General features: G+C 44.2%; 4 protein-coding genes across 7 annotated transcripts in view; 2 read left to right on the top strand and 2 right to left on the bottom strand.

Moving 5' to 3' along the window:
* Positions 1 to 2,253: 2,253 nt before the first annotated feature.
* On the bottom strand, positions 2,254 to 8,183 carry BATF3 (basic leucine zipper ATF-like transcription factor 3). Its single transcript, XM_077811956.1, has 3 exons — positions 7,879 to 8,183; positions 5,375 to 5,479; positions 2,254 to 2,872 (listed from the first exon to the last, which is right to left on the bottom strand). Exons 1-3 carry the CDS (start codon positions 7,948 to 7,950, stop codon positions 2,687 to 2,689), a joined length of 363 nt encoding a protein of 120 aa, XP_077668082.1. The 5' UTR covers positions 7,951 to 8,183; the 3' UTR covers positions 2,254 to 2,686.
* A 19,771-nt stretch (positions 8,184 to 27,954) lies between these two features.
* On the bottom strand, positions 27,955 to 44,618 carry NSL1 (NSL1 component of MIS12 kinetochore complex). The gene is made up of 6 exons (XM_077813770.1): positions 44,354 to 44,618; positions 41,884 to 41,968; positions 35,913 to 36,043; positions 34,300 to 34,354; positions 30,340 to 30,407; positions 27,955 to 29,638 (listed from the first exon to the last, which is right to left on the bottom strand). Exons 1-6 carry the CDS (start codon positions 44,582 to 44,584, stop codon positions 29,363 to 29,365), a joined length of 846 nt encoding a protein of 281 aa, XP_077669896.1. The 5' UTR covers positions 44,585 to 44,618; the 3' UTR covers positions 27,955 to 29,362.
* Positions 44,619 to 44,634: 16 nt separating this feature from the next.
* Positions 44,635 to 58,464, top strand: LOC144263108 (deoxyribonuclease TATDN3-like). Its single transcript, XM_077813771.1, is given in 11 exon segments — positions 44,635 to 44,764; positions 46,774 to 46,806; positions 50,590 to 50,663; positions 51,550 to 51,634; positions 52,290 to 52,352; positions 54,460 to 54,526; positions 54,529 to 54,565; positions 54,964 to 55,019; positions 56,114 to 56,226; positions 57,725 to 57,805; positions 58,194 to 58,464. Coding segments are annotated over 11 exon segments (813 nt in total). The 5' UTR covers positions 44,635 to 44,704; the 3' UTR covers positions 58,338 to 58,464.
* Positions 58,465 to 65,263: 6,799 nt separating this feature from the next.
* Positions 65,264 to 71,328, top strand: part of LOC144263106 (putative deoxyribonuclease tatdn3-A) — a 24,394-nt gene continuing 18,329 nt past the window's right edge. For all 4 annotated transcript variants that reach the window (XM_077813767.1, XM_077813766.1, XM_077813768.1 and 1 more), the window contains exons 1-2: positions 65,264 to 65,554; positions 70,811 to 70,843. In XM_077813767.1, coding sequence (XP_077669893.1) covers positions 65,495 to 65,554; positions 70,811 to 70,843 — 93 coding nt within the window. In that variant the 5' untranslated portion in view covers positions 65,264 to 65,494. The remainder of the gene's footprint in view (positions 65,555 to 70,810; positions 70,844 to 71,328) is intronic.

The raw sequence follows: 71,328 nt of genomic DNA, 5'->3' as shown, positions 1-71,328 counted from the left end.
GCCTGACTCTTTAATTTGGCTTTTAAAATCAGATTTCCTGCTAATTTGATTCTGGATGATTGCTGAACACAAGCTAGTGTTGCTGGGGAGCAAGAGTGGGGATGGGGGCTTTACCTGGGCATAGGGTTACCATATTTCAAGTTCCCAACTAGAGGACACTGTTGGGGGGTAGGGAGGGAAAGGAGGAGCTGGAGGGGGATTTGGGGTTCTGGATGGAGTGTGTGTGTACTGGGAGGGGGTATTTGGAGGTGCTGGAGGGGTATGTTTACTGGGAGGGGGATTTGGGGATGCTGGAGAGGGTATTTGGGAGTGCTGGAGGGGTGCGTGTACTGGGAAGGGGATTTGGGAATGTTGGAGGGGTTTATGTGTACTGGGAGGGGGTATTTGGGGGTGCTGAAGGGGGTATTTTGGAGTGTTGGAGGGGTGTGTATACTAGAAGGGGGTATTTGGGGGTGCTGGAGACATGTATGTGTACTGGGAGGGGGTGTGGGAGGGTGCTGGAGAGGTGTGTGTACAGGGAGGGGGTATTTGGGGTTGCTGGAGGGGTGTGTGTACTGGTAGGGGGTATTTGTGGCTGCTGGAGGGGTGTGTGTTCTAGGAGGAGGTATTTGTGGGGTGATGGAAGGGGTATATGGGGAGTGCATGTGTACTGGGAGTGGGTATTTGGGGGTGCTGGAGGGGGGTGTGTGTACTGGGAGGAGTACCTGGGAAGTGTTAGAGGGGGTACCTGAGGCCTCACTGTCGAGGTGAGGAGCAGTGTCATGCTCCCTATCACAGTGGCAGGGAGGCTGCCCAGGCCTGAGAGCAGCACCAGCCTGTCAGTCAGCGCCTTCCCCCTCTGTAGGGCAGGGAACCAAAGCCTGGCCCTGTCACCCCTCCCAGACAGGCTCTGAAGCCCCGCGGTGGGGCAGGTGGCCTGGCCGAGAGCCGCTTGGCGGCTCCACTTACCTGGCAGGCTGGGCTAGGGAAGGCAGGATCTGGCATCTGTGGATGCAGGGGAGGGACCAATCGGGGCGCGGAGATGGCTCTCTCTGAGCAGCGATGTCTGCTCCGCAATGAAAAATCCTGGACATTGCCTCTTATTTGAAAAATGTGCCCGGATGGAGGGTGGGCTACCAAAAAAAAGGTCACGTCTGGGAAAACCTGGGCATCAGGCAGCTTCAGCTCTAGGCCTCTTACTCCTCAGCAGCCAACTCCCTTCCAAGCAGTGCCCTGTCCTAGATACCTGTAATTCTGGTCAGACAGTACAAGGGATCCCCTGCTGGAAGGAGGCTCACATTGCAGCCAGCTGGTTGTTCAGCGGCTGAAAAGTCAGGCAGGTCTCCATCCTGCAGCCATGCTTTTATCTACCAACCATACCACCAACTTCCCTGTGGAGACAGGAGGCAGTACAGCAGTGATTTGAACCTAGGTCTCCAACATCCTGGGTGAGTGCTCCAACCACTGGGCTATTGGGCAAAAGGGGGACACCACCACCATCTCCTCTGGCATCTTTTGTGCAGGTTTAGGCATGCTATCAGTACACCTATGGGATCAGGCCCCAAAGGCAACATAGACAGAGGAATGCCTAGTTGATCCATCATGCTGGGGCTTAGGTGAAAGTTAAACACTGGATGGGGCAGGATTGAGGCAGCTGTGCACACCTGTTGCCAAAATGTAGGCACCTTGGGGATATGGTGAATGCTAGTGGCACCTAAATGTTGGGCTTAGGCATCTAACGTGGCAGTTAGGCACCTAAAAGTCACCTTGGTGAATCTAGCCCTAGATGTGTAATGGATAATGTGGAAAAGGGCAACTAGTAAATTACAAAACATACAAACAAACCACAAAACAAAAAAAAACCAAAGGGAATTCCCCCTGGTAGAATTCCACTGGCTACAGTGGCTTTGCTCTTGGGATGAAACTGGACCCCAAACTGCCTGTTCTACATTTACTCCCTGGAAAGTGGGCACACACGTCATGCAAGAATGGGAATAAAACTCTTTGAGGATTGATGGTTTGAGGATTGGTGATTAGGGAAGTGAAGATGATCTACACTCAGTTGTTACACAACCTTCAGAAGGGAAGCCAATAAAACTTTTCAAACATCCTGAAGCTGGTGATAAGCAAATAATAAGGCACACTGAAAGCAGGGAGATTAGCATTAGACTTTGGATTTGACAAATGAGCAAATGTAAAGGTGTTCAAAAGGCATTGGATATCGAAGAAGGTGGGAGACACCATAAAGAGAAAAAGAGCACATTGATTTTATTAGCCAAACCCGAGTGTGAACAAAAAATGAGCAGCCAGGATATTATATATATAAGAACTATGGACGACAACCTAACAACTCAGAAATAATAGCTGGCATAGTGTGGGGTAAATCATATCCTAGCCTAGACTGCTATTTTTCTCCAGAGTTTCCATCCTGTAAAAGCAGATTGTATCATATTTTGCCATTTACGAACATGAAACAGTGTATTACAGGTTCTAGAAAATAAATTGTAGCTCAGTCTTGTTCTTCCCACACTGACCTTTTTGATATTCAGAGGATTTAGAGATGTAAAGGCCTATTAGATCAAGTCCATCCCTCTGCAAACGGGAGGATATACCTGCATTGTGGTGAAAAAAAAAGAAGCTGGATCTTTAAATCTCTCCCATTTAGGTGGAACAATAACCAGCATTTAAAGGCAATAAGGAGGAGCTCTCATCTTGGCAGGCAACTGGTGAGGGCATCAGGCCTGGGTATGGTCACAAAATTCATGGAGCAGTGCAATAAAGGGCAGATCTTTTCATGGTCCTTCAACACCTCGCTCAGGTGTTTCATCTCATCTGTTAGCTTCCCAATCTCTCTTTTCAGGGAGGTATTTTCTTGTTCAAGGCACTCATATTCCTGGAATGAAAAAAGGAAGCCCACTGCTAATAAAAACATTCCTTTCGGTGCCTTCACCTTTTTTAATCAAACGATAGCAGAATAAATTGTTATTTCTGCTTATTTAATGTTTTGAAATCTAATGTAAGAATCAAAATACTGAACTAGCCTAATAAATACAGATGTTCGTAACAATACAACTGTTACTATCCATGTTCTTACTGAGCTACTGTTGTGGGCCCAGATCCTGAGCTGTGGCCACGAAGCATGTAGTCCCACTCAGGAGGGGACTGCAAAGCTAGCATTTAGCCACTTTTGCATTCTCCTGATCCTGGGCTAATCTATTTTGTTCTAGTTCTCCCATCACAAACTGTTGTACCCTAAGGGTGCTCTAGGTTGTGCTTGCTGGCAATGGCCCAAAGGGACCATTCTGGGAACTAGGGATTTCAGGAGTGTGGGCTGTGACCAGGATACCCAGCTTCTTTCCCCAACCGTGTCCTCTGCACTGGTTGAAGGGATAGGGTGGTTTAGGAGTTCCACACCATCCTCTGCAGGCTGCAAAAGGCAGTTTTGTATTGCCTAAAAAAATGAAAAGTACCTAAGTTAGACTGGGCAGAGTCTTGGTCTGCTTTGGGAAACATGAGTAGTTGGGCAACTGCCAAAGTGCTAAATCTGTGCCTGGCGTTTCTTCCCTTTCAGGTGTACAATGACTTGTGTGGCTGCGAAGCCCAGATTGGCCATGTAATGCCATGTAATGCCATGAAAGCTACTGACCCCAAAGTCTGGCCCTGAGAGCAGCTAACTCAGCTCTACATTCTGCATTTATGTTTCAGAACGAAACTAAGCACTACTTTCTTTCTACATTATCTACTATATAAAATAATGATTACAAAATTGGAAAACATCTGTGAGCCCCTCATTTTCTGCTGTCACCTGCCGCTCTTCTGGGACTTGACTAACTTGCTAGACACCTTGTAATATAAACTGAACTGGTATATATGCTGGGGGAGAGGGGTATTATTATTAATTTATTATTATTATTATTTGTATTAGTGTAGCACCTAGGAGTTCCACTCGTGGACCAGTACCCCCTCTATGCTAGGTGCTGTACAGACACAGAACAATAACACAGTCCCTACCCCAAAGAGCTTACAATCTAAATATAAGACAAGAGACAACAGACGGATGAGGGAATACAGTGAGATGATATTGATCAGCATGAAAAGGCTGTGGAATCACTGTTTCAGTGCAACTGCAGTTATTCTCTGGTTTTCACTTTCAACTGAATGTGTGTTATCAGGGTTAACTTCCACAGAAGTTCATATCTAGATCAACACAGGCTGTCCAACCACCATGACCAGTGTGCTTATATTGCAAGAAAATAATCATTCATCATATTTTCCTATCTGAAAATGCAAATATCCCACAATCCAGCAAGTGTAACAAACTGTTTCCCTCTGAAGTTATCTTTATTGTTCCCCCTTTAAAATGTGTTTGAATTTAATGCTCACAAGAGCACTATGAAGAATCAAATATGCAGGTAGGTTCGATGTTGGTTTCTAAACACAGCTCTGCCATTGCACCCACATCAATCCTGACCCACACTCTTGTTATTCCAGTCCTGCTTCTTACCTGAGCAGAGACTGCCTCTGGGAATGAAATAACTGAACTGAATTATTGAAGAGTTTGGAGGCATTCTGTAGTAGACACCAGGGGAAGAATAGCTCAGAAATTTGGCATTTCATCTCTAGAAGTTGGTATCGTGGAACCCAGGTATGGTGACCCTAGTACAAGTATTTCCTGCACTTCACAGTGTTTTGCAAGAACAAAAGACATGAAAAATTGTCTTCTGTGGATAAATTTTATTTTCACAATGTAGAAGATAGAGATAATTCTGTGCTGAACTGGGCCCTGAAGCTGCATCACTTACATAAAGGCATTAGTAGCATAGTAGTAAATATTTATAGTATGGTGGTGCCCAAAGCCCCAGTCGAGCCGGAAGCCCCATTGTACTGGCTGCTGTACAAACACTGAAAAGAGACAATGCCTGCCCTGTTAGAGTTACAACTGAACAGACAATAGGACTACCATATTATATTATTGATGCTGAGGGCTTGTTAATAGGATTTCAAAAAGGATCAGACATTTATATGCACAATGGAAACATCCACAGTTTAAGATAGGATAAAATATATATAAAGTGTCTAAACCCTCATACTTCAGTGACTTATTGGAGTTAGGAGAAGCTTCCCCTATGGGAAGCTTATTCCTTAATTGTTCAGTATAAAGATCTAACACTGTTGGCAAGTTCCAGATGTTTCAATGTAGGCAAAATATTGGACTAGACAGCTCACCAGCATGGTCCAGTATGGTAATTCATATGTTTTTACACCAAACCCATACTTCCTCATGCTGGATTAGTACAAAAATCATTTCATATCCCTGTTTAAGAAATGCATAGTATGGTTAAATTCCGCACACAACGCTCAAAAGACAACAGCAACATATGAAGTACCCATTCACCTCATGGAGTTTGTCTGCTTTCTGCGTTTGTTTCTTCCGGCTTCTCTGGGCAGCGACTCTGTTTTTTTCTCTTCGTCTTATCTTCCTATCATCCTCTTCAGGACTCTGAAAAACCAAACCAAACACATCTTGTTGCTGTTTTTTTAAAAAGTGCACTGAGATTCAAAAAGCAAGGAAATAACTTTTAGTGAAAATAACAAACAATCTGGTGTGCTTCATAATAATAATAATAATATTTCATTCTTACATAATCCTCTCCATCCACACATCTTAAAGCACTTTGCAAAGGTCAGTAAGTAGCATTATCTCCATTACACAGACAGGGAAAATGAGGCATGGAGATTTTCAAAAGTGCTGAGTATTTGTAGCTCTTATTGACATCAGTGGGAGCTGGGGTTGTTGAGCAAGTCAATGGCACAACCAGGACTAAAAAATAGAGAGGCCTGATTCTGCGGTACCCTGCATCCAAGGGGCTAGAACTAGGGGTGCTGAAGGTGTAGCAGCACCCCCTGGCTTGAAGTAGTAATAACAACCAAATTCATTCTTTCCACTTTCAGCACCCCCACTATAAAAATTATTCTAGTACCCCTGCCTGTATCTTGCCCTAACTCTACCAATCAGAATAATAGCGTTTATGTCCATTTAATCCAGTAGACCATGTGGTCTTCCAGAAACAACCTTGTTGATTACATAAATAGCATATAATACACATGCCACAGTATCTTTGAAATTTACACCATCACAGATGTTTTAGCTTTTTAGAAAGGAAAATCTCCTATACAAAATATCTTACTAAGAGATCCTGTTTTGGATTAATGTTTTCGTGTATTGTTCACACACAAAATCCACTCACAACCTAGAAAATAACTTTCTGTTTTCATTATGGAGTCTTGATCATGGTTTGTGGAGGCTTCAGGAGGCTTTTCATTATAAATCCAATGATTAACCCTCCCTTGCATACCTGAAAAATTCTCCATGTGGTCTGAAATTTCATTTGCTTCCTCTCAGGCTAGAGCAGAATTTTATATACATTAAAGGAATCGAGTAAATAAGCTTTCCTGGTAGCTAACAATGCCCAGCAACAGTTGTCTGCAGATCTAAGTCACATTCGACTTAGAAGACAATAAGATTTTTATTGTCCAGAGAAAGAACATTCATCACCAAGCTGCAGCAAATTCTGCAGAAGAGTGAGCAGGGATTGGAGAGCAGGGGGAGGAGTTCCCCATGCATGCTGCAAGTATTTCCCTACAGCTCTGTAACAGGACATGATCAATTGCCTTTCATGTTGGTTTAGAAAGAAGACACAGAGTTCATCCCAGCATGTCAATGACAGTGTTAAGGCTGCTGGCAGCGGTGGCTGCTGTTGCTCCTAGCAATGTTTACTCCAAAGTACGTCAAGTTAACCACTGTTTCCTCTCTTACAAGGAAGATTTATGATAAAGTCCGTGAACTGAACTAATCTCTGAGGTAACACTGTGGAGTCGCACCAGTGATGAATTCCACCCCATGTGTCAGACATGCTCAGGAGAGACATATGTCTGTGTGTGGTTTCATGAAAGAAAGGGCTACAGTGGGCAAGAGGAGCGCCCATGGTAATTACAGATCCATGGAAAGAGGGCATCTTGCTCTGTTCTGCATCTTCCCTAGGGGCTTAGAGATTACAGCACAGGCATCTCCAGGCAGGAGTTAGTGTCCCAAGACAAGCTCAGGACAACCAATACCAACATCAATGAGATGCTGCTCTTCATCTTGGGAAGCAGCCATTTCTCTTAGGGTTGCCAACTCGCCAGGATTGTCCTGGAATCTCCAGGAATTAAAGGTTATGTCATGTGATGAAACCTCCAGGAATATGTCCAGCTAAAACTGGCAGCCCTACAGTTCTGATCATCCTGTCTCCTACCTGTACATCCTGATCCTGGCTGCCATCCTGTGAATCTGCCCTGCCAAGAGGAGGAGAAAAGCCTTCTTTGCCTGCACCTCCCACCTGACTGTTATGTTATAGGGGACTCAGCGTTATGTATTTGGGACTCAGTTCCAGCTGTGCCATAGATCAGGACATGGTCCTGTCAAAAGTGATCCCCATGCTGGACACCGGATCTACAGCTCAGGAACGTGGGGGTGAAGGATGCCACCTATGGTAGTGAGGGAAAACATTTCCTCCTGTGATGTGATTTGCAGGGAGTCCATAAAGAATAAGCAACAATTGCTCAAATTAAGAGAGAGAGAGGGAGAGAGAGAGAGAGGACCAGAGGCAAGTCGGTGCCAAATTGAAGAAAAGCACTCGGCGCACACAAGGGGCTTCAGCCACCTTTGTACAGGGGCAATGGGATGAGAGCAGGGAAAGGCTGCTCTGACATCCCGGCCCACGCCCTCCAGTGCTTCTCCACAGCCTGCTCCTGCCCGGCTGGTGTCCCGCCCCAAGCCCCGGCTGCTGAGCCACTCGGACCCTGACTACCGCTGCCGCTGCCCTGCACCCTTCATCCCCCCCTTCCCCTGCCCGGTACCTGCGGCTGATTCCCATCGGAAGAGGCGCTTCTCTGCAGAACGCTGCCCGAAGCCGGGACACCGTGCGACATCCCGGGAGCTGCTGAGCGGCCGGGGCCGCGGCGGGAGCCCAAAGAGCAGCCACGCTCCCCGCACCCCGGCCCCTGCCAGCGCACTCCTGTCCCCAGCCTCGCTAGGGGGAAACTCCGGCCCGGGGCATCCCGGCAGCCAGCACCTGGCTGCAGCGGCTCGCACGCTCTCTGTGCTTCCCCAGCCCCCGGGGAGGAGCCGCCCCCTCTGCCCGGATCCGGCCGCCGCCGCAGCCTCCGGGAGGCAGAGCCTGGGAGTCCCGCACTCACGGCGGCGGCAGCTCTCGCTTGTCAATTTCATGGAAGTCACGTGGCGCCCTTTGAAACTTAGGAGGGAACTAGCTGCGAAACTGCAAGGGTGGCTGCGTGGGGAAGCGAGAGGGGCTACGGAGCACAGCCAGGCGGGGGGAGGCCAGAGCTCCCTTCCTCCGCACGCCTCGGCGGGCGTGTGAGAGCGATACTCCGAGCGATAGATACCCCAGCACCGGGGGGGAGGGCAATTTGGGAAAGAACTGAAGGCTACACCCGCACCGGAAAGCGATTCCTTGGCGATGGGAGCCAAACTTCCCCACCCACTAACTACCTAGTAAAGAGAGAACATGTCAGAGGGGGCTGGACGGGAGGGTTTAGTTCAGCTCCTTAGAGAGAAAACTCAGCTCCCGCTCTGAAGAGGGACAGGGATTTAGGGGGTGCTCAGATCCGGAGTTTGGACTGAGGCCCATTTCTACAATTACATTTTTTAAGGTCTAGGAGGGGGAGTGAAAAGAGGAAGAGGAAACAGGATCACAATCCTTAACACACTCCTTCCTGCACCGCCATACGTTGGATTAGATGGATTCTTTAGTGGGACAGCGAAAACAACCATTTCCTGTATATAAAAAGGGTCTATCCTGCCACCAGGACAGTGATGAGACCAGTATAAATGCTTAGCAAGAAGGATGAGTTTTAAATTCATAACTTTGCTAACTACTACAAATCATGGCCTGAATAGACACACTGGATTTATGGCTTATTATAAGAATGTATAAGGCACTAACAACCCTCCCAGCTGCCTGCCTTCTCCCCACTTTTCCTTCCCTCCCACGGGAGGGGTGTTAACAGGCCAATTCACTTTGAATGGGCCCTTGCAATGTGTTAACTACGTATGCTAAACAATCTGTCCAACTCTGGTATTTAGCTGTGACACTTTGAGTTAGGCCTTATCTGCACTACAAAGTTTTGTCGACAAAAGGCAGCTTTTGTTGACAAAACAGTGAGTGCGTACGTACTGCAAGGCGACATTTGGTGGCAAAAATGCTGTTTTGGCAATAAAATATAACCATCCCAAGGAGAGGTTAAGGTATGTCTACACTGCCCGCGTTACAGTGCGGCCATGGCAGCGCTGTGACATGGGCAGAATAGACATGCTTTATTGCTGGGGGAAGAGCTCTCCCGGCACTAAAAAGTAACCACCCCAAATGAAGGGTAGTAGCTTTATCGCCGTGAGCACGACTCCCGGTGAGAAAGCGCTGTCTATATTGGCGCTTTTCAGCACTAACACTTTTGTCGCTCGGGGGGTGCTTTTTCACACCCCTGAAGGACTAAAGTTTTAGTGCTGAAAGTGGCAGTGTAGACACCATGCTTGATTTTACCGCTTTAACTGGCCTCCAGGAGGTGTCCCACAATGTCCATGGTGACCGCTCTGGTCAGCAGTTTGGACTCCACTGCCCTGCAGCCAGGAAAACAACCATCCACCCCACCCCCCTTAGAAGCCCTGGGAATTTTTGAAATTCCGTTTCCTGTTTGCTCAGCCTGGAGAGGTCTCATTGCATCTTCCCATGTGCCCATGGCAGGTTATCGCAGCAAACGCTCTCTTGCTTGGACCACTGCAGAGCTGTTGGATCTGCTCAGTATATGGGGAGAGGAGGCTGTGCAGTCCCAGTTGTGCTTGAGCCGTATGAATTTTGATACCTACGGGCAGATATCTCGAGGCTTGTGTGAAAAGGGCTATGATCGGGACACACAGCAGTGCAGAGCAAAGATAAAGGAGCCGAGGCAGGCGGACCATAAGGTGAGGGAGCCAAACCATCACTCCAGTGCTGCACCTAAGACCTGCCCATTCTATAAGGAGCTGGATGGTATCCTTGGTGGTGACCCCACCTCCATCACCAAGAGCCCCATGGATACTTCGGTGGGCCTAGACACTGGAAAGACAACCTACCCTGGAGAACGAAGTCATTGATGAAGAAGTGGAGTTCAGGGGCAGCAGGTTTGTATAATTTTTGGTGGTGCCCAGAACGGGTCCAAGTCCCGTCCCCCCTCCCCCCTGCCTAAGGCTCTGGGAGGGAGTTTGGGTGCAGGGTGCGGGCTCTGGGCTGGGGCAAGGGGTTGGGGTGCAGGGGGCAGGCTCTGGGAGTGAGTTTGAGTGCAGGGTCTGGGCTGGGGCAGGCGGTTGGGGTGCGGGATGGGTATGTGACCAGATACCAAGGGTGAAAAATTGGGACAGGAGGTGGGGGGTAATTGGCACCTATATAAGACAATGCCCCAAATATCAGGACAGTCCCTATAAAATTGGGACCTCTGGTCACCCTAAGGATGGGGTGCAGGGGATGGGCTCTGGGAGGGAGTTTGGGTGCGGGGTCTGGACTGGGGCAGGGGGTTGCGGTGCAGGAGGTGGTGTGGGGTGCGGGCTCTGGGAGGGAGTTTAGGGGCAGGATCTGGGCTGGGGCAGGGGTGCAGGAGAGGGTGAGGGGTGCAGTGCTTACTTTGGGCAGCTCCCAAAAGTGACCTGCACCCCCTCTGGCAGCAGCTCCTAGGCTGGGGGCTGGACGAGTCTCCATGCACTGCTAACCACAGGCACCATCCCCGCAGCTCCCATTGGCCGCAGCTCAGGGTGGAGGCATGCTCGGAGACAAGCCCCCACCCCCAGGAGCTGCAGGGATGTGCCGGCTGCTTCTGGAAGCAGAGCAGGCGGGCGAGCAGGTGAGCGAGTGGGTGAGCAGGAAGCTGCCTTAACCCTGTTCCACTGCCAGTGGTGGCAGTGGGGGCCCCGGGCCCTTTTAAATTTCCCGGGGGTGGCAGGCGGGGCCAGGGGAGATGCTCCAGGGGAGGCGCACGGGGGCAGCAGGCAGGGCCGGGGGAGAGACCCAGCTGTGAACTTTGGTGGAGCCAGGGCCCCGTGCTCTCATATTGATGGAGCACAGGTGCCACAGGCCCATACAACTCGCCGCTCCTGGTGGAGTTAGATGATGATGTGGAACTCCCAGGGGGGGTCTGCCGGTGAGGCAGGCAGCCAGGAACTGTTCACCACTCCAGAGGCATCTAGCCAGTCTCAGCAGTTGCTCTCCGGCAAGCAAGAAGCAGGAGAAGAGATGCCTGGTAAATGGCTTGGTTTGTGTAGTGCGAAGGTAGGTTCAGGGTATAGAAATGTGGGAGGTTAGCTGTGTTTCTGTGAGCTGGACATTTCCCTGTGTAGCTAATCACTGCGGCGGAACAGGATGTTGATGAATGCTGAGATCTCACGGGAATCCTCCAGAGAGCTCTCCAGGAAAGTTTCCTGAAAGTACTCAATAATCCTCTGCTGACGGTTCCGTGGCAGAGCTGCTTTGTTCCTTCCCCCATTGTAGGAAACTTTCCCACACCATTCGGCAATCACTTGTATAGGGACCAAAGCGGCACACAGACAAGCAGCACAGGGACCAGGGCGGAAGGCACAAGCGTTTCCCTGCTTACCCATAGCAGTGAGATATCTGCTAGAATGACCCCTGCCTGTGGAAAAGCGTGGGAGAATTTTATATTTTTTCCCCTAGTCAGCTGCATCACAACCCTTGCAGAATGAGTGGTCTTTTCCGCATGTGCAGCACCCCCGCCCTCACTCACCATGTTTTGGGTGTTCGCAGAGATGTGTGCTTGCCAAGGATCAGTGAGAAAGTGAGCGTATGTTGCAAAAGGTGTATTTTACTGTAATGTTTCAATGCTGTGCGTGAATTTAACAATCATGCTTCTGTGCATTGTTCCTTGTGCTTTGGCAGATATGGCCTTCAGGAACACCGCTCCACACACACACACACCGGCCGAGCGTCTCTGCCACATAAGAAAGTCCCCAAGACAGAGCGAAGACGACATGTTCTGGGAGGTCCTGCACTTCTCCTTGCGTTCCCTTTTCTCTGCTTTGGAGTGGTGGGAAGCCAAAAGGACAGAAAAGAAAATCAGGAGTTTGTTAAGGACGCTAGTGAGCAGATGATTAAAGTCCCGGAGGAGCAAACGCAGATGCTGAAGTCCTTAATAATGCTGCAGATTGAGCAGATCCGGGCCCACTCTCCCCTGCCGCACATTCAGAATGCTTTTCCATGCCCCCCACCCCCAACTCCACCCACACAGTCCTTTCCACTCGCTGGGACTTCTTGGTTTCGCCTTTGCTCCACCCCCTCAGACAATTTTCAGAGCTCTGTGTAGGTCCAACTTTAATGATGAAAGTCTGCCCTTCCCTGGGACCTCCTTTCCCACAAAGCATCTGTGTGCGTGTTGTTGCTTGTGCAATAAAAGCAAAGTTTTTGAAAGGTAACTCATCTTTATTTGTTTTCTACACACTGAGATAGCAGGCACTACCAATACATACATGGGCAGTTAATTCATGTGCTTGCTTGACTGTAAGGCCCCAAATGTCACCATTGCTTCCAAGGAAAACAACATGCAATGTAACATTGCAGCACCAATCAGAAATATACATTACTGGTTCTCATTTTCAAAGTGTTACCTCAAAGCCTCCCTGCTTCAAATTCCTCCCCCCCCCACCCCCACCCCCTTTGGGGTTCTCTGACAGCCCTGGTATCTGGCTGCTCAAAATCAGCAGCCAAGCAGTCTGTCTCAACACTCCACCCCTGAGCAAACCTTTCACCTTTACCTTCACAAATATTATGCAATGTACAGCACGTGGCTATGACTATGGGAACGTTATCCTCATTAAGGCCTAACCTGCCATAAAGGCACCACCAGTGCAGCTTTAATCTGGAAAAAGCACATTCCCCTGTCATCTGGCACCTACTCAGCCTGTTGTTGAACGACTCCTTACTGCTATCCAGGTTTCCTGTGTAAGCTTTCACAAGTCACAGCTGGGTCTCCCAGGATCTCTATGACTTTTCAACATCTCCCAATGTAATCTTCTGGTTTGGAAAGAAACTGCTTTCTATAGCTTTCTATACAGGCCGGTGTTCTGAAGATGCATGCACCATGCACCTTTCCAGACCACCCCGTGTCCTGCAACACCATGGAGAAGCACCTCTTCCTGTTAATGTACTCCGTCACAAGGTGGTCTGATGCCAAGATTGGAATGTGTGTGCCATCTATTGCCCCTCCACAGTTAGGGAAACCCATTTCTGCAAAGCCATCCACTGTTTCACACACATTTCCCAGAGTCATGGTCCTTTGTAGCAGGATGCGATTAATTGCCCTGCACACTTGCATTAACGCAGCACCAACGGTGGACTTCACGACTCCAAATTGATTCGTGACCAACCAGTAGCAGTCTGGAATCATCAGCTTCCACACACCGATTGCCACACGCTTCTCTACTGAGAGGTTAGCTCTCATTCTTGTGTCCTTGTAACACAGTGCTGGGGTGAGCTCTACACACAGTTCCAGGAAGGTGGCTTTCCACTGCTCGTCATCCCACCCCTGAATGACTATATGATACCACCATTCAGTGCTTGCTTCCTGAGCCAAAAAGCAATGGTGTACCCTATGCAGCTGTTCTGTGAATGCCAAAAGCAATCTAAAGTTGCTCCTATCCATATCACACAGCATGTCAGGCAACTGGGAGTCTGCTTCAGTTAGGAACTTCGTGATTAACTGCACTGCCATCTGCAATGTCTTCATGACAGTTAACAGGGCATATGCAAGATCCATCCCTTCTCACAAAGATGCTGGGGTGCACAGCAAAGAAGGGCCATTGAAAAATACCACAAAAGAAAGTCAAAAGTCCATGGAGTGCTGGGACAGAAAGCAATTGGGACATTGAGCTCAGTTCCAAGATGCGCCGCTATCCACTCCGCCTTCCCATGCCACCTAGTGACAGAAGGTGTGAAGCTGGACTGTGGGATAGGTACCCGTAATACATTGCTCACACTGTCAATGATAGTGCCCCAACTGTGGACGTGCTGTGCTGACAGAGGGAGCGAGTGTGAACAGGACATTCTGATTTTTATTATGCCAACTTCTGAGTGTCAACATCACTTTTTTCAACAAAACTTGGTAGTGTAGACAAGGCCTCAGTTTCCCAGACAAGAAGAGATTGAAAGCTTGTTTATTGCACCAACAGAAGCTGGTCCAATAAAATATATTACCTCTTGCACCTTGTCTAGCTAGAAAGACAAAGATTATGTAGGGACAATCGATATCTTGCTATGCCTGGAAGCTACCTCTGGCCTCATCATTCATGAGGATCTCCTTTCATCAACACATGCATTGCTGTAGCTCCCTGAATGTTTTTCTTGAAAAATTATTAGTACAAGTCAAAAGTTCAAGAGGTTAAATTTAACATACCTTTATCATGACCTATATGAAACTTGGTGATGATATACTACTACAGATGCAAGATGTTTCATGCTACTTAAAAGGAAGATATATTGGTTTTACATTCCAAACTCCTTCCTGAGCATCTGAGTCAATAGTTTTGCTTCTCTTTTAAAAATAACCAGAAGAAAAATGTTTCTCTGTTTCCCCCAAATTCTTTTCCCCACTAAATACACTGATCCAAGGCTCAAGATAAGCAATATTAATTCTTGCACTTCTGACAGGTTTGAGGTCTGATATTCTGCGATCCCTCAAGGTTACATGGAAGCTTAGTATTACTGAAAGGGAAGATCCCCAGCTTTGCAAAGAGAAACCTACATTTGTTTCTATTTTCAGTAGGTTCAGAAATATATATAGAAAAGCTATTTTAGGGCACTTTTATAGGTTTCCAAAATGTATGATTAATTTTCTCATTTATCAGAGAACAGTGAAGTTGGTCTCATGGTACCTAAGGCAGACTGGCTTTATGAGTGGAGGAATATGAAACAACTCAAACATTTCTAAAGTAGTTTTTCTAAACATGAGGGGTGGATACTGAAGATATGGTGACGCAATGTGGTATTACCTTTGTATGGACTGCTATTTGGGATAATCTGAATAATTCACTTGTGGCTTCACCCCTCATGGGTAATACAGCCATTTCAACCTCATCCCAGCTAAACCTCCCACATTATCTCATATTCACTATGGGGATGAAGAGGATTCCACTGACATCAGTGGACTTTGGATCAGACTCCTTATGCATAGTGGAATAAATTAATCCCTGGTGTAACAACACTGATATCAGAAGTGGAGTGGACTTCAGTGCAGTTATACCAGAGATAAATGTGGGCCAAATACTATGCATGTATTGTCTAGGGATCATGAAGTGAGACGTTTGAAAAGCCATTTTTCCACATGCACTAGTCATATTCCTTTATAAGAAGTACTTAGCACATTTTTCATTTAGAGACAAATCTAGTCTGATTGCTGAAAACATGCACTCCTTTTGTTTCAAGATTAAAAGGCTACTCCATGTCTATTATCCAAATAACATTTTAACAACATTATGGAGCACTAGTCCTTAACACTTAAATTTTTCTTTTCATCTTCAAATTATTTTTCAGACACTAACATATTGATTCTTCCCACACCTCTTTAAACTAGGCAATGGATATTTGTATAGGTTAAAATGTCTATGCACATCCAGTGCATATTTAGAAGGAATATCTAAATATCTTACTAGTAGCACACATTATTTTGTTCAGCTATGAAATTCATAGATTCAAGCCCAAGAAAAAACCCAATAGATGCTGTAGTTGTAAAGCCTCAGCTAATCTATCATAATGATCTGATTGGGTATGTCTACATTTTTAATTGTGTACATCTACATTTCTGGTATTCCCAGATCTTTTCACGTGATTCATACAATTTAAATTAATATAAAATTATACAGCTCACAAATTAATGTAAAATATTAATTCAATTATATGGAATATAAAGCATTATATTCTAATGGCTAAAGGTAGAAGGCTAGGGGCTTGATCCAGGACTCATGGAAGTCAGAAGGAAGGCTGGTTAGTGGTTAGTGCATTAGCTTGGGACCCTAGAGACCCAGACTCAACTCCTTGCTCTGGGCAAGTCACTTTGACCCATCTCCTCAAGAGTATTTAGACACCTAACTAAATTGATTTTAATGGGAGTTAAGTAGACTTTAGGAGAGAGAAGTCCTGTGTTCTATTCCCAGCTCTTACTGTATTGCTCAGGCAAGCAGCTTAAACATCCCTTATCTCATTTTACCCAACTGCAAAATGGGTATTGCACCAACACATAGCTATATCAAAGAGCCTAAGTGGTGTCACAACATTTGAACCTCAGATGACTGATGCTAAAAGTATTGAGCTGCACTATCCAAATGCAAGGTGAACTAGAGCACATATGTCTACCTGAGCTGGGAATTACACATCCCAGCTGCAGTGCAGACATACCCTTAATTGCACTGAAGAATTTGGTTTGGTTAAAACTGGGGGAAACTTTTATATTACACACCTAGTACACTGTAAATTCTAAGAGGGGACTTTTTTTTGTTAATGTAGACATCGTCAATCCTCTTTCTTTAGGAGTTCTGGCTAAGCACACAAGAATCCTGCTGCTTCATAAATCAGTTCAAAACTTCCATTGATTTACCTGAGAGTAGGATTGAGGCCCAAATAATAACAGAAAAGCCCCTGAATTATTATAATCCAGTTCAAGTATTTTAAATGGGGATTTTGAAACTGTAAAGCTGATTTTATTTTGTAATATTTCAAAAGCAAAAACTGAGAAATAAAGATCAGACAAGACCTTCAGATTTCACATAAAATCATGCAACAGGGGAACAAATAAATTGTGGCTCTAAGAAGGAAAATAGAAAATATATTTTAATAATTGTGAAAATCATTGTAGTTCTTCAGAATGACATTTTAAAAGATTGTTCCACAATGGGGTGGGATATTCTGAATGCCAAGGATATGTAACACATTCATTCTCCCCTAGCTCTACTCAAATGGGCAGAGCTGTTCAGATCTTGCTTATGTACACATTGTACAGAGACTGTAGGCCAATAGCATATTTAATGGGCAGGATGGAGCTTTTAAATTTGGCTGATAGACTGAAGCAATGAACCACGTTCTACTGATGGAGACAAACTTTGTGGCAGATGTTTACTTGTTAAAAACGCATTCAGCCCTTTGTAAACCAACATCAGTATAAACACACATCTAGATTAGCAAATGTAGGAAAAATCTGAAATGTTGTGGGAAAGTGGTGTGTAATGCTATATGCAGACTGTCATAAAGGCAATTGGCAGCAGGATTGATTTCTCAGCACTGCCAATCTGCTGTTGTTTGCCAAAGATCTTTACAATTGGCCTCCAAAAAGGATGAGCCAGAGAACATTTGTTTGGTGGGCAGCTAAACACCACACGGATGGTGGTTCCTGGTTTGACCTCCAGTGACCTGTTATGAAGCCTCTTAGCAGTTAAGTTACGGGGGGTGGTAAAATGGCTTAAACAGAAGTTTTGGGTTTTCTGCAAAAATTATTGGGTGAGGTTCTTTGGCTTGTATGATGCAGGAATTCAGTTTAGATGATCATAGTGCTCTGTTCTGGACTTAAAATCCATGAATCTAAGATAATCAATATTGATGCCAACTGTCCTCCTGAGAATTGTGCTCATCTGTCAATATTTTACTAGCTTTACTTGAGAATTACCAAACCCACTAGGAAGGCTACTTTACTGCATAAAGAGATGAGAGGGTTGACTTTAAAACAATTCTATTCTCACCACCTGCTCTGCACTGCAACGTTTTTTTCCTTAAAATTTGCAAGGACAACTGCTGCTCATGAAAGCAAGGGGCTTGTAGTAGACATGAAACATGCTTGTTTCAAGCAAGCAGTGTTTATGCTTTACATATGTAACTGCATCAATGTACCTTCGCAGACATTGGTTATACTACTGCCAGGGTAGTCCCGGATTCCAACTTTGAGCAGAGAATACCAGCTATGCCAGATTGCATGATGGTTTTCTGAGCTACAGGTACAAGAATGAGATCAAACACACTGAAGCATTATTATAGGTGCACTCTTTTTAGTACAGTATTGTCTTAAAACAGAGGACAAACTTGTCCCCTCCTGTGAAGAAATCCATATAGGTTATTTGGGCAGAGAACCCTGAGGAGTTTCCAAGGGATTGTCCTGGTGTGTGTGTGTGTGTGTGTGTGTGTGTAAGTAATTGGACTAATATATGTGGGTCTGCAGGGGAAAGCCCCATTTATTGAGGATGCAGAGACACACTGGACTCCTCCCTCTACGGAGCTTTCCTGCTTCTCCACCAGCACATCTTTTCCAGGAGTTATGCTGTTGTTGATTTTGGTCCTCCCTGGGGGGTAGAGATGTAGTTGCAGCGGAGATCCAGCAAAAGTTAGCACTGCACTAATTAATACCCAATCTGTTATTGGAGACAATAGTGCTGAGGAGTGTGGTGTATTTAAAATGGAGTCAAAATTGCAAGCTATCACTAAGTGTAAGTGGTTTCCTGATCCTGCCAGCAGCCTCGGGGGCTCTGTAAGAAGTGTGCAATCTGCATCGCTCTTGTGCGGCCAGTCTGCAGATAAGCCAGCCTAGAGTACGGTGGGGTGAGCTATGCCTCTCTGTTTTTGGGTTCTTATGAGTTAGGGTTCTGAGTTATGAGAAAAAGTAGTGTTATAGTAAAAACATTCAGCAAGAGCATTTTGTATGTTTATCTAACTTCTGTGTATGTATGCTGTGAACAAGGCCATCCCTAGGGGGCTGCTGGAGCCTGGGGCGGAAGTGACAGATTTGGCCAATTGCACTGGCTTGTGAGGGCCCCCAAAGCACAGGGCCTGGAGTGGTTGCCCTGATTTTCCCCACCCAAGGGATGGCTCTGGCTGTGAACATAATAGGGAGAGAAGTTAGTCCCCTGCTACAGCCAACCCATACCAAATCTGGCAGACTAACAATCCTTTGGAGCTCTGACAATGGAGAGTTTTCAAGAGGTTCCAGAAGGTCAGACAATACTGCAAGAGACATTCCCCTTGAGAAATCTGGCTGCGTAAGGTCTCCTTCATTCACAACAACACAGGAAATGAAGGGGGTCAAAACTTCCTTCGCAGAGCAAGCTTCTGTTTAGTGCTTTAGGACTTGTTAAAAACATCTTTACTACATCTACAAAAATACGTAAGGAACTGCTGCTGTGGATTGGAAGTATTGTTTTAGCAGAAGCCCATGTGCATGAGAAAACTTGTCAAAGAGAAAGGGAATCCAGAAAGCAAAGACTAGTCATTTGGGTTTACAACACAACATACAAACTTTTATTGTGAAAGTTTAGCAGCAATTTGTTTACAAAGAGTTAACTTGCAAACTATTCACACTATAGTATGCAGAGAAAAACGCTGAAGTATTATAGGCAATGCACATGCAATGGCTGATCTGGAGGGAGGCAGAATTAAGTTTGACATAATTCCATATTTTCAGACTTTAAATTTTTTTTAAAAGTTAATATAGTAATTATATATAATATATAGCAATAGTAAAGTTTATAGTAATTTTAAAATAATTTAAATTTTCCACCTTATTTCAAACTTCAACATTCCAGTAAGATTTTTACACTTACATACACACACAATTTCTATGTCTTAATAACCTTAACTTCACCTTAATGACATATTTGTTTTGCTATTTTTTAAAGAATGTTTTCAATGAAAAATACTGGTATTCCTGCCATATGAAAGTATTGTTAGGGCAGGAGAACACCAGATGGCATTGTTAATGGTCTTACAAATTCTTTTTCTAATTACTTGTCTATAAAAGATCCATAATGTATTTGACCTAAAAGTACAGAAAGCATGTTACGGGAGAAATGGTTACTTACCGTAACTGTGGGTCTTTGAGATGTGATGCTGACGTGTATTCCACTTAGGGGTATGTGCACTCAGCACAACGGAGCTGGAGAATTTTGCTTAGGCATAAAGGTGCGGTGCTTGTGCCTCATGGCCATATCCCCTCCCCTGGCTATATGAGGCGGTGGTGCCCCAACCCCCCTCAATTCCTTCACACACTAGATTCCGATACAGAGGGGATGGAAGGTCATGGAATACATGTCTGCATCACATCTCTGCATCACACCACTGTTGCAGTAAATAACCATTTCTTCTTCTTTGAGTAGATGCAGCTATGTATTCCACTTAGGTGACTCACAAGGAATGCCCACAGGAGGTGGGGCTCAGCGTCTATCTACACAGGGAGGGCAGGACTGCCCTCCCAAATTTTGCATCGGCTCTGGAAGATGCAGTAATGGCATAGTGGTTTGTAAAAGTACATAAAGTACGTGGCAGCCCTGCAAATGTCCAATACTGAGACGTCACTGAGGAATGCTATTGACATAGCTTGAGCTCTTGTAGAATTAGCTCGCGCCTGGTGAGGAGGTGTGATCGAGGCTATTTTATATGCAGACTTGATACAGGATGTCATCCATTTAGCCATTGTTTGGGAAGAGACCACTTGCCCCTTCATAAGAGCCGCATATGACACAGAGGAGGTAAAGCACAAAATGGTTTAGTCCTGTCCAGATAAAAGACAGTGCCTGATATCTAATGCATAAAGAAGCTGCTCCTCTGGAGATGAATGTGGCTTTGGGAAGACCACGAGTAAATATACCATCTGGTTCTAATGAAACTCAGACCACTTTATATAAAAATTTTGGGTGTGGCCATAAAGTCACTTTGTCCTGGGAGAATTGCGTATCAGGAGGCTCTGCCATCACAGCCTGCAATTCACAGACTCTCCCAGTGGATGTTATTGCAACCAGGAAGGCAGTTTTCTGACACAAAAGCAGAAAGGGACAAGATGATAGAGGCTTGAATGGAGGTCCCATTATGCCAACACTGTATTAGGGTCTCACAGAGGAACTGGGTCTCAGACCCAAGGGTGGAGACGAAGAAGCCCCTTTAAGACTCTTGCTACCATGGCATTGGAAAAGACTGATCTTCCATCAATGGGGAGATGAAATGCTGACATTTCTGCCAGGTGCACCCTCAATGAGCTAAGTGCAAGGCCCAAAGACTGAAGATGCAGCTAGTACTCCAGGATATGTCCTGAATAGCGCCAGTGTTGGCTGAATTTCGCAGGCCGCTGACCACAACGAAAACTGCTTCCATTTTGCCAAATAGGCAACTCTGGTAGAGAATTTTCTACTGTTGAATAGAACCTGTTGAATGGCCACCAATCAACACTTTTCCTCCTCATTCAACTATGCAGTTGATGCAAGGTGTGATTAGGATTCTGCTTGAGTAGGTCAGGAGGGAGAGGAAGGAACATGGGAGGCTGAATCAACAGTGCAAGAAGATCAGAGAACCAGCACTCTGTCGGCCATGCTGGGGGCAATGAGGATAAGTGTGGCCCGATCCACTTTCAACTTGAGGATGATGCGTCGAATGATCAGGATTGGAGGAAATGCATACAGAAGGGCCGACTGCCAACTGAGATGGAAGGTGTCAGTGAGGGAGCCCACACCGAGGGCCCCTTGAGAGCAGAACAGATGGCATTTGTGTTGTCTCTTGCAGCAAATAGGCTGATCGTCAGAATGGACCAAGCTGCAAAGATGACCCACAGGATGCTTGTCTTCAGGAACCACTCATGCCTTAGGGAAAAATTCCTACTGAGATAGTCCATGAGATGATTCTGGGCTCCAGGCAAGGGCTCAGCTATTGGAGTGATACTTTTGTCAATGCAGAACTGCCACAACCTGATCGCCTCTTGGCGGAGCACCCTGGTGTGCTCCCCCTTGCCTGTTCACATAATACATCACAGTGCTATTGTCAGTAAGTATGTGAACCACTCAGCCCCTAATAAAAAGGAGGACTTGTGGCACCTTAGAGACTAACAAATTTATTAGAGCATAAGCTTTCGTGAGCTACAGCTCACTTCATCAGATGCATCCGATGAAGTGAGCTGTAGCTCACGAAAGCTTAAGCTCAAATAAATTTGTTAGTCTCTAAGGTGCCACAAGTACTCCTTTTCTTTTTGCGAATACAGACTAACATGGCTGCTCCTCTGAAATCAGCCCCTAATGTGGTTCAGAAAAGCATGACAAAAGCATTGTAGATGGCCTGAAGCACTAGCATTTTGATATGCAGTGAGATTGCCTGCTCTGACCACAGACACTAAACTTTCAGTGACCCCAGATGTGCTCTTCAGCCTATCAGGGAAGCATCAGTGACAAGAGACCTAGTTGGTAGGGGCAAGACAAAGGGAACAACTGACATACAGTTTCCAGAAGCATCTACCACTGCAAGGAGTCTAGGACCAACTGAGGGATATGGACCAATCTGTCCACAGAGTGAAGAACTGGAGAGTAAATTGTCCTAAGCCACATTTGAAAGGGTCGAAGATGTAACCTTGCAAATGGACCACCTACGCGGAAGTACACACATGGCCCAAGAGCAGTTTCAGATTAGCCACTGGGCCAATGGGGCCCGTGCCTTGGAGCTCTGGCCAATTGGGGGCCCCTGGAAAAATGGGTGCCCTGCATCCTGCCCAGCCTGGCGCTCCTGCTGGGGAGCGGGATTGGGGCACAGGGGCTTGCCCCTCCCCACTGGCACTCCTGCCAGGGAGCGGGTTTGGGGCATGGGGGCTTGCCCTGCTCCACCCAGCACTCCCGCTGGGGACCAGAGGAAGCCCCCACACCCAGACCCCGCTCCCAGGCAGGAGTGCTGGGTGGGCAAGGGAAGCCCCTGCACCCCACCCAGCTCCCCAGCAGGAGTGCCAGGTGAGGGGGGGGGGCGGCAAGCACCCCTGCCCAGACCCCATTCCCCTGGCAGGTGTGCAGCGTGGGAGGGACTGCAGGCAGAAGGGGTGGGGAGGGGACCCCACTTGCTCTGGTCCAGGGCCCCACAAACCCCTAATCTGCCTCTGCCCCAGAGCCTCAGACATATATGAACTGTCATGGAATGCTGGACTGCAGATCAAAGCAAAGGTGGTCAATTGTCTGAAAATGGTAGGTTGGCAAAAATGCTCTCAAACTTGTAGAGTCTATTAGGGCCCCAATGAACTTGATTTTCTGAGTGGGAACCAACATTGACTTCCCGGTGTTTAGGATGAGACCAGACAATCAAGTATGCACAGTGTAGTGCATACGTGAGAAAGAAAGAACTTCCTTTCTGGACCTGTCCCTTAGCAGCAAGTCATCCAGATATGGGAAGATATGAATACCCTTCTTTCTGAGGTATGTCATCACAACAACCATACACTTGTTAAAAAACTGGGGGAGGGGAGGGGGGGAAGAAGAGGGCAGAAGAGAGGCCAAAAGGAAGCACCGCGTACTGAAAATAGCACTCTGCCATGACAAACTGGAGGAGTTTTCTGTGGTTCAGCAAAATTGCTGCATGAAAATAGGCATTCTGAAAGTGCAGAGCAGCATACCAGTCGTTCTGAGACAACATGGGGAGTATAGTTGATAGGGTGACCATTCCAAACTTCATGTACCGGATATATTTATTGAGTCTGTGAAGGTAGAGAATGGGTCTTATCCCGCCTTTGGATTTGGGGACTAGTAGGTACTGGGAATAGAAGCCCTGGCCCCGGTGTTCCAGAGGAACTTCCTCCACCATTCCCAAAGCCAGTAGAGAATGGACATGCTCAAGGAGTAGTATCCTTGAGTAGTATTTTGTGAGAGAGGTTTCTGATGAGGAATGGGGAGGAAAAGTGGGGAGGAGGAGAAGTGGAGAGGAATTGGATAGCATAGCCTAAACTGACTGTGCTTAGGACTCAGATGTTGGTTGTAATGGAGTCCCAAACATTGTAAAAGCAAGACATCCTGTCCTTGAACAGAAGAGGGGTACAGGGAGGGATGGCTGGGACCACTGTTCTGGACCAAGGAATCAAAATGGGCACTTGGGGGACATTCGGGGAGAGCATGTGGACTGTCTGAACCCTGGACTCATCTTCCTTCTCCTCTGGGCCCTATGCCCCTTTCTGGGGTAGTCCCACTGTCTTGGGAGAGGAAAAAGCTGCCCAAAGATGCATTGCGGATGTCATTACATGTATTGTTAACCATCATAGTGGCGCCTTTGAAGTAACAGTGCATACACCCCCATGGAACATAGGATAGCCCTGAAATCCCTGAAGGAGTACAGTCTCATCAGTCTTGTCCAAAAAAAAGCACCCAGCCATTGAAGGACAGATCTTCTACAGTCTGCTGCACTTTGGGAGCAATGCCCGAATTCTGCAGCTAGGACTTCCTTTTAATGGTCACCATGGAGGCCGTAACTCCGGATGAAGTGACTGCGACATCCACTGTGGACAGCAACGACATCTTTTCCACCAAGCAGCCTTCAGTGATCAACACCCAAAATTCCTCTGTTGAGGTTTCAGGCAGCCTGTCTGCAAACTTAGACATAGCAGTCCATTTTACAGAGTTGTATTTGGACATGCCTGCTGGTTCGCAATCTGTATTTGCAGGGAGGAGGAGGTGTAAATTTTCCTTCCCATTAAGTCCATCTTTTACACTCCTTGTCCTTGGGAGCGGACTTTAATCCACCCTGCTGGGCTCGATCATTCACTGTGGTTAATACCAGGGAATTTGGGATCTGTTGGGAGTAAAAGCCCTCCAATTTCTGCACCAAAATTAAGTAGCATTTCTTCATGTGCTTCACAATCGGTGGTACTGAAGCCGGCATGCTCCAAAGAACCTTTGCAGGCTCTAGGAGCACATCATTTATAGGGAGGGCCACTTTCCCAGGAGCAGACGGCTGCAGGATATCCAACAACTTAGGGGTGTTCTGCAGGAACTCTGCCTAAAAGCCCAGCGCAGTCTTGGAGGTCACTAAGCATAAGGATAAGACATTCGTGGCCAGTAGGTGCTGGGCCAGGGCCCCCCCGTCCCAACAGTGAGACGAGCGCCAATTCTGGTACCCATGGTGCTCCATAAACAGCCCCTGATAAGGGCCAGGCAGTGGAGAATGGGAGGAGGAAGAGCCCAGCCTCGACGCCAAGGAGCTTTGAGTTTCTGCGGATAATGGTGGAGCCAGCCCTGAAGAGGCAAGTAACTGGTCTGACTCATCTGTCCCCCAAAAAGGAGTCCATTGGAGCCGACAGTGGAAATGGTACTGTCAGCACTGAGTACACCTCTGTTGTTCCCAGTTGTTCCCTCCATTGTTCCCATTGCTGACCCCAAAGTCAGCAGCAGCAGCAAAGTACGTGACAATGCTGAAGTGGAGTGTGGTGAGAGCCATCACAGAAACATCAGTGATGCCTAATGCAATGGTGCCGAGGCAGTCCCTTGCACCAAGCCCAGCACCAGCTCTGCTTGCACAGACTGCGGAAGGTGAACATTGGGGTGTGGTGCCGACAGACCCAAAAGTTCAGCAGCCCATAAACCAATGACGCTATAAACTATGTAGCCTTGGCAAAGTCCTGGACCAAGGGAGAGGCTGGGATGGAAAGGCAAAGGCTGTCTGCTGGTGTGAAAAAAGCCAGTGCCAGCATCACTCTCATCAGTACTGGACTCAACAGCTTCCCTACTAACTACATACAACTAGGAAATACACTAAACAATAGTTCTTAACCTCACAATTTTTCTACTACACAGAGCTCCAACTCCAACTAGGAGTGGTAAGAAGGAACTGAGAGGGGGTCAGGACAGTACTGCCTCATATAGCCTGGGGAGGGGATACAGCCGCAAGTCATAAGCGACATCCCTCTATCAGTACCGCTACACAAATTTCTCCAGCTTCGGTGCGCACACCTAAGCTGCATCTATTTAAAAAAGAACTTTTACTGTGCTCTAGCAGGACCCACACAATGAATTAGCAATATGCTGTAGGTTCACGCTCTGGCTTGCCACACACTACCTCGCCACACTCTACCTCACCATGTAGACCAGCGGTTAGTGTGCAAGCAGTACGTAGTCCTTGCAGAAATGTTGTATTGTTAATTTGATGGCATAGTTTTCTTTGGGGGAGCTGTGGCAACCAGCAAGAGTTTGCTCTCTTTCTTAACCTCTCCAACTAGAGTAAATTCTTGTGGAAGTGTTGCTTCTTAGGAACTGGGTAGAGACTTCTGAAAAGGGAATTTACTTACATGCTCTTTGTGATCACCTCTGTTCAAGAACCAGTATGTAAAGCGTAAATAAAATGAGTTACCACAAAAATAAACCCAGACTCTACATCACCGATTTCTCCTCCAATGGGGAGTGGATCTGCAGCCCCTCCCCACATCTACTGCTGCTTGAGAGATGTAAGGTATATTACATCTAAAATGAAAAATGTAATGGGTCAAAAATCCAGTTTATAATGGAAATGTGGTTGGAACTTATAACTATCAAGAACAGTCTTTCCTTTATGGAGTAGGTATCTCTTGCAGAATTCAGAGGCTATATTAAGAACTGCCAGACGTCTCCTGATGCAATACCACTTTACCCTAAGTTAAAAATAAAAGTTTGACTGTTGTGACATTTCAGTAAATGCACGCTTCAGACACTTGCCTTGAAACACTGGGAAGTTGGAAGTATGGAAAGTTCACTGAAGGGAAAAAGTATCTTAGACAGAAAAATGAAGCACTTTGCATATTCAGACCAAGAAAGAACACTTGAGGCCATGCACAAGGAACACTGCAAAAGTATATGATGGGTCACTTTTTGGTTCGCAATACGAAGCTTTCCATATTTATAAACGGCAACATATTTACCATGTAGTTCATCTTACCACAACATCCACTCCAAAGAGAAGCCTTTCGGAACATTCTGCCTCTGTCATGTCCTCTGCCTGTAAGTCTGGCCCATGGTTGTCATCGGATATCCTGAACTTCATAGAGCATCCCTGTTCAGATACGGAGCCTATCCACAAAACTTAAAGTGATATTTTTGTTTCTTACCAAGTTTCCCTTTAACCTCTTTTTCCCCTACCACTCAGGTTTGGGTCTTCTTCCACACCACATCCTGTGCTTGGAATGTTCTCCCTGCTGCAGAACACCAAGCATCCATACTCACTTCATTCATATCCCTCTTGAAATCCCACTTTTCATGGAACCTTCAAACATTGTCAATATGATGCCATCTTCAGATCCGTTTATAAAAGTAGCTCCAAGATGCCTCGCTCAGGTTCTATTAAGGGGTTTACCTGATTTTTGACTTTTAGAATTCTTGTTCCTTGGGTCAGGGGTCAAGTCTGTTGATTTGTACAAATCAAACACACTGTTGGTGCTTACCTACAACTGTTAAGGAAGAAGAGCCAAAGGCTTCCTGAAACCAACTAGAGACTTTCTTATGCCATTCTATTAACTTAGGAGATGCATAGATACTAGGGATATATGCCAGTACAAAATCCTAAAATAAATAGTGCTCACATATCGGTCTTACAAGTAGAAAAGGAAGATTTTTATCTGAAGGGTTGCGGGAAAAGGGGCAGAAGGAACTGAAAAGAATACGTGTGGATCAATGATTGGGAGAAGGAATGGGGCGGTTGGTGTCTTCTCATCCCCACCAATAAAAAAAAAAAAAAAAAAAAGCACACAAGCCTGCATAATGCAGGTGGATTGTATTCTTCTTTCCTATCTATATTCTACATGCTAAAATAATCCCAACACTCTTGCAATCCCAGTCCTGGGCCTGTCAAGTAGATACTTCTGTCCATACTGAGTTATGCGTGGTTTGGAGAGGATAAATAAGAACCAGAATGGGACCAGTACCTAGCGTGTTATCAGGACTGTCCTGATGTTAGGGGCTTTGTCTTAGGATCCTATTTTACACCCTGTACCCTGGTCCCAATTTTTCAGACTTGCTATCTGGTCACCTACTAGTACCTAAGACAAAATCTGAACCTAGTTTCCAAAGGTACTAATACATTAGCCCACTAGAGTCACTACATATTCCCAGATTAGATAATTACTCTTGAACTGGTAAATAAACTAAATTGAGATTTCATATAGTATTTTTTAACTACAGTTTTATTTGATTTGTATAATACCACAAATGTTTATTTATAAATATACAAGTCATAAAAACAATATTTATGTACAAATGTTCAACATACAAATTCTCACTCTGGACTAAGTTTATATGTATTAGTTACAATATTTTAAACTAAAATTTGCCACACATTTTTTCTTAAAGATTTTCAGTCTCTGAAGGGTTATGTGGGGCCTATCCTTTCCCTCTTACTGAGTCTACTTGATCAGTGAAATTCTCCAATAAAGAGTAATTAAAGTAATTCAGTATGAGAAAGCACTTTGCATGTAATAGAGATAAGGTTATATTGCAAGCGTAAGCCAGGAAAAAGTTATATTAATAGCTTTGACTTCTGAAACATCTGAAATATAAATTATTAAGGCAAGTTGCTCAATTTAATACTCTGCGATCTTCTAGTTATTGTTATAATATGAAGAAACTCAGATGTGGGACAGTTCAGCTTGATATTAATTTAATTTTACTCTACTTTGATTTAAAAGTCTAGTCAAAAATACTGTACTTACAGATACACACACACACACACTGCTTGGAGATCCTCTAACATGAAGAAGTGTCCTCTAGGGATCCCAAAGTAGTTGCACTTAAACACTTGTAGTTAGGAGGACATGAAAATACCGATATGTTATAGATTACAAGACCGAAAAGGCCTGGTTTTTGTTCAAAAACTATACCACATAAATGCATACAAATTTTACTAAAATTCCATGTTAGTATAACATGGATTATAAAAAAAATAAGCCAAACCCACCCAAATTTAGAATAAAAATAATTGTACTAAAAAAAGGACCAGTTTTGCAATTGCACACGAATTTCATAAATGAAAACTATTTCTGCTATACAGAGACGGACGTGTTTTAAAATTACTTTTCCTCAACGATTAAAGAAATCAACAGCTATCTAGCTAGCTATATTTAAGGAGCAATACAATAGGTTCATCCTCCAATCCTTTTATACACATGCTTTATGCATGAATAATCCAATTGAACACAATAGGTCTACTCACATGCATAAAGTTATGCACTTGTGCAAGCACTGAAGGATCAAGACCAGAGTTTATCCCTACAATAAAAGAATATAGAAAGAATTATAGGCTAATCTATAGAGTTTACTATTTTGAAGGACAGAGAAAAATTTGTAGGAATATGAGTGCACTCTGATGAACATCACTGCTAATGTACACATTTTCACATGACTAGGATGTAACAGTAAATAGAGAAAATATAGAAAAACATTAAAGGCTACACAGCCACTAAGAATTCTCTTGTTGAAAAACCTGTAATTCACTGTTAGAAAAGAACAGAGTTAAACTATACTGTGGAAATGGGGAGAGTAGATTTTCAAGCTTGAAAGTAAGTGTAAGAAAAACTTTCACGTATTCAACGTAATTCTTCGTCTCAGTGGGTAGTATTTCAACTGTGGAGAATCTGCGGTTCTCTTTCTTTTCAGGATAAGATTAGAATTTTTACCGGCAGCAGCCTCTGCTGGTGTGACTTCCACTTGTGTTATAAAGCTTTGGATTTTATTTTCTTCCTTAGCCTCACAGCCAGCAAAGACTTCTTGGCGAAGCTTGCATAGTTCTAAGATGGGCTGCAAAGTTAACGCTTGGGAAAATCCCTCTGCTCTTTCTATCAATGCTGGTAGGGACTACAAAGAAAAAAACAACAAAGCATCTCCAATCCCAAGTTACATAATTAAACTAACATTATTAATTATGGGTAGAAAAAACATGTTAACTAGAATTTGACATCCATAAAATCCCCACCTAACACAATCTTTTGGAATTATAGTTGTGAGTTACCAACACTAATTCATACAGCAATAATAGCAAGAGTCTGCATTAGCAGCTCATGTAAGGAAATTTCAGTGCAAGTTTAAAGACTAAAGAGAAGAACATATGAACAGTTTATCAAGAATAAATAAGGTGGAAATACTATAGCTCATTTCAAATTTCTTACCAAAGTGATAAAATGCTATTTAGTAGATAGAGGCAATACCATTATTCTAAAATGATGGTTTAAATGTTCCAAACACTGCAGTCACAGAAATCTTTAAATCTTTCCAACACTGTGGATATTCCAAATTACAAGAATACTTCTACAGGTCTTTCACTGAGAGAGTCTTAAAGGAAACCTAGTCCAAAGCAAGGGTTCTACTGCACTTACGACTGATAAAGATGTAGAGTCAGTAATTTTGCAAATAGAGATGGCAAATTTTTGTACAAAAAGGATATATTGGCTAGTTAGAATTTCTGCTTCATCAGGCCGTTTTACAGCATTGATGGAAAATGTTAAATGACAAAAATCTAAATGAAAGATTTCTTCCCAACAGGCACACAGAAATCTTACCTTCATTGCTTCACTAATCTGCTTGGATGTGACCCCTGTTACCTGCCTAAGATTTGCCATGTGAGAAGCTGCAAAGAAACACAAACATCAAAAATTTTATATTCCTCCAGAATCATGAAGTGACCAAAAAAAAAAAAAAGAGCAGGAGAATATCTCCAAGGGGAACTGTAAAAATACTTCTAAAAATTATTAAACATCTGCTTTGTTGCTTTCTAAGGCATTTTGTGATTCAGTATTTTATATAACAGGGAACTGAAAGAATAAACTGCTTTGTAAATTTAGTGATCCCATTAATAATAGTTTGATAGGTTATCCAGTAGCAGGGAAAAAAAATAATCAGCCCTCAGATTTCCCATCACTTAAAGCCAGTACTGCTTCATGTCATATTGTACAACCCATTTTTCTCATTTAGTGTTTAGAGAAGAATATTGTTTCCACATTCAGAGGGTTGCCACAAGCCAGTCACAGCGTTATTCACTTAGGAAAAATATACAAGAAATGTTTACAAGTAATCTTCCCTCACTGACATCAAACCCAGGAGCTGTTAGTTATATACATTTGCAGATGTTGTAACTGAACTAATTTTGAACTGAACTAAAGATTTTTAAGGGCTATGGTTCTAGGGTCTTCGAATATGAGCCTACAAAATGAGAAATATTTTGCTATTTACTTTCACACTTATTACTTTTATCTGTTCACCTTTTATGCTACCTTATGAGAAATAACCAACACACCCCATGTTCTCAAAGTCTCCTTGACTGAAGCCTCTTAAACATTTTTTGAGAGACCAGAGAAGGCTAAGTAATGGTATGTATCTTAGGATTTCTTGATAAACATGTGTAAGTAAATGTGCTCCATGAAACCACAAAGGAAGTCCAGAGGCACTCTCTATTGTTTCTTATCCACCAGTATAGATAGGCTGCTGTTTACCATACATGCACCACAATACTTGTAAGCAACTTGTATAAAGTTAGAGCTACTAACTGAAAATATAGTATGGCCTTGCACAAATGTCTTTAAACTCACCTATAGCATAGGTCTTACTCTCTAAAAACCTGGATGTGGATGATCATTTACCAACTTCCACCTCTAAAATTATAACTCTCTGTGCTAAGTTTTATATGTTGCCATTATTACTCCTACTCATTTATGTTGCCTGAAGGCCTCACCAAGGAGCAGACAGGAAAAGCAAGATACAAGGCCCCTGCCCCAGAAGTCTGCAACCTAAATTAGACAAACACAGGAAACAATGACAACACAAGGTTGTGAAGGAAGGAAGACAGTTTCTAGGTTTTATTTGTTGTGACATGTTTATGAAGCTTAAAAGATTGCACTATATTAGACAATAAGGTAGGGCAGAAGACAACAAATGTGAAGAGATCAGTAATGGAAAGTTAGACAAAAGTAGCAGGTTTGAGGAAAGGTTTCGTTGTTGCTATACAACTGGAATTGCTGCCCTCAGAATTCAGAGTTACAGTTATCCTTTTCCACTCAGCAAAACTGGAGTGATAAGTGTTACTCCAGAAAAATTAAGAACTCACTATAAACAAAATGGGAAGGTGTTCTATTAGATAAATTTGGAAAGATGAGAGAAGTTTGGAAGAAATGAAGTTGCACAGTAGATGAAGAATGCAGGAAACGTTTTCATTTTACCGTACTGTGGCAAAAACAGGATGAAAGTCTCTATGCAAAATTAGTTCTTGTGATCACTCTGACAAGTAGGAAAATAAAAAATTTGGAATAATTTGCAAGCTAGAATAATAGACCTATCAAGCTCCTCATCAGTCTACCAAAAGCAATCCTGGACTCTTGTCTGCTATAGCAGGAAAATGAGCACTCTGTCCTGGGAAGAGTATTACTAGTGGAGACCTGATCTGATTCCCTATCCAGGTGTCAGGCTGCATAATTCAGGAATGGTAAAGGATGTTCAAAAGGCAGGATTATTCAGACCTTGGGAGGGAAAATATTTGCACAGCAACCCTTCTAACTAAAGAAAGAGCAGTGGACTATGAATGGACACTCATCCAAAAGGCTGGTATATCTGCGATAGGAAGTTTTGATGACAGGATACAGAGTGATGGAAGGCTGAACAAAGTAATGACTCCCCCAAATTGTGAGGGAGAAGACAAAAGCAGTTACTTGAGACCCCTCTAGGTAATCAGGAACAATGGCACATTGAGTACATTTAACATGTCACTATTGGTTAAAGGTTAGGTTTACATGGAGAGTATTATATTCCTCATTGTTCTAGGCTTTCCAAAACACAGGGAAATGAAAAAAGGATATGAAAGGTATTGAGTAATCTAAACATTTTTGGTTTCTGGCCACTGCACTTAGTAAACTGGGATGCATTAACTTCCCAGCGACTATGCAAATACTAAGATTCAGCACAAACTACATGCTTTTTGTTAATAACTTGCTGTTGCTTTGTTTAAAAAGGGCAACAAAATAAAAACTGCCTATTGTTCAAAAAGTTAATCCATGCTTAAACCTGCAGATGTGGACACTAACCCCACCACTGAAAAAAACCCTCAACTATGAAGTGAAGTTCTTTACAGCTTCTGCTGTCACCTTAGCTACAAAAGCTGGCATTTCTGAGAGCAATCTCCTCTCAGTTACAAAAAGGAAACATTGCCTAAAGTAAAGTCAGATCAGCAATTTGAGAATTGAAAGCTTCTATCAAAACTTTACCTCAGTTCTAGTTAATGTTTCAATTTGTTTAAATATTTTTATATTGTGTGAATGACATTGTGCCGCCAAAGCACACTGAAGACCTTGTAACCACAGAGTATGATTTACTGCATTCAAAATGCTAGAAATAAACCAGTACCCTTTTAAAATAGGGTAGTGAAGATAATCCAGCTTGTAAAGACAAGCCTTGAAAGACTCATCCTACTCATGGCCCTTAATGTTTTATTTGTTCTTAACTGTAAGTTCCTTAGGGCAGGGACAGTGTCCTGTTTACAAATGTACTGTACCTAGTAAACTTAGGACACTGATTAAATAATTAATTTCTGCTTTAACAGTTACAATTTATATATCATACGTGTCCCACTGATGTTATACTTTTAAAAGGTGACTTGAGTGTTATAATTTTTAAGAAGAAAATCCACTTTATGCCACTCAGTACTGAATAATAAAAGCATGTCCAAAAATGTGTACTTTATGCTTCTTTACCAGGTCAGCCAGTTCTTAGCAACTGCTTGCCTACTGACTGATGTTGAGAACCAAGTGGTAGTCTCACAAGACATGAATAGGAACACAGCAATTGCCGTATATGGATGAAGCCAGTGATTCATTGAGTTTGATATCTTGTCTACAACAGTGGACAGAGGAAGATGCAAGGAACTCTGCCACAGTTATTGGATAATCTGACCCACAGAAAATATTTGCCAAACCCCCATCATTTGTTAGTGGCTGATTTTTGCCCTAAAGTCCTGCCTGTAATAGCATGAAGGTTCAGGACAAGAGAACTAGATGTGTGCTAATAAAGCAATGTAGTAGTATGCTCAGCTACCACAAGCTTCTATGTCTGCACAGTTACATCCAGAATAGAAGTGTATTCACATAACCAAGTTCTCACTTGTATAACTATGCCAACAGAATGAACTTTGTCTGAAAGTCACACTTGAAAGAGAGCAATTTTATTGGTGTTTATTTAAAAAATTGCATTTGGTGATTCTGCTAGGTCAGTGGGTCTCCAACTTTTTTACTGGTGACCCCTTTCACACAGCAAGACTCTCAGTGCGACCCCCCCTAATAAATTAAACACACTTTTTAATACATTTAACACCACTATAAATGCTGGAGTCAAGCAGGGTTTGGGGTGGAGGTTGACAGCTTGCAAACCCCCATGTAATAACCTCATGACCCCTTGAGGGGTCCCGACCCCCAGTTTGAGAACCCCTGTGCTACGTAGTGTTCTCTCTATACATTTGCATTGTCATGACAAACACTTACCTTGAGAAGGCTCAGGTTTTATCTCTTGTTGCTTTACAACAGGCTGGTAGAGCTTCTGCATACACAAAAATAAATTCAAAATATTTTTCACTCTGAAATATTTCCTTGGTTTAAGTAGTGTCTTAATCTATGTCTTTCACAGTACCTAGCACAAGTTACTACTGTAATAAAAATGGTTAGTGGGATTAGTGCTCTACATCCAATACAGAGAACTGCTAGAAACAGTGATCTAATTAGCTTTGTCAGTCCATTTCTTATTTAAATGTACACAGTCACCATATTAAGCTTTATTTTGCCAAACTCTAAACTCAGTTGTTAGTGCAGAGGAAAGCAAGATTTTTAGCTGAAATCTAGGTATTTTGGGAGAAGCATTGCCATCTTCTACATGATTTAGGAAATAGAACTGCAGAGCAACTCTTAGGTAACCCTTCATGGAGCCTGGATAAACTTGGAACAAAGGGAACATTTATACAGAAAGCTATTAATATGGCCAATCAGTGTCAGTTTCCACTGTTCTATCTTTCAGGTATTTGTGTATGAATAAGAACATTCTCCCTCAAAACTCAGGTTCTCCTGCTATTTGACCCTGCCATGAATCTTGTGATCTGACATCAAACAGTTGTAGCAGAAATGAATGTAACAGTAGATTCAGCATTAGGATTTTACTTCAGGTTGAGTGATGAGGCTATGAGGGAGGAAACAAACTTATTTCAATACTAACATCTTCAACAGTTAGAAAATGTTTTTCGTTTTTATAATACAAGGGAAAGGTGAATAACATTTATATTCAAGTCTGACCCATACAATATTTTCCCCACTACAAGTCACCTCTCAAAATTGTGAGCAGATCAGGATAAGAGAGTCACTTCTTTGTGTCATTAGTCACTATTGGAACAAAATTCTTGTGGCTCACACACTTTGTTAGCAAGTCTGGAAATACAGAAGGCAACAGTCCCAACTGAGGGAAGTATAAAACTTGCACTGCTCAAGCATTTTTAATGGATTGACTTGAAGAGCCTTAAAGGAGGCAGCCTCCCTTTGGCAGATGTAGGAGATTGAAACTTGTGCAGAGCAGGTTTAGCTGTTCTTCAGGAGGAGTGTTTTTGGAGAAAAGTGTAAGGAAGCCCTGAATCTCCATTGTTATGGGCTATTATATGAAGCCACTGCCTCGAGACACATATATTGAGACGGTGGTGGTAGTGGGAATTGTGCTGCCCATGAGGATGCCTTACAGCCAAAGATGAGGAAAATATAAAAAACTATTGCTCAAAAGTGGTTGAAAGTGATGTATAGTGATGCCACATTTTAACAACTTTGTAATTTTTGCTGAAAAATTTAGGTAGAACAGAATAATTTAATTAGTATTACTGCAAAATCTGAAAGGACCACCAGTAACAAAAGTAAGAGGAGAGGTCTCTTTGGGGAAATTACTTTAGGACTACCGTAAATCATAATTAACATTAACTTTGTAACCTGAAAACATTAACTATTGCAAAAAAACCCCCAAAAACTTAACAGTCTTGCTGCATCTCAGCAAAGATTTAATAGTAGAGTGCGATAAAGTCTTATTACTAAGACTTCATCTTTACAAAGTGCAAAATAAAGATACTTACCAACATTTCTTGCTCTGCTTTCATGGTTTTGATTACATGTACTAATATCTTTCTGGGACACTGCTTACGCTTCGTAGCTGTCTCTACTATAAGTTCATCAAACTGATCTTCGAGGATTTTGATGTCAGAACCTAAATTCACAAGAAAAACAAGGTGACACAGTACACAGTTATTTTAAGTGTCTTTAAAAAAAAATACTAAAATTATTACAGGAAACTAAAGAAAAATAAAGCAAAATTTTGCTCAGTCCTTCCCCCAACAGCAGGCATTGAAATTTCTCATGGCATTTAGTCTCCTTACTGTTATCCCGTTTCAGGGTAGCTGGCTCAACAAGTGTTATTTGTATTGGAACAATGCTTAGAGAGCCCAATCAGGGATCAGGCCCCACTGCGCTAGGCACTGTACAAATGTAAAATGAAAAGATGATCTCTATCCTGAACTGCTGCCTAAGTAAATTTAATAAATTTAGTTAGCTACAGAGGGTGGGGTCAGGTTTGTGTTTCCATGTTTTTTGGAGAAGTTAGCATCCATCAGTCTAAATCACGTAAAGTGAGCCTATATGAGGGATGCCCCATCCCGTCATAAATGTATACAATACAATGAAGTCATGCTGGCAGTGTAAAGCTGCTAAAGGTACATGTGCTAAATGCTCAGATTCCACACTGAATATAATATAAATAGAGACTGATTCACAGGCAAACATGACGTGGGACTGCCCAAAAGTAACTGCTTTCTAGAACTCTAACACTGAAAGTCAGCTTAATATTATAACTGCGTATAGACAAGATCTTACACGATACTAATTTCCCGGATGCCTTGAATCCTTCTGAGAAGCTTCAGATTTATGAGAGCACTGGTTGTTGCTAAGAGATGGGCTACACATCTTATAGTTTTATACCGGTATAACTATTTCGGTCACGGGTGGGATTTTATTCCGAAGTAATTATAGCAAGGCAGCCCCTAGTTATTCCCTTTTGCGAGTAAGATATACAGTATAAGCTCCTTTATACCACTATAACTGCATCCACACTAGGGGGATTGTTCTGCTATAACTATACTAGTATAGTTAACGCAATTCAACTTCTGTGAGTAGACAAGTTCTAAGAGGCTAGTTCTCATGAAAGAAACAGCTCCCTTCAGCAAAGATAGTATACACTGGAGCAACTAGCTATTAGAAGTGATTACTGATCCAAAGCCCATTAAACTCAATGGAAAAACTCCCATGGACTTCGATGGGCATTGAATCAGGACCTCAAGCTTGACAAGTATTTTGTCAGATCTATTAAACCCCATTACTTTGATATTTGTGGCAGCCCTTTCAGACATGTATTCAGCCTGAAGACACATGCTAGACTTCAGACAAATTTTGTACTCCTTGAGAATTATTACAAGGTGTGCTGTAACTATACTGTGACTCAGAACAAAGGCTGGCTATTTTTAAGACAATGCTCTTCTTCCAGCAGTAATGGCGGCTATTCTTCACTACATTTAAAAAAAAAAAAAAATTAAATTTTCTGAGGAGATGAAGGGTGGTAATCTTGACACTGAGCTATGCAATGAAATATAGAAAAATTATATTTTATCTCTGTACTTATACAGACACCACACACTTATGAGTTGATCTTTCTGTAATACATAATTTTTTTTTCTAAGAGCAAATTCTTAAAAGTATCAGACAAAATATGCAAGGCATTTTTCCTTTGGCTGTAAAGGAAGGAGAGAAGTATTATGTGAGTAGTGTTTGCAGTATTAGTGTCCAAAATAAGTTCTTATCTTCTCAAATATTGCAATTGACAATTTTTAAAGCTAAATACTATTAGATTTGTCTGAGGCTTCAAACAAACTTTAACCAGCTGCCTATGTTATTTAAAGTCAAATCCTCTGTCATTACAGACTATGAAAACTAGAGTTACCCTAACCCCATTTCCTTCTGTTTTGTAACAGTTACATTCCTGTATCCTAGAATGCATGTGATCCAAAGGCTGAGCACATTTTAGATGTTAGTGTATTAGGGAAAGATGACAGGTTTCAGAGTAACAGCCGTGTTAGTCTGTATTCGCAAAAAGAAAAGGAGTACTTGTGGCACCTTAGAGACTAACCAATTTATTTGAGCATGAGCTTTCGTGAGCTACAGCTCACTAGTACTTGTGGCACCTTAGAGACTAACCAATTTATTTGAGCATGAGCTTTCGTGAGCTACAGCTCACTTCATCCGATGAAGTGAGCTGTAGCTCACGAAAGCTCATGCTCAAATAAATTGGTTAGTCTCTAAGGTGCCACAAGTACTCCTTTTCTTTTTAGGGAAAGATGGATATTCAGCACCCTCTACTGGTCAATCTGTGCAGCATCAGTGGATGTGGAAGAAATGTCAATAAGCAAAACAATAGAGAGGGTGGGAAACTGTTTTCCCATCCCATGAAAATTTATGAGATTTCAAAACATTTCCTGTTCTGCACTGGGACAAAACCAAGTCCTTCCAAACATTTTCACAAAATAACAGACACCTCCCTCTCAGGCGAGTGCTCTGACCACCAGGCTGACGACTATTTGGGGTAGAGGAGGGAATTCCTCTTTCAATCTTTCCTGTTGGAACTGTTCTACTTTGGCTACATAAATCAGTTTGTCTCTGGTCCAGTAAATATGTACTTATTTATACAAAGTGGAATAGCTCTAAATCCGACCCTGAAGTTTTGATTTGTTGAGAGCAAACAACCAATGTTGTGCTCTAACCTTGTTTCCCATCAAAATAAGTGGATTATTTATACACACACACACAAAATTCACAAGACTTATAAAATAAGAATTTTTGTAACAGATTTTGCACTACTGTAATGAAAATCAATAGCTTACATGTTAAAATAAATATTTCTCCTACAACTGTATTAACTGCAAACTTAAATGCTGACTTGAGCATTTCTGGCATGTTTCCACTGATATTCCAATAAGAAACTAGCACTGACATTAATTCAAAATGATCCAAAGTGGGTTAGGGTGAATCTTCTTTACCTACTCGTAAGAATTTTCAGATTTTTTTTTTTAAATTCAAACCTTTTTTGTTTGATTTTTTTTTAAAAACAGGGGAAAAGTCTTCCATAAAGAAAAATGTATTCCAATAAAAACTGATCCACATTAAAATAGAAACAAAAATATCCTTCCATAAAGAAAGTTTCCAAGATGATGCAAACTTGAAAAATACTATTTTTACAATGGTTTAAGTCAAGACTCTCTAAAACAGAATCCATTTCCTCAGATCCAAACTTTCAGCCAAGAGGAAGTGATTCCAGAACATAGCTTGCTGTTTCCTCAGCCTAGGTCATCAGTTGCAGCGTTTTTAGAGCTTGCTGACCAAGCAGCAGCTCAGGGAACTCTTCCTCCACATTCAAGACCATACCTGTGTTTTCAATTTCACTCAACCATTAAGTTGCATGTGAGGAAGAATACCTGACACTCACTAACAGGTATATGCAACTGAACCACACTGACTGTTTTCTGTGAACACTAGAGGATGCTAAGAATCCCCATTATTACAAATTAAAAGATATTAAAAGCAGTAACTGCATGTCACTGGGTGGACTAGGCCCTGAGGCCCCCTGCTGGCGGCCTTGTGATCCTGCCACACCCCACCCCAGAAAAGGGCAGCAGAGGGGTCCTCCACGCTGCCTAGAGTGGCTGTGTGGGAAGCAGACACTCAGGGCTCAACAGGTCAGTATAAGAAGACCTGCAGAGCCAGAACAAGTTCGGTTCCTTGCTGGAGTTGTAGGAATGTGCATGGTGTGTGGGTGGCTGACAGAGCTATAGGACCTTGGATGAGGTAGTGCTGCCAGAAGCCACGCAGAGTGAGAAGGAGCCCTGAGCTGATTGCGGGGACTCCATCAGGACAAGGTCCTGACGTAAGGGTGAAGACAGCACAGGGCTGTGGTGAAGTGGCTCAAGGAATTAGAGCAGCAACATGACTTAGGTAGGGCAGGACTACACTACAGCCAGGATCGACGCTCTCAGATTGATCCACCGGTGGTCAATTTAGCAGGTCTAGTGAAGACCTGCCAAATTGACAGCAGATCGCCCTCCAGTTGACCCCTGTACTCTACCTGTGACAAGAAGAGTAAGGTAAGTTGACGGGAGAGTTTCTCCTGCCGACCCCTCATGGTAACTTGACTTAAGGTACATCGACTCAAGCTATGTTATTCATGTAGCTGGAGTTGCGTAGCAGAGGCTGACTTACTGTGGTAGTGTAGACATTGCTGTGTCCCTTTATCTAAGGCTGATAGCTATCTACATGATCCCTGGGCTGGGACCTGGAGTAGTGGACAGGCCCGGTCCTCCCCCAACCCTCCCAACAGCCACTGGGGGAAGCGGCGTGAACAGTGAGACACCCCGAAGGAGGGAACTGAACTATAGTGGCCCAGCTGGAGACCTGTAGCCAGGAAGCCCCAAGAGGGTGAAGACACTGCCTCCAGGGAAGGAGCCCTGAGCCACTGCTCTATTCCGGAGCAGGGACAAACTGAGAGACATCAGAGGGCACTGAGAGAAGCCCCTGTTGGACTTGTACCCCAAAATGGGTTCAAGTTGCTTTTATCTCACAGACACAATATGTATGACTTGGCCGGAGGGCTGAGTCAGCAAAGACCCACCACAAACCGAGAGAGCATAGGCATATGCATTCAGCCAGGGGGGCTCGCAAGAGGTGAGTGCAGCACCGTTACACTGCAAAATAAACATTTTTCCCATTCATCTATTCATTACACCCACTTTTGTGTCTCTGGATATAATCAATGATGCCAATCCCTGTGATGTAAACAGACTTTTCTCACAAGAACTGGCTTGAGATACCACCAAACAACCATCAAGATAGTATAGGAAATTACAGTAGTATTACCTAACATCAATTTTGCTCCCTTAGGATGCACAAGGAATTTAGCTTGTCATTAATCTTTGGCTGGTGGTTTTGCAGGGGTGGGACTTTCATTACTTTGCATCCATTGGAAACTCTCAAACTTTGATACTAGTGACCCCTTTCACACAGCAAGCCTTTAAGTGCGACCCCCTTATAAATTAAAAAATACTTTTTTGTATATTTATTACCATTATAAATGCTGGAGGCAAAGTGGGGTTTGGGGTGGAGGCTGACAGCTTGCGACCCCCCATGTAATAACCTCGTGACCCCCTGAGGGGTCCCAACCCCCAGTTTCAGAACCCCTGCTCTATTATATGTTAACTGTTACTGTATTTCTCTTATGATCAATGTGAGGGAGTTACATCAGAGGCTGGGGTGCCATGATTTAAAAAAATTGCAAAGTAAAAAAAGGTTGAGAGTTTACTAGGAAGAACATTAGTTTCATTTTTTTGTTAAATCTGATTTATTTTGCATTAAAGCTTAAAAAATAACATCCCTTCCATTTGTCCTATTCAATTTAGATAGTAAAAATAAGAAGAAACAAGACTAAGTGAATGGGACTGTAAAACAAGCGATAATGTAAAATGAGGATTATTTTTTCAAACTAAATCTTATTTTGTAAATATTGCATTAGTCCTTTTGTTATGAAACCTTTTGCAGGATAATTACCCTGGACATTGGTTATATAAACTTAAACTTCTTTACTTTGAAATGCGATTTACCTATTATTTATAAATCACCCATCATCTTGATAACTGAGTACTAAACAAAACTGAAATGTTCAGAACAAACTGAGTTCTCTCCCCCACCCCATTTGTTTCCAGGTCACAGGGATACAGGAATTTACATGTTCATGGATTATTTTTCCTCTTTTTATATAGGGAGGTTGTTTTAGGGGAAAGGTTTTATTGAAAAGGTGTGTGTAACTCATTAATCTGAACATACATAAGCTTGGGTTCAGTCTGATCTTTTCCCTCAGCATCACATATATTAGCAACAACAGGAGGAACAATTGCTTGATTAATATGCTAAGTGCTTAGACTAAAGTGAAGACATTATTAAAAACCAAACACACACCATTCTGAAGCTCAGCATCATCTGAAGTTTCCTGCCATTGGTGTCCATTAATGGTAATATTCTCCTGAACTGCTGTTTCAAAGTTCTGTAAGAAATTCAGAACAATCAAAATGTTTGAAATATTATGCTTACTAGCCTAACAATATAATATAACACAGCTAACAACTGAATTTAAAGAACTTGTTCAGCATTTTCATTCAGGCAAGGATTCCGTCCACGTTCCCTTGAGGTTTTTTTTTCCCCCCTTTTCCTTCTGTGACCCATGTGGTACCTCAACTCAAGTTTAAAACACATGAATGTGATCTCTTTATTTAGGAGGATCATTTGTTCCACACATCCAGGAAGAGGGGACTGGCAAGAAAAAACTGAAAGAAAGTAGAATTATGAGAGCATGCTGTAGCCCATCCCCCTGTCTGGCAGAAATAGAAACTGCTGCAGAGTAAGGAGAAGCGCTGGCCTCCTCTCCTGGACTTGGCACCAGGAGGAGTTAGTGAGGATAAGGAGGGAAGCCATGCAGCTACCTTTGTCTATAGGTTATAAATTCTCACCTCTAAAGAAAATTACTTCTCTTGTGGAGGCTGGGTACTGGCCACTTCTTTATGGTCTATGACAGTGGTTCTCAACCAGGGTCTGTGACCTCCTGGTGGTCCATGAGCCCTTTCAGAAGGGCAGAGGGGCCCGCCCCACTGAAGCCAGGGGCACCCCCCCCCACAGGGTTGAAGCCGGGAGCAGCGGGGGGGCTGAAACTCCGAGCTCTCTCCCGAAGCCGGGAGTGGCGGGGGTGGGTGGGCTGAAACTCCGAGCTCCCTCCCGAAGCCGGGAGCGGCGGGGGGGTGGGGGTGGGCTGAAACTCCGAGCTCCACCCTCTCCCCCGCTGAGGTTGGGAGCAGCAGGGCTGAAGCCCTGAGCCCATGGGCAGAGTTGAGGGCGCACAAGGGTGTTGCTCCCCTCTCCCCAAAACTGTAGTTCCTTACCCATAGTGGGGCAGTCCCCAGGGCAACTCACCCCCACCCTCTGGCCAGATCCTGGGTGGGAAGCCGAAGCCAGGCAGTGCAGGGCAGCTGCTCCTCTGGCTGGTGGTGCCATGGAGTGGGCAGCCATGGCATTCCCCCATCTGCTGCTGGTGCCCAGGGTTGCGGCTGCTCCTCAGCTCCCAGCCCCCTTTGACTGCTCATGCAGCTGGTCAGAGCTGCCCAGGCAGGGAGCTGGCTCCAGGGCCGGCAGAGCCCTCAGGGAGCAGATACCAACACACAGCTCCAGACAGGTGAGTGGCCTGCTGAGGAGAGTCCGGGGGTGGAGGTGGCGCTCCCTCCCTGGACCTTGCTGTGCGGAGCTGGCCGAAGCCCTGCCGGCTCTTGCCTCCTCAAAATAGAAGTCAAACAACACCTATGCCCAAGGGTCCCACTCCGGCCCAGAGCCCTGAGTCCATCCTTGCTCCCCCTGGGCCCTGGAGTTTTTAATAGCATGTTGTGGGGGGGGGGGGGGGGGGAATCTCAGAAAGAAAACAGCTGAGAACCCCTGGTCTATGACACTTCTCAGAACATGAAAACCACAAAAATAAAAAAAGGATGGTTTTCCTGTTTCATTAACCTATTTAAGGTGATACCAACAATGTGGACTAGAGTTTAAGAAAAAAAAAAGTGAGTTAAATTAGTTTCAGGTACTAGATGTTTCCTTGAGTTCTTCTGACAAGTTTTTATGGACTTACAAAAAAGGAGAATGTGATTGTATTTGTTCTTTTCCTGTCCCTGCATGAAAGACCCATACAAGCAATAGGGGAAACAAGACCAATCCCCAATCCTGAAATGTGAGCCACACAGGCAGATTCCTGAGCAAGTTTGGAGCCCCAAAGAAGTCAATGGTGCTCTGTGTGCACACAACTGGTTGGATGGCCGGATCAGGGCCTAATTGACTGCACAGGAATAACAATGACACTGACTATACACAAAGCACACTAAAATGTACAAGACAAAGGCTGAAACCCAGAGACATTTCCCCCTCCAGTCTTTAGAAGCAGCTGAGATCAAGGGATGTAAAGCACGGCAGCAGTGTCTAATATTATCACCGTTCTTAGATTAGAATTCAAAATGGAGTTCACAAATTTAAGTTTTGGTCCAAAATCAACAAGATGAAATAGTCAGTAAAGACATGTACGAAGTACTACACTTAGAAAGAAAAAATCAAATGCACAACTATAAATTCGGAATAGGTGGTGGCTCTGCTATAAAGGACCTGGGGGTCATAGCAGATCACTAACTGAACGAGAATCAACAATGTCATGCAGTTGCAAAAAAAGGCTAATATTTTGGGGTGCCTCGGCCTCACCAGGGGCATCTGCCCGCCTCGGGGCTTTGCCCTAGGGGGCGGGGCGGTGCTCTAGTCTCTCCGCCAAGGGGACGGGGCCCAGCCTCCCCCAGGCGAGCGGGAGCAGCATGCGGCTCCCGTTCACCCCCGCGGCGGTGGCTCTTACCCACAGCGCGTCCCGCAGCGCCCGGTCCCGGCTCTCGGCCCCGAGCTCGCCGGGCTGCCCGTCCGCCAGCGCCCGCACGTAGGGGGCGCAGAGCCCCAGCACCTCGCCCACCCAGCGCTTCGAGCAGCAGCGGACGCGCATTTCCCGGAGGGCCGGGGAAGGCGGCGGCGGCGGCTCCGGCCCCTTCGCCGCCGCCTCCATCACTCCCGGCCGGGCTGGGCTTGCCGCCATTTCCCGCTTTCCAAACCGCCGGAAGCGGAACCCGCCCGCCCTTCGTGCACCGGCGCCTGAGGTCACCTGTCCGGGTGGAAACCTGGCACCCCTCAGCCGTTCCGGCCTGGGGCGCTCGGGATGGGGGCCGCGGGACCGGTGGATTGTCACTGTCACCTCGCGGCGCCGGACTTTGAGCGGGTGCGGAGCAGCCCAGGGGCGGCCTTTGCTCACCCCCTGCCCATCGGGACCCTGCCCCTTGGTCACCCCCCTCCGTGCCCCACTGGACCCTGCCCCTTGGTCACCCCCGCCCCCTCCACCAGCACCCCCCTCCCGCCCCTACGTCACCCCCCCTCGGGACCCTGCCCCTTGGTCACCCCCGCCCCACTCCACCAGCACCCCCCTCCCGCCCCTAAGTCACCCCCCCTCGGGACCCTGCCCCTTGGTCACCCCCGCCCCACTCCACCAGCACCCCCCTCCCGCCCCTAAGTCACCCCCCCTCGGGACCCTGCCCCTTGGTCATCCCCGCCCCACTCCACCAGCACCCCCCTCCCGCCCCTACGTCACCCCCCCTCGGGACCCTGCCCCTTGGTCACCCCCCTCCGTGCCCTACTGGACCCTGCCCGTTGGTCACCCCCGCCCCCTCCACCAGCACCCCCCTCCCGCCCCTACGTCACCCCCCCTCGGGACCCTGCCCCTTGGTCACCCCCACCCCACTCCACCAGCACCCCCCTCCCGCCCCTACGTCACCCCCCCTCGGGACCCTGCCCCTTGGTCACCCCCGCCCCACTCCACCAGCACCCCCCTCCCGCCCCTACGTCACCCCCCCTCGGGACCCTGCCCCTTGGTCACCCCCGCCCCACTCCACCAGCACCCCCCTCCCGCCCCTACGTCACCCCCCCTCGGGACCCTGCCCCTTGGTCACCCCCGCCCCACTCCACCAGCACCCCCCTCCCGCCCCTACGTCACCCCCCCTCGGGACCCTGCCCCTTGGTCACCCCCCTCTGTGCCCCACTGGACCCTGCCCCTTGGTCACCCCCCTCCCCACTCCACCAGCACCCCCCTCCCGCCCCTACGTCACCCCCCCTCGGGACCCTGCCCCTTGGTCACCCCCACCCCACTCCACCAGCACCCCCCTCCCGCCCCTACGTCACCCCTCCTCGGGACCCTGCCCCTTGGTCACCCCCCTCCGTGCCCCATTGGACCTTGCCCCTTGGTCACCCCCCTCCCCACTCCACCAGCACCCCCCTCCCGCCCCTCTGTCACCCCCCCTCGGGACTCTGCCCCTTGGTCACCCCCCTCCATGCCCCACTGGACCCTGCCCTTTGGTCACCCCCTTCCCCACTCCACCAACCCCCTCCTACGTCACCCCCCTCGGGACCCTGCCTCTTGGTCACCCCCCTCCCACTCCACCAGCACCCCCCTGCGTGCCCCACTGGACCCTGCCCTTTGGTCACCCCCTTCCCCACTCCACCAACCCCCTCCTACGTCACCCCCCTCGGGACCCTGCCTCTTGGTCACCCCCCTCCCACTCCACCAGCACCCCCCTGCGTGCCCCACTGGATCCTGCCCCTTGGTCACCCACCTCCCCACTCCACCAGCACCCCCCTCCCGCCCCTAGGTCACCTGTCTCGGGACCCTGCCCCTTGGTCACCCCCCTCCATGCCCCACTGGACCCTGCCCCTTGGTCACCCCCTTCCCCACTCCACCAGCACCCCCCTCTTGCCTCTTGGCAACTTCCCTTTGTACCCTATTGGGACCTTGCCCAATCAGTCCCCCTGTCCTGCCCTTTGGTCTGCCCCACTGGGACCCCCCTTCTGCCCCTGATTACCCCTCCCTACCCTATCAGGTTCTACCCCCTCAGCCTATCTACACTCTTAACCCTCCCATTTGGATTTCACCCCCTCCTGCCCCTTGCTCACCCCTTCCACCTTGCTCCCCACCCCCAGTGCTTTGCATCAGGGGCCCTTGCTTTGGTGTGTGAGGGGCTGCTCAGGGATTACTGGGGCTGCTTTTCCCCCAAGTGGAAGGTTTGCATCTCACAGATGGGTGTTTTCCAGCCCTGTGGCATCATCCATGACTTTTCCACTATAGCCCTTCAGCTCTCGCTCTATTTGCAGAGCCCTTAAAAGAGTAGACACTTGTCATTTTAAAAATTTTGTTGCCCCCTCTGATTCAGGTTTCCAATAAAACATTATAATCTCTTTCAGGATATTGAGGACATATTGGAAGAAGCAAAGAAGGTGGGTAACTATACTGGCATTTTTCCATAGTTGCAAAGTATTTGTTATTTACTAAACATGGGTCTTGCTCCTGTCAACACTTACACACATGCTTAAGTTTAGGCATATGAGTGGCCTCATTGAGGTCAATAATGCTACCCACATTTCTAGAGTTATGCATGAGCTTGTGTGTTTGCAGGATCTGGGCCTTATACCAACATTGCACGTTTCCTGTTAGCTGAGCACAAAGTTTTATATTTTAAAATACAGGATGGCTAGCAACACAACATTTGGTTAAAGGTGGAATTTATAGGAAGCCTAATGAAGTCTAAATATTCAGCACTTCCAGACTATACCAGGGGTTCTCAAACTGGGGGGTCGGGACCCCTCAGGGGGTCACAAGGTTATTACATGGGGGGGTCAAGAGCTGTCAGCCTCCACCCCAAACCCTGCTTTGCATCCAGCATTTATAATGATGTTAAATATATAAAAAAGTGTTTTTAATTTATAAGGGGGGGGTCACACCCAGAGACTTGCTATTTGAAAGGGATCACCAGTACAAAAGTTTGAGAACCACTGCTCTATACAAACGTGAAGTAATCTTCACATTATTCATTATTATTTCCATTGTATAGATGGAGAAAACTGAGGTAGAGAAGTGAAGTGAGGAATTCAGCTTCACAATAGGAGTCCATGTCAGAGCTGAGATTAGAATTTGGGAGATCTTGATTTACAGATCTCAAGTCATCTGTGACAGTGACCATATTCTCCACCAAAACTGTGACAGATTTAAGTTACCAATCTGCCTGGGGTGTCAGGTGATCAGGCTGAGGCCGCAGGATTTTTAGGGAGGAGATGACGGATCATACCACGTAACTGAGTTTTAAAGCTTTATTGATAAAATAACAGCGGAGAGTGCTGGGGAGCGGGAGGGGCGTTCCCCACATCACTCAGAGGAAGGAAGAAAGCGTTAGTGCCCGAAGCCCTAACCCACTTTAATACTCACACCCGCACTACCCGAGGCTGGCCAGGCCTGGGTGTAACAGAAGAAGAAGAGAGGGAGGAGTGGACGGGAGTTTTGTCCTGTGCGCACAGGTTGTCCAGAGTCCGCTGTGATCTCCAATTTGCTTTAGCTCTCGGGAGGGTTTTAAACCTTAGGGTCCTTTGGGGGCACCTTGGTCAGGGACTTCTGTTTCTGGTGCTTTTTGTGCCAGTTCAAACCAGCTTTTTGTGATCCTCTCCGCTTTCCCAAAACACAATGGCTCCAGGGACGCAAAGCTCTGCTCCCCCTTCATCGTCTCGCCAGTGTTTTCCATTTCTGCAGCCCTGGTTCGGTGTATTTTTTCTTTTTTTATGGCTGGCTGTAGCTGGGTAAAATAATTTTTTGTCTAGCGCTGTGACCTTGGACTGGGGCCAGAGTCTTATTGTTGGACTAAGCTTGCTAGCTGCAGTGTTAAGTTAACCAGTTTTTTGCCCTCTCTTTTCTTCCTCTTTAAGCTTTTGCAGCCTGCAAAAGAATTTTCCACTCCCCACTCACACCTTTAACCCTTCCCAAATTGCCCTGCAATGCTTGCAACAGCATTAGCAATAGACAGTGCATATACAATGTTAATCTGCCTCCCCCAGGGGACCCCCTGGGGGGGGGCCTGGAGTGTTACAACTGTGTTTATTTCATCTGAGAAGAAGGACAAGCTAGACAACAGCCCGGCTTAGGGTCTATTAGTAATAAAGTAAAAGCCTCCACTGTCTGTGCTTTGTCCAGGAACTTTAGTGACTTGGGGACTGATCCTGCAAACTGCTCTGCACAGCCAGGCCAACTGACTTCCCATAGAGCCCCACTGACTTCTCTACCATTCTTTGTGGGCCAACTCATGCCTGAATGGAACCCTGTAATTGCATGTCTTCACCTCAAGGTTTCCCCCTCATGCCTGGATGATGGGTGGCAGGGGTCTTCATTTCTAGCCCCTCTAGTGATCACTTCCTTAGCCCCACCAGGGCCTGTCTGGTTGGGTCCTCCAGAACACTGAAAAATTCAGTCCCCTTTTGGGGTAACAAGAGGTCCAACTAAGTCCAAATAAATATTTACACTAATAATACTTTGCACCTCTTAGGCTACACTGAAGTTCTCTGCCTTTTTGCCCCTATTTCTAGGCCCTACAGAGTTTCTCCTATGTTACATCTCCTCAGCAGGCTTCCCCGCCACTGCCTTGCCTTGCTAGATACTCTGGCAGCACCAGCATATCTCAGGAATCTCCCTGCTCTTTACAGGCCCTATCCAAGGGCCTCCACTCACCCTCACAGGAGCCTGACCTACTTCCTGTAGATCTTTTCCAGCTTGATTTCCGTAGAACGGAAACCCCTTTTCCTCCTCTCCAGACTGAGTTCCCAGATCTGTTTAAGGAGTCCTCTCTCTGATTCCCCTCCTTCCTTGCAGCTGGGGTTAGTCATAATTAAGTCTCCATCACACTCAGTTTGAGGATAGTTGTCTGGTTAGAGGCAAAGCTGAGCCCAGCTTGCCTTAAAGGACCACCCAGTTTGTACCCGGCCCCAGTGAAGTTAACCGACTCTGGGCAGGTGCAGTGGTTTCTCTACATGGAGTAGCTTGCAGGATCAAGGTCTAGTCTTTTGCAGGCAAATAGTTGGGGTTATATTTTGAGAAAGACAAATCTTGTTGAATGCATTATATTTTTCTGAAGCCATGACTTTGTATGTAGCATGTGGTTCTTAAAGGAACTATTTATGGTTAAGATGCTTTTGCTAGCATTATATGGACAGGAAAATCAACTGTCATTTCTGTTTCTTCATGGATCCTATGGAAAAATCCTTATTAGGAGGGCAGGGTTTCTTTCTAATTCACCTATTTTTTCTTATTTCATTGTCTTACTTATTAGTGAAAATTGAGTGTGTTTCATGTAATAATGGTTTTCTAATATCATTCATATAAATGTTAGTACAGGTTGCTTTAGTGCCAGTGTAGTAAACTGAAATCCTTTATCACAGAAGAGTTACAATAGGAGCAGCACTCATGCAAACTTCCCTGTGGTATGATGCTGGCATTTCTCATCCTGACTTTAGAGCTGCTAATTCTAGGAGCAATTGGGTACTTCAGTTTCCATGGCTATTCAGTCCTTGGTGCTGAGATTGCCACAAGGCTGTCAATAAGTAATAAATGTATTGGTTTACCATTTGGCTATTACCTAGACCACCATGACAGCTATCAGATAGAATAAACTTTCACTTATTACTGACCTAGCTCTTATTGACATTAACTGGAGTCTTTTCATTGATTTTACGGGCATGCTTTTGCTTCCATCTAGTTGTATTTGAGATAGTGGTCTCGAGTTGAAATGTTCCATAGCTCATTACCAAAACCCTGAGATGTCATGTTCCCCCTGTTTAACCTACATTAGATGTGCCAAAAAGCACAGAGCTCATTAATTTGTTTTGGACTCTTAAATACCTAACCTACCCTATTCTTTAAAAAAAGCCTGTTGTCTTTAAAAAATTCTGAATTCATGGACATTTTTCAAAACTATTCTGATTTTTGTTTTCAGTACTTGTACCAGTAGGTGGCACAGGGCTGGTTGCTAGGAACACATGGAATTTAAACCTTCTCTCCCAAATCCCACCCCAGCACTAAGCTTTCCTGAGAAGGGTTCATTTTACATGAAATATCCCCACCTAATTTTTATCAATTAAATGCAGACTATGAGAGAGCCTGGAAGTTCTGTCAAGCGAGGAAGTTAATCTAGGATTTCCATTTGCTCCTCTATGCTACAGAGATTTTATTTCCTATTGTTTCAGGCTAAAGTTTTGGCCCTTGTGGCAGTTGCTGAACACTCAGGAGAATTTGAAAAAATTATCCATCTTTCAGAAAGGTATTGTTTATTCCAACGACTTTGTCATCTTTGCATGTGATTAAAACAATAGTTATTTTTAAATGACTGCAGAGCAGTTAGATAAGGTCAGTCTGTGGGATTCAAAACATCAAGGAAAGCACGTCCTATGGAAAGGGAGAAAAAGAAAACACAGGTTGCGACTGTACATGAGCAGTACCCAAAGGACAGAGCAAGATTAAGGGCTGTTCATGGGATGCAGCAAGGCTTTATTTAGACTGTAAGTTCCTTGGGGCAGGGACTGTCTTCTGGTTCTGTGTTCAAACAATGCCTAACACAATGGGGTCCAGGTCTGTGACTGAAGCTCCTATATGCTTTTCTGTAGTTCCTTTCAACTGAGGATCTCAAAGTTCTTTATAAACTTTAATTAAACTTCACAACATCCTTGTGAAGGAGCTATTTTCCCACATTTTACAGAGGGAGGGAAACTGACACCCAGAGATGTTGAGGCTAAAATTTTCAGAGAGACTACTGATTTCAGTTTCTTCAATTTCTTCAGATCCAACACTCATGGTCTGATTTTCAGAGGTGCTCAGCACCCAAACCTTAGAAAATCAGGCACTACATGTGTCATATTGGACATCCAAAAATCAGAGAGGACTTTTGAAAGCCTGGCTGTGACTTGCTCAATGTCAGAGAGCAAGTCCAGTCAGAGGCAAGAATAGAACCCAGGTACTCTGACTTTCATTCTCTGGCACGAGGCATAAGATGTGCTGCTGCTCAAGTGGATTGCTGGTTATTGGAATGACAAGGAATGTACTGTAGCCTTAATTGATTAGTTAATAATTTTTTCTCTAGTTCTTTACAATAGTCATGATGTAGCATGCTTTGTGATCTTTCCCACTGTTAATGTATTTCTCATTTCTAGGTACCCAGCGTTCGTCTTGCCATGTCTGGGAGTTCACCCAGTTCAAGGTATTCCCCCAGAGGAACAATGCAGTGTTACTTTAAAGGTATAAATAAACTCTTAATTGCCACATGTCCAGATTGGGTCAAGCAGCAGGCATTCAGAATTGACTCATTTAACATTTAAAATAAATCCAACCTAAACTGTACAAGTTGCCATAATACAGAAAACACTGTGGATCAAATCCCAAGGTCCTTACTCGTCTTTGATTCTGTTAATACTCAAGCAAAATGCTACTGAAGTCATTTGGCTCTCTGTTTTGCAGAGGGTTCCAGTGGAGTGGATGATCTGCTTACAATCAACATAATGAACATGCACATTTAGCTGTCCCTCCACTTCCATGGGGAGTGGAAGACTGAAGAGAGATGTATACATCTGTGTCCATGCCCTGACCATATTTGGTGACTGTTTGCACTCAGACTAACAGCTGTCATGTTCAGGATATTAATAGATCTTGTCTTGAAGAGATAATTACATGTTCCACTCATCTAAAAAATAAACTTTAAGGCACAATGGCCTTGCAGGATCTTAAAACCTGACAGCCTGTTCCTTCCCCCCCCAGACTACTGTAGGAGCATGTTTCAAGGTGCACAGGCAACAGATTACGTGGTTCTATATCACAGTGGAACTGAATTCATCCTGATCTTGCTTTGCAAGGATAGAGGGTTGTTTCTTTAATTTCTTTGTTTTTCTTCTTGCAGGACCTGGATGCTGCATTGCCACTTATAGAACTCTATAAAGATAGATTGTTGGCAGTTGGAGAGGTAAGTAGAAGTTCTGTGGTTTGTTTAAATCCTCTTTTTTTGCCAGCATAGGTCCTCTGAGTTACAAGCACTTAGCACATCATCAGTTCTATAGAAACAAAAAGTGATACTAATAATCTGAGCAGCTGGAGAACCTGACCTGTCATTCCAGCACTGAAAATGTTTTCCTTCATATACTTCACTGATGCAACTCCCTGCTCCCCCAGCTTCTATTTACTCTGCAGTGCTAATTTTTCATCTGAACGGGAAATTTTTTTGTCTACCTCTGAATCTGCCATTAATGCCCTTCAAATAAATAAATTGGCAAAGGGAATTACCATTCACACAGCAGTAAGGGAATAGCCTGAAAAAAATAGAAGAAAAATACAGTAATAGCATTTTTTATCATCCTTCTCTCCTGCCTCCAGTCTTTCCCGTTCCCCCACTTTTTCTCTCAAGATTTTTCAATTGTACTTCTCATTTTTAGAGTTTCCTGACCCATCCTGCTCCTTGCAGCTGCCTTTTCCTGCTAAGAATAACTCAAGATTTTGATTTCAGCCCAATAGGAAAGCGCCAATGGAACTTGACAGTAAAGGTTGACTGAAAAGGAGGAGGTTTTAAAAGCTATTAGCTACTTTTTATTTTATATTTAGTTAATAGTGTGGACTTGGTATGAAATATCTTAAATATACATACTACCTTTCACTTGCAGCCCTGCCAACTTGTGTGGTGATTTTGAGAGCAAAGTGTGATCAAGCTGGGTCAGTTCTTGGGTGGGAGATCTCCACTGACCATTTAGGGACTATGGAAAGCAGTGTCCATGGTTCAGTTGCTGATATCTTACCTGTGACTCAGTACTGAACTGAGGTATGGTGCAGGGACACTGCTGCTGAAGGTGCTGTTTTTAGGATGAGATATAAAACCAAGGTCCTGACGAACTTGGTTCATTAAAGATCCCATTGCACGTTTCATCAGATTACAGGTGTCCACCTCAGTGTCCTGGCCAAATTCCCACTGAGGTACTTGCATTCTGCTTTCCTAATTTGCCTCAGCAGTTTTGTTTGGCTGGGATTCTCCTTTACTTCCTATCCTAAACTGTAGTGTGGTTTTATATGCTGTTGTGGTTTGAGGCTTACTTAATTAATGTAAGTAAAGCTGTTATTACTTCCTCTCAGTGGATTCCACAGTGCTTCAGAAATCATGTATGTAGGAATGTATTGAAATAAAACTAAAAATGTCAATTTACTGACCCTCAAAACACAGTGTAATAGGTAGGGAATTCATAGTGTTCACTTGAATCGCCACTGAAATTCAGGGTGGAATGCAGCAGAGCAACATGAGAGCACAGGTAATGCTACATGACAGTTTATTACAGGACATGAAGGAGAATAGCTGTACAGTGGCTTGTGTGACAGGTGATTGGTCATATCTGAGCCTGCAGGAAGTGGGCTCAGACACATGGTCATATCTCAAAATCACCACAACAAATGACAATCTTGCCTGCAGTCTTAGCAGAGAGAATTAAATAAGTATGAAGGATCCTCTTATACCTGGATGCCCTTTGGTTTACCCTCTGACCCTGTACAGAGTTGAGTCACACTGACATGTCAGTATAGGTAAATTTGTCATGATGCACCTGTTCTGTAGATAAGTCAAGGACTTCGGCTGGTACAGCTGTGAACCTTTCACAAATTTAAAAATCAACTGCAAATATTTAATTCCAATACTATACAGCTGGCTGACTTCACTAGAAATGGGCTTGAGCTACAGGTTCAGATCTGAATCCAAACTTCCCTTGGAATTCAGAGGACTCTGGATATGGGGCTTTAGTTTGGAAATCATTGTTAAACAATGGTTATAGCTGCACAAAAATCATATATAGGTTAAAATGTTGAATAAAGTTCTTGGGTCTCTCAAACACCTTCAGAGTTGAAAATAAATTGAATGTTGAAGCTAAGTTGATAACAGACAGTTTGCTATAGAGCTCATTTTAATGGCAATCTCTCCCAAATGTATACATTTAAAATTGACTCGCAGGATTGAAAAACAGTTTCTTTACTGAACTGCAGACTAGTATGTAAAGGAACCAGGTTGGTGAAATTTTCTTATGTCTCCTCTTGTGCTGTAGGTTGGACTAGATTTCACTCCCAGATTTGCCAGCACGGATGAACAGAAGCAAGAACAAAGACAAGTCTTGACCAGATTCAATTAGCGAAAAGACTGGATTTGCCTTTGTAGGTCTTGTTTATATTGACAGGTTATTGTGTTTCAGAGGAGACCTAAAATCAAATTCCTCCATATCTGTAGTTATTAAAGAGCCCACAGCACTTAGAAAAGTAAGGTATTGACTTTATTGTCTTGGCCAAATTACAACATGGTAATTACATTCTGCCTACTTGGGATACCCCCTGTAGTTTCAATTGTATATAGTAGTCTTCTTCTCTTCTTGTCCTAGACTGTTGCTACTGTATTTTCATGATGGCTGAAGTAATTTCTTTATATAAGTTTGTAAAGTTCTTAGGGAATCTTTCTTGGTGAATGGTGCTATAAAATTGCTGTCAAATCAGTTAATCTTATTTTAAAAAAATACTCTGCTTAATTTCCTCATACTAGCTTTTCTTTTCTTCACTAGAAACGTCCATTCTCGTTCAGCTGGAAGACCAACCATTAACCTCCTAAAAGAACAAGGTACTTTTTTGGGTCACTTCATGCTATTAAAAATTCAGGTTTTTTTCAGCAGCCTTTCTTTGGTTTTACCATATCTCCTTATCATGCATGTCAGTTTACGTACACAAAGTTGGATGGGCACAGTTATGGAGGTCCTTCTCAAAGTACTGTAATTTTGATTTATGGGATTTACTGTTTGTTTGAAGAACAGTTCAGATTGCCTTAGCGACTAGCAGTTTGTCAGTTCAAATACACCTTCTGACAGATCCATATCCATGCTCAGCATCTGCTCAGAACATCAAACTCTCCAGGTTGGCATTAAAATTTTACTTTATTTTTAAAAGGTGGAAATTTTAAATACATCTCAAATAGTGTTACAGGCAATTAACTGATATGATATTTCTACAGCTTAAGTCTTGGAGCTCATGAAGTGGAATCATGGCATTATTAAAACAGATTGATAAAAAAATTAAGGCTCTGGTATCTCTTGTGTTTTGAACTAAGATCAAGTGTTGTATCAGTTTAATATCAAATATTCACACTCCTGGGGGATGGTATCCTGCACTGGTAGGGGAATGGACTACGGTGATTTAATAGGTCTTCTTTTTCATCTCTTCATTATTGCTCTATTTGCCTTACTTAATGGGGGGAAACCTGTAAAAATAAGAAAGGAGGGAAAGTGAATGTAATTTCTGTTTGCCTCTATTATGTTAGAATGATGATGTCCGCTCCTGACAGAAACTCCTTGGTCCAACTGTGCTTTCCTCAAACTACAATGCTTTCAAGAGAAAGAGATTAGAATTGTTCCCATGGTGCTATCTCCCTCCCTCCCTCGGCTGTCTCTGCTTGCAATCCCAATCATATCTCCCCACATGGCTCCTCTTGTAACTGGCTCTTCTTCTCCACATCCCGCCCCTCCACCTGACCTATTCTATAAACTGTCTGACACCGTAAGCACCAGCTGTGCTGGCATCCCAGCAGCAGTTCTGACTCTGCTCCTCTCCAAAGCACTGTAATCCTAGAGTACAGTGAGACCATGGGTTCTAGTACTAGGAGGTGACATCATAGTCCTACCATGAATATACTTACTTCCTCATTGGTTTGGCTCTCTGTAGGCGCTGAAAAGGTGTTGCTCCATGCATTTGACGGGAGGCCATCTGTGGCGATGGAAGGAGTGAAGGCTGGATATTTCTTCTCCATTCCTCCTTCCATTATAAGAAGTGACCAGGTAAAGTTCAAAGGGGCTAGTCCTATCTCAGTATTTGGGGATTGCAGCCTGTAACCCGCAGTTTATCACAAAGAAACTATTACTTTCTGTTATGCTGATTTTTTGTTTTGTTTAATAAAACCGCTATAACAGGAGTCGACAACCTGTGGCACGCGTGCCAAGGGCGACACCCGAGCTGATTTTAGTGGCACTCTGCTGCCATTCAGGGTCCCGGCCACCGGCCCTGCTCAACCCGCTGCCGGCCTGGATGGACAGAACCCCGGGCCAGCAGTGGGCTAAGCAGGGCTGGCGGCCAGAACCTCAGACTGGCAGTGGGCTGAGCGGCTCAGTGCGCTGCTGGTCTTGGGTTCCATCTGCCACCCGCGCTGCCTGTCTGGGGTTCTGTCCGCCGGCCCCTGCCAGCCGGGGTCCCAGCCACCGGCACTGCTCAGCCTGCTGCCGGCACAGGATTCCGTCGGGGGGGGCCCTGTAAATGTAAAATTTATTACTGGCATGCGAAACCTTAAATTAATGAAGACTTGGCACGCCACTTCTCAAAGTTTGCCGACTACTGCCCTAGAATATGTAGTTTCACCCATGTTAACTTCTGGTGACCTTTTCTTTGGAAAGCTCTAGTGCTCCCTTGCTGTGGAGTAGGGACTCAGAATTTGGCAAGGGGAGACTTGTGTGTCAGGAATGAGCCTTATGCTGTTCCTGTGAAAATCCACCCTAATTTGGCCAAGTTATGTGTCCATGAAGAACTGCAGTTTGCACATGCTCAGCAGAGACTTTAGATTTTATTCTTCAGAGATCCTATCCACACTAGGCACACTCCAGCCCCAGGCCAAGCAGGACTTTCCCTGGATCGCTGGAGGTTGTGCTGGGTTTGGTCACCTGAAATGAGAGCAGGGAGCCTGTGGTCTAGTAACCCCCCACTGGGCCCAGGCAGTTGGAGGAGGAAGCTGCTGCCTGATTTGAATGCAGAAGGGACAAGAGCCAGACTAGGATGCGGGAATAGATTGGGACAAGAACCCTGGGGATGGGAGGTGGGACAAGACTGGAGGAGAAAAAAATAGTTTGCAAGCATGTAATTAAATATTGTATCGTAAGACATCTGCACAAGAGGATGAATTAGGGTTGCAAAGGCAACTTTGATTCTGGTATATCTGAGCTTTTGAGTGCTTTACTTTGTAACCCTAATGTAGTTTTTTTTTTTAAATGTGCAATAATATTACTTGATTTAATAGATAATAATGGGCTGAGTGCTTCAGTAAGGGTGGCATCATGTATTTTATGGAGACTTCATTATAAAGTAGTTCATATATTCTTGACCATTTTTATTACTTCCTAATTGTGCAATTAGCAAAAATATATTTACAAGATCCCCACGTGTATTACTGCCATGCCATTAACATGAAACATACCTCCCTCCCTCTCTCTCTCTCTCTCTCTCTCTCTCTCTGCTTTTTTTCCTAGTTGAGTGAATGAGCCATTTAATAGATTTCTTGTTTCCTTTAAGAAGCAGAAGCTTGTGAAACAGTTGCCCTTAGAATGTATGTGCTTAGAAACCGACTCTCCTGCACTAGGTCCTGAAAAACAGGTAAATTGTTGGTTTTTCCAGATCTGCATTTCTAAAAATGTAGCTTACTGAGAACAGTAACAGAGAGCAAAAATTAAATAGGCAGAGTCAAGGAAGGAAAGACATTGTCAAATGAAATTGGAAAAGAGATAGCAGGTTGATAAGGCAGAGTGATACAAGGAGCCAGTTCCGAAAGGCAGGGACTACACAGGAGAAGGCTCTTGCCAATTGCAGGAATAGATTGAGAGGGGACTGGTGGAGGATGAACAAATATAACAGAGAAATTACATTTAAAGCCCTATCAATGGTATATTTGAAACTGTTTGTAACAACTGGTTCTGAAGATAAATTGAATCTGACACTGTCATTGCAGATTCTTTAATTTATTCTCTGTTTTTGTACATTGCAGGTGAGAAATGAACCAAAGAATATTTTCATTGCTGCAGAGTATATTGCCAAAATGAAAGGAATCCCAGTGGAAGAAGTTATAGAAGTGACGACGCAGAATGCACTGAAAGTGTTTCCCAAACTTCAGAAATGTCTCTTGAAATAGACCAAAAATATTTAAAATTTTCAATTACATTATGCCCCAACAGCTAACGTGCAATAAAAAAATCTGTCTGTCCTGCATAATTTTGCTGTCAAATAATTCAGAAAATATACATGTTATTTAAATGAAAGTTATGAGTATGATGGATCTCTCTTATATCTTGTTACACACTCATCCTTCTGATATCTGGTCCAGATATAGATTCATATTAGTTGACTAAATAAATATGGAAGAAGGGTCTCTCTCATATCGGTGAATTAATACTATGGCTGCCTGACTTAACTAAACACTAAGTAAAATCCTGGCCCTATTGAAGTCAATGGCCAAACTCCCATCAACTTCAACAGGCTCAGGATATCATCCCAGTAGTCAGAGATATTATCTTCATAGTACCCTAATTGTTACTCCTAGGGCCCAGCTGAGTAAGGGGGCAGAATGTGGGGTCTTTGTGGAGTTACTGTGTTAAAACAGGACAGCGAGAGAAAATCTGTTCTCCTTTCCCAGTCGATGGCCACTCTACACTTCTGCACCAGAGCTGGACCTGACCTGAACCAAAACCCTGTGTCTGAACGCTCCAAACTCTGGCAAGTTCAAATCTGCATCCCAGCGTTGTGGACTGGGCCCATGTCTTCCATGTATCAAATGTTTGTATGTGTTTTAAAACCTAAGACTTGTCTATAGGGTGTGTCCGTTTCATAAGAACATAAGAATGGCCATACTGAGTCAGACCAAAGGTCCATCCAACCCAGTATCCTGTCTGTCGACAGTGGCCAATGCCAGGTGCCCCAGGGGGAGTGAACCTAACAGGTAATGATCAAGTGATCTCTCTCCTGCCATCCATCCCCACCCTCTGACAAACAGAGGCTAGGGACACTATTCCTTACCCATCCTAGCTAATAGCCATTAATGGACTTAACCTCCATGAATTTATCTAGTTCTCTTTTAAACCTTGTTATAGTCCTAGCCTTAACAACCTCCTCAGGCAAGGAGTTCCACAGGTTGACTGTGCGCTATGTGAAGAAGAACTTCCTTTTATTTGTTTTAAACCTGCTGCCCGTTAATTTCATTTGGTGGCCCCTAGTTTTTATATTATGGGAACAAGTAAATAACTTTTCCTTATTGACTTTCTCTACACTACTCATGATTTTATATACCACTATCATATCCCCCTTCAGGCTCCTCTTTTCCAAGCTCAAAAGTCCTAGCCTCTTTAATCTCTCCTCATATGGGACCCGTTCCAAACCCCTAATCATTTCAGTTGCCCTTCTCTGAACCTTTTCCAATGCCAGTATATCTTTTTTTAGATGAGGAAACCACATCTATATGCCATTCAAGATGTGGGCGTACCATGGATTTATATAAGGGCAATAAGATATTCTCCATCTTATCTATCCCGTTTTTAAATGATTCCTAACATCCTGTTTGCTTTTTTGACTGCCTCTGCACACTGTGTGGACACCTTCAGAGAACTATCCACAATGACTCCAAGATCTTTCTCCTGATTAGTTGTAGCTAAATTAGCCCCCCATCATATTGTATGTATAGTTGGGGTTATTTTTTCCAATGTGCATTACTTTACATTTAACCTCATTAAATTTCATTTGCCATTTTGTTGCCCAATCACTTAGTTTTGTGAGATCTTTTTGAAGTTCTTCACAGTCTGCTTTGGTCTTAACTATCCTGAGCAGTTTATCCTGCAAACGTTGCCACCTCACTGTTTACCCCTTTCTCCAGATCTTTTATGAATAAGTTGAATAGGATTGGTCCTAGGATTGACCCTTGGGGAACACCACTAGTTACTCCTCTCCATTCTGAAAATTTACCATTTATTCCTACCCTTTGTTCCCTGTCTTTTAACCAGTTCTCAATCCATGGAACGATCTTCCCTTTTATCCCATGACAACTTAATTTATGTAAGAGCCTTTGGTGAGGGAACTTGTCAAAGGCTTTCTGGAAATCTAAGTACACTATGTCCACTGGATCCCCCTTGTCCACGTTTGTTGACCCTCCTCAAAGAACTCTAATAGATTAGTAAGACATGATCTCCCTTTACAGAAACCATGTTGACTTTTTCCCGACAATTTATGTTCTTCTATACGTCTTACAATTTTATTCTTTATTATTGTTTCAACTAATTTGCTCGGTACTGACGTTAAACTTACCAGTCTGTAATTGCCAGGATCACCTCTAGAGCCCTTTTTAAATATTGGCGTTACATTAGCTATCTTCCAGTCAGTGGGTACAGAAGCTGATTTAAAGGACAGGTTACAAACCATAGTTAATAGTTCCACAATTTCACATTTGAGTTCTTTCAGAACTCTTGGGTGAATGCCATCTGGTCCCGGTGACTTGTTACTGTTAAGTTTATCAATTAATTCCAAAACCTCCTCTAATGACACTTCAATCTGTGACAATTCCTCAGATTTGTCACCTACAAAGGACAGCTCAGGTTTGGGAATCTCCCTAACATCCTTAGCCATGAAGACTGAAGCAAAGAATTCATTTAGTTTCTCCATAATGACAGGTTTCAGAGTAACAGCCGTGTTAGTCTGTATTCGCAAAAAGAAAAGGAGTACTTGTGGCACCTTAGAGACTAACCAATTTATTTGAGCATGAGCTTTCGTGAGCTACAGCTCACGATGAAGTGAGCTGTAGCTCACGAAAGCTCATGCTCAAATAAATTGGTTAGTCTCTAAGGTGCCACAAGTACTCCTTCTCTTTCTCCATAATGACTTTATCATCTTTAAATGCTCCTTTTGTATCTCAATCGTCCAGTGGCCTCACTGGTTGTTTAGCAGGCTTCCTGCTTCTGATGTACTTAAAAAACATTTTATTACCACCTTTTGAGTTTTGGGTAGCTGTTCTTCAACTCCTTTTTGGCTTTTCTTATTACATTTTTACACTTAATTTGGCAGTGTTTATGCTCCTTTCTATTTACCTCACTAGTATTTGACTTCCACTTTTTAAAAGATGTCTTTTTATCTCTCACTGCTTCTTTGACATGGTTGTTAAGCCACGGTGGCTCTTTTTTAGTTCTTTTACTGTGTTTTTTAATTTGGGTACACATTTAAGTTGGACCTCTACTATGGGGTCTTTGAAAAGTGTCCATGCAGCTTGCAGGGATTTCACTCTAGTCACTGTACCTTTTAATTTCTGTTTCACTAACCTCCTCATTTTTGCATAGTTCCCCTTTCTGAAATTAAATGCCACAGTGTTGGGCTGCTGAGGTTTTCTTCCCACCACAGGAATGTTAAATGTTGTTATATTGTGGTCACTATTTTCAAGCGGTCCTGTTATAGTTACCTCTTGGACCAGATACTGCACTCCAGTCAGGACTAAATCAAGAATTGCCTCTCTCCTTCATATGAGACATTAACACACAGTAGGGGATTTTTTTAGCATATGCCAGCAGGGTCCACATGGGCCAGTTAATGTGTGACATGCTCGTATGTGTATTAGAATTTACACCCTTCTAATGTGGACTAACGCACTCTGTAGACAAGTCAAATCTTGTCTCCCTTAATGGATACAGTTTTTTTAACTGCTGCTTTTTTTTTTTTTATTCTGGAAGATCTTTTACAAAACACTGTTCTGAACTCCTGTTTGACATCCTTGGCTTTTTGTGAACCACCGATGGATGTCTGACTGACAAATTGTAGTCATGGTGCCAACAGAGCAGGGACAGCCTGTTGCCTTTGAAGTCCGTAGGAGTTTTGCTGTTTGTTGTTCAATGGGAGAAGGATCGAGCCCTAAGTAAGATAAAATGTAAGCAGCCTATTTCCAGGTCACATGGAAGGTAACTGCTGTCCACCTTAAGTGCTTGTTTTCCCTCACATTTTCATCCCTATGATTACTTTTCTGCATCACCATTGGAGGAGGCTGGCTTTACTTGTTCCTCAGATAGTGGCTGTGTTAAGATAAGTTGCACCTAATTAGCTTATCAAGTTAAGAAAATGTCTCAGTCTTTTTCTGTCTTCAGAAAACACCTGAATTTGAATCATTCATATATAAATTGCAATGTGTATTATTGTTTTAAAAGACAGGAAATAGACAGAAGAACTGCAAATAGGTAAACATTTGGGTCTAAGTGGGAACCCTGATTAAGGATAATTAATGACAGAGCCACCTGCATGCACAGCTTCCACTGTATCATTATCAGAATTTTCTGGGCATGGATCAAGGGTAGTGTATAGCTCAAGATACATCTAGAGAACTTTGAAATGGGTGCACGCTACAACCCTACTGTCAGCTTCTATTTTTTCTTCTTTTCAGCCTATGGACTTAGACCTGCTTAAATGGTTAAGAGTAAACCCTCAACTTAAAAGTCATGCCTCAGTGTGCAAATGTTTTATCTCCCATTATTACAAGTAATGCCTAAGATGATAACTTGAAAAGATTAGAGACATATTTTTTCTCTATTTTTTCCAGTGTGTTTATTTTGTTAGTTTGACAGCATTCTATGGATAGTCAATTTCCCTCATCTAGTCAGTTAGACTCCTGATCCCACAAACAAGTTCACACAGGTGCCTCTTGGTCTGCATGGAGCACCATTGGCTTCAGGTGGAGCCACATGCAGGTGCTGGGGTCTGCTCTTGAGGCTCTTATTGCAGGATTAAGACATTAGTCAGTTTCTTCTGCTATTTGTATGGGTCTCTCCCCTCTTGCTGAGTGGAAGAACATAGATTATCCTCTTTGTCGATATAGGTGACTGCAAAACCCCAGACTGACACAAGGCCTTGAGGGCAGGGGTTGTACTTGCAACTGGTACAAATACGATTTATTTATTTTTAAGTTAGCTACATTTAAGTTGAGGGTGCCCCATCAGGTACCTACAGACCATTGCCATTGAAACTGACCCTGGGCAATGGTGAGCCTCCTCAACTTCCATTGAACTCCGTGGAGGTCGAGGGCCTAAAGATTGGGCCCTTTATTAATGGAGCATCTGAAAACAAGACTTTAGAAGTTACTAATAATTTTTTAAACCATCCTTAATGGGATGAAATTTCATTTAACATTTTAAACAAAACACATGTTCTGGAGGTAATTGTAAAAACAACAGCCCCCCCGTCTTTGTATGTTTTCCTATAGATATGTAAGCATGTGGGTGAGGGTGGAGACCCACCATTTAATTCACCTTGTGCTGTATGCACTAACACACATGACAAATATCCTACATTTGATGTCATTACAGTCCAATGTTGCAAACAAATTTCAGTAAGTGAAGGAGTGGGCCCTATGTGTTCTGAAATAGCTAACTTCAGAATTCGTTACACTTACAATGACACAGGTAATATAGACGAACCAGGAATGGAACATTGACAATAAACTAAAAATACACTGAAAAGTCTGTTATCAGTGTCTATGCAGACAGCAATACAGAAAAACATCTTAGTAAAGGACTGATAAATTACATTTTAAAATTCATCCAGGTTGATTAGCTCGTGTTATTTTTAGTCATATAAAAAGGATTTTTAAAAATTTTATGACATTTTGAAGTAATTGCAATAAGTAGTAAGCTGTGTCTACACACACAAGTTGTACTGATGCAGTATAGTTAAAGTGATATAACTCCCCCTCAGTGAGCATGCAGCTATGCCAGTATAAAAGTGCCTAATGTGTATGGCAAGAGGAATAAGCCATACTGGTAAAATGCACCTTGTGTAACTGCAGCCACAATAAGGATTGCACCAATTAAACTATTCTGGTTAAAAAGAAAATTTACTCAAAGGGCCATGATATAAAAACTGTGTCCAAGAGGCTGTATTCTAACAAGGAGTTTGATGGGGAAGGATAGTTCAGTGGTTTGAGCATTGGCCTGCTAAACCCACGGTTGTGAGCTGAATCCTTGAGGGGGCCATTTAGGGAGCGGGGGCAAAAATTGGGGATTGGTCCTGCTTTTGAGCAGGGGGTTGGACTAGAAGACCTCCTGAGGTCTCTTCCAACCCTGATATTCTATGATTCTAAGAAAGATTTTATTAAAAAAAAAAAAAAAGGTAAAGTTACATATAAACAAAGAATAAAACACTCAACACAATTAATGGTAGGTTTCAGAGTAACAGCCGTGTTAGTCTGTATTCGCAAAAAGAAAAGGAGTACTTGTGGCACCTTAGAGGCTAACCAATTTATTTGAGCATAAGTTTTTGTGAGCTCCGATGAAGTGAGCTGTAGCTCACGAAAGCTTATGCTCAAATAAATTGGTTAGTCTCTAAGGTGCCACAAGTTCTCCTTTTCTTTTTACAATTAATGGTGTCGCTGTAGGCAATACTGAAAACATAGCATGACATCAAATTACACATGCTGGGCCCTGATCCTGTAAAGGCTTCAGCATGTCTGTAAATACTCATCAGTGGTGTCCCTAATGTCAATGGGCCTCATCCCATGAGCATAGGTATGCACATGCTTAGGGTTTGCAGGACTAAGGCTGAGGGGGTAGCCCTGTTAGTCCGTATCCACAAAAACAACAAGGAGTCTGGTGGCACCTTAAAGACTAACAGATTTATTTGGGCATAAGCTTTTGTGGGTAAAACACCACTTCTTCAGGACTAAGGCCGTAATTATTAGCCCCTATAAAACACAGAAGAAATTGCTAATTCTACAAGTGTGGGTATAAAAAAGAAGTGTGTCATCTACTCAAAATCTTCAGCTTCTATGGTTTGACTGAGAAGATGACAACAAGATTCGCTGCTTCTGGACATTCCTGGCCTCATCGAAACTGATTATTGTAAGAAACGTGATTTCTAAAATGCCAGTGTCCCTGCAGCTACATTTTGCTGAAGCTTCAGTAAATGGTAATCGTTTGGAAAGAGACTCCAGGGGGAGACACAACAGGGTTCGCTCTCCCCCCCCCGCCCCGGAAACTCAAACGTAGCGTTTGTAAATACTCCTGTAGTGCAGAGCTGGGGCTGGAACTCCTGCCTCCGTGCTGCAAAACTGCCCGCACGTGTGTGCGGAGGAAGAGCTCACCAGACGCGAGCTCCCTCTGCCCCATAGCTAGGCGGCTGCGTGCCCGGGCTAGGCTGGGCTGCTCGCCATAGGGCGAGTGGGAGGGGTTGTAGTCGCTGCCCTGGGAAGAGCCACAGCCTCTTTCGGCTGTCTGTCAGAGTCGCAAGAGGCGGAGCCCAGGCCTTGCCTGCTCAGGGTGCCTTCAGCAGCCTTTGCACATGGAGACGTGCTGGTTCATCGATTGTCATTGCCACCTCACGGCCGAGGAGTTCAGGCAGGTAGGACTGAAGACTTGCAGGCAGCGGATGCACTCTGTACACAGGCCCTATGCTGTGGGGCTGCTGTTACTGGGTTTGCAGCCCTGGGTATGCGAAGTATGATTGCAACAACAGCTGTTTCCAGGCTAGTGATGGAATTCTTTCTACCTGCTTGTAGTCACTGAGCCTGGTGTATGTTCTGTAGAAGCTCCTGATCCCATTAGAGTCCGTGGCAGAACCCCCATTTATAGCACGGACGTGGTGGATACACTTCAGGGAGCTTTTTGGTGGATTAGGAGCAGGGTTCCTTTTGCTCTGCTCTGTAATTTACAAACTGGTTTGTGAGACAAGGTGGGTGAGGTAATAGCTTTTATTGGACTCACTTCCCTTGGTGAAAAGAAAAGGAGTACTAGTGGCACCTTAGAGACTAACCAATTTATTTGAGCATAAGCTTTCGTGAGCGAAAGCTCACTTCATCATCATCACTTCATCATGTAGCTCACGAAAGCTTATGCTGAAATAAATTGGTTAGTCTCTAAGGTGCCACAAGTACTCCTTTTCTTTTTGCGAATACAGACTAACACGGCTGCTACTCTGTTCCCTTGGTGAGCGAGACAAACTTTCAAGCTACACAGAGCTCTTCCTCAGGTCTTGCTTGTATCATAACACTGTTGTGATTGCAAGACGATGACACATTAGGACTCTGAAATAACTCGCGGGATGGTGCAGTTGCTTCTAGGGGGCTGTGTGGCCCTAATTAAATCCAGACAGTCCTGTAGAATGTGGGACATGTCATGTGATAAACCCAAAAAGAGCCACCCAGGCTGGGGTAAGATAAGAAGGGTAGACATGCCTCTCTAGGTTAACATTAGATACAAACAGCTGCAACCAGACATTTGTAAACTTGTTACACAAGTGCAGTCTCCCAAGGTAGGTACAGTAGGACCTCAGAGTTACAAACACCTTGCCAATGGAGATTGTTCGTAACTCTGAACAAACGTTATGGTTGGTCTTTCAAAAGTTTACAACTGAACATTGGCTTAATACAGTTTTGAAACCTTACTACGCAGAAGAAAATTGCTGTTTTTAACTATCTTAATTTAAATGAAACAAGCACAGAAAGTTTCCTTACCTTGTCAAATTTTTTTTTAAACTTTCCCTTTATATTTGTCGTAGCTTACGTTTAACACAGTAGTGTGTGGTACTTGACTTTTTAAAAACATGTTTGGTCTCTGCTGCTGCCTGATTGTGTACTTCCGGTTTCAAATGAGGTGTGTGGTTGACCGGTCCATTCATAGGTCTGGTGTTCGTAACTCTGAGTTTCTACTCTGTGCCAATACACAAGGTCTGATAACGAATGTAGCAGATGCAATTAGCTGTGCGTCTGATGAAGAACAAAATAACCTGCCAATCGTAATTCTCCCCAATGACCCGAATATTAAAAACTCTGTGTCATTGCATGAATGACCTGACGCCCCCAAGGACAAAGTAAATACAAATGTGATGCATCCATTGTGCAATCTAGGTCCCATTGAAATAGAAGTATGATTAGGAAGAAATGATTACACCTAGCCTTTTAGTTAATAATCTTTTTGGTCTGTTTCTCATGTCTGCTACGTCCTCTATTGGGGACCACTGTCTGTGCTTGCAGGGGATGAACTTGGTGAGCTAACATGAATGTTCTGTCATTGTGCAATTATATTTAACTCTGAAAAAGCAGTTGTGTTAACCTGAAAATTGCTGCTGGCATTAGAGGCAAATGGAAGGAAGTGTGTGTGTGACACCAAGATAGAACGTGCTGTGGTTTGGTAGTCACTGCTGTGTCCCTCTATTAAAAGGATCACTATCACTGCCTACGTGGCTACAGAGTTAACCAAATAGAGGGAGAATCTGGGCTTCTCCTTCATTTGCTTGTCAGTGACGCTACTAACATCAGGGCTCTTGCTTCAGAAGGCTGAAGTTATTGTGGTGCGTGTTCCTTGAAGAAATAGTGTTCTTTAAACAAGTCAGGTAAGCAAATCTCATGAAACCATACACCCACTGTGACGGCATGCAACCTGGAACTGGTGTACCACTGAGCCCTCTGTCTTACCAGCCTGGGCTCCCTCTCACACTGTGATGCTGTGATTAGCTGCAAACCGCTCCAGATACTGCACTTAACACAGATATCCACAGGCAGGGACACACCAGCTGGGTTACATGAATGCTTTTGCCAGCCGCTCATGAACCAACAATAGCGAGACTCCAGCCAATTCCCCACAGCTCTCCAGCCTAGGACCCCAGAGCTGTACTGTCTTGCCCTGGTCAGAAACCTGGCCAGTGTAAGTTTATTACCCAGTCTGCCCCTCCCTCAGGGTGGAGAGGACATGCACCAGTTTTTGTTCCTGAGCAGATTCCCCAAGTACTTCAACAAAAACACATTGTTTAGGGAAAGGGTAAAACAGGTTTATTAACTACAGAAAGATAAATTTTAAGTGATTATAAGTAGTAAGTGCACAGATCAAAGTTGGTTACCTAAGAAATAAAAAGAAAAATTGCAATCTGAGTTCTGTAAACTAGACAGGATTTGAATCAAGCAGTGTCTCACCCTGATCGACAATACAAGTAGGTCTTAGATCTTCCACACACAGGCTGGAAATCCCCTTCAGCCTGGGACCCAGTTCAGTCTTTGTTCTCCAAACATGTTTCTAGGTGTTGAGTTGTGGGGGGAGTGAAGACAAATGATGATGTCACTTCCCCTCCTTTATAAGTTCTTCCAGCTTTCTGGAAAGATCTTTTGCTATGGTGAGTCAAGTAGTATCCATTTTTTTTTGTGCTCGCTCTGAGAGGTCTTCACTGTATACAGTTCCTGGGGTAGTCCTTGTGAGTGTGTATTCCCCTTCATGGGCCATCATCAGTATCTGGCTGCCCCATTGTTGTACCTGAAAGGCTGGTTGTGTGTATTCCCAACCTTACAACATACTTCAGTAACATGCATGGCAAACTTCATAACTTCACATACAATGACAGCACACCCAATCCAACTTGATATTGATGTTCAAAAGATCAAGTCTTTTAAAATGATACCTCACAAGGCATACTTTGTACAAAATATATCATAATTGTATCACCATGTTAAATATGGGGGTGCTAGAGTGTTGCTTTGGGGTACAAAGTGTCACCCCCCCAGTAGTTGATGTTCTCTGTAGCTGAATCTGGGCTGAAGTCGGCTCCAGTACCTCCATTTGAATTTCTGCACTCAGTGTTACCCATTGGTGTCTTGGCTGCCTCAGACTCCTTCTCGTGTGAGATTAGGATTTGAAATGCCCCCGCATCTGAGCAAGGTAATACACAAAAGTGTCAAGGGAAGGACTGGGGATCAGGGGTCAGCACAGATGTAGCTGGGTTCCACGTTTAGCTTTCAAGACGGTTGGGAGAGGAAGGGAGGATGTCTGTGCTGTCAGAAGACCTGGCTTCTCTTCCTGGCTATGCCACCAAATTCTTGTAAAATAATAATGATGCTACTTTGCGCTTATCAAGCACCTTCCACTCCAGGACTTGAAAAATATTTTATAATTTAGTTTTACAACCCCCACATCAGCTAGGCAAACATTGCCATGGACTCGGTTTCCCATACATAAAATGGAAATGACAATGTTAAACGACTTACCCAAAGTGATGCAGGAAGTCTGTGACAGAGCCACTAATGAACCTTAGATGACCTGAGTCCCAGCCTGGTAGCTTAAACACAAGACCATCCTGTGACACGGCCTCCCCCCGCCCCATTCTTCACAGCAATGTTGTTATGACATGATTATGACATAATGTATTTTATGCAAGATAAGTCAAGTGAGGTGTCATTGGAAAAGTTATGATCTACTGAATATGATTATCCTATTTGTCTGCATGTATCATTTTTGTATCTGAAGTTAGGAATATTGACTATGTATCTGTATTACAAATGTGTTTACACTTGGGGAACGCCCACTAGGCAAAAGGCTCTCAGTCTAGATGGCTGGCTGGGAAGGGTCCATTCAGGTTAATGAGCCATTAGGAGAAAACAATAGGCCTTAGAAGAAGCTTATCTCCCATTGGGGAGCCTTCCTGAGGACGCTATAGACAGCCTCCAACTCATGGCTGCAGTGACACTACAGGGACATGTGACCAGGTCACCTGGTGCTGGACTCCATCTTGGGATATCAGTGTTTTTCCATTGACTGGCGTGGGAACCAAGCTTTGAAACAAAGGGTTCCCGCCATATGCAAAGGCTATTTAAGACAGGGGAGTGACATCATCGAGGTTTTTCACTGACTCCCCACCCAAAGAGACACCTGGAAACATCTGAGGAACAAAGACTGAACTGGGGGAAGTGCTGGACGCAGGCTAAACTCCCTTTAGCCTGGGGGATTCAGAACTGTAAGCAAGTGCAGCTTGCTCCTTAAGAGTCTGTAGCCTTCTTGTATCATCACTTAGGGTGAGGATTTGCTATTCATATCTGATCTATATAGTTTATTAAGCTTAGATTGCAGTTTTGTTTATTTGCTAGGTGATCTGTTTGCTATGCCTTATAATCACTTAAAATCTATTTTTTGAAGTTGTTAAAGTTGGTTTTGCTTTGTGTGGGAGTCATAACTCGGGGCAGAAAGCTCTTGTATATTCCTCTCCACATTAAGGGAGGGGGCGAATTTTATGAGCTTACGCTGTACAGTTCCCTGTGCAGCGAAAGATGGTATAATTTTGGTTTTACGCCCCAGAGCGGAGTGCGTGCCTGCGTAGCTGGAAAGTTCCTTAGCTAGAGCCTTCCCATGCAGAGCTGATCACAGCATCTGCATATAACTGCAGCTGGGTGTGTCCCTATCTGTATGTGTGCTGGTGAAAGTGCAGGCTGGCCACAGCAGTACAGTGTAAAGGGAGCCAAGGCTGGTGGGTCAGGGGCAGGGCTGGCTCCAGCCACCAGCGTTCCAAGCAGGTGCTTGGGGCAGCAGTCAGAAAGGGGCGGCAGAGTTTCCGCAGCAACAGCAATTCGGCGGCAGTCAGAAAGGGGAGGCAGAGTTTCTGTGGCGGTAATTCAGCGGCAGCTTCTCTCTCCTGCCTTCCGCGGCGGCAATTCAGTGGCGAGTTTTTTTTCACTGCTTGGGGCGGCAAAAACGCTGGAACCAGCCCTGGTCGGGGGGCTCAGTGATACCTCAGTTCCAGGTGGCACCCCGGGGGGGAACCCATTACACATCCCTCGCTTAAATGTAACAAAATCAGGTCTCTCAGTGCTTTGCATGATAACTGATCATTTGTGTCTTGCAGGACATAAATGATGTGATTGAAAAATCAAGAAAGGTTAGTGACTTATTTTAAATTATTACTTTTTCTGCACCAGAATCCCTTATTCATTACTCAGGACATTATTAGGATTTATTTATTATGTATTACAGGAGCACTTTGAAGCCTCAACTAGATTGTTGCCCCATTGTGCTAGGTTTTAGACAAGCATGTATTAAAAGACCGCTCCTGTGCCAAACAGCTTACAGTTGTAGGCCTCGATCCTGCAGTATAGTCAATGGGATTCTACACAGGCACAGAGGGCTGCAGATGTAGCAGGAGCAGGACCCTAGATCAAGACAAGATGTAACTTGTGGGTAAAGCAAACACGCAGGTGATGGCATGAGGACGGGGTAGCACTAACTTGAGCATGTTAGACTATTTGTGGGCACAATTTGTAAGTGGTAGAGGTTTTTTGATCTGTTTGTTTGTTAGTGGAGCCAAATATGAAATACCCACTGAACTTTATTCTGTCTTGCCACTCCTCTACTTAATGGGCAGAA

Source organism: Eretmochelys imbricata, chromosome 3 (genome assembly GCF_965152235.1).
Source record: "Eretmochelys imbricata isolate rEreImb1 chromosome 3, rEreImb1.hap1, whole genome shotgun sequence".
Classification (NCBI taxonomy): Eukaryota; Metazoa; Chordata; order Testudines; family Cheloniidae; genus Eretmochelys; species Eretmochelys imbricata.
The sequence above is the reverse complement of the archived record's forward strand: the minus strand, read 5'-3'. Positions and strand labels throughout refer to the sequence as shown.

Bases quoted from the DNA above. Each gene is read 5' to 3' on its own strand.
- NSL1 (XM_077813770.1), bottom strand. From the start codon at position 44,584: ATGGCGGCAAGCCCAGCCCGGCCGGGAGTGATGGAGGCGGCGGCGAAG. The intron at 34,355-35,912 runs GTAAGTATCTTT...TTGTGTATGCAG, and splicing joins AAGCAGAGCAAGAAATGTTG to AAGCTCTACCAGCCTGTTGT. The intron at 30,408-34,299 runs GTAAGTGTTTGT...GTTTCTTTGCAG, and splicing joins AAAACCTGAGCCTTCTCAAG to CTTCTCACATGGCAAATCTT.
- BATF3 (XM_077811956.1), bottom strand. From the start codon at position 7,950: ATGTCGCACGGTGTCCCGGCTTCGGGCAGCGTTCTGCAGAGAAGCGCC. The intron at 5,480-7,878 runs GTACCGGGCAGG...TTGGTTTTTCAG, and splicing joins CCGATGGGAATCAGCCGCAG to AGTCCTGAAGAGGATGATAG. The intron at 2,873-5,374 runs GTGAATGGGTAC...TTTTCATTCCAG, and splicing joins AAGCAGACAAACTCCATGAG to GAATATGAGTGCCTTGAACA.